This window comes from Solanum lycopersicum, chromosome 9, assembly GCF_036512215.1.
Source record: "Solanum lycopersicum chromosome 9, SLM_r2.1".
Classification (NCBI taxonomy): domain Eukaryota; kingdom Viridiplantae; phylum Streptophyta; class Magnoliopsida; order Solanales; family Solanaceae; genus Solanum; species Solanum lycopersicum.
Window position 1 is genome coordinate 47,091,189 of NC_090808.1, and position 72,089 is coordinate 47,163,277.

A 72,089-nucleotide genomic window follows, 5' to 3' on the forward strand; every position below is an offset into this window, starting at 1 on the left:
ATCTTTTTATTTGTTTGTCACATAAAAGTCATTCTACTTTTAACCAAATTAGCTAAAATATAAATGTCAGCTTAATTTTATTGTTTGTAGAATGTACATACAGGTAAGCCTCAAAATCAGTTGGCGAAATGCTTCTGGTGGCTAATTCTTGCCCACAGATGCAAGTCATATTGTTGTGAAAAAAATTTATCTCCAGCTACCAACCCTATAACTACCAATTTTTATATAACAACCACAGATTTTTGTTCAGGTCAACTCAATATATGATTTTTTATTTTGTTACTTTCTCTCTATCTAAATATATCATATAGTATATACTTAACTTTGACTATGAACTCGAATATATAGATTCTTCAATATTTTAATAATAAATATTTAAAAACTATCTAAAAAGTAAAGTAATATATATCAATACGGTTAATGATTCAAAATATTTTAAAGACAAATTCAAGAAAAATAATAGTAAAATTTTTGGTTTGAGTCTTCAAACAGAAATAGCTTCTTATAAACTGGAATAGAGATGGTATATTTGTTCCTTTTGGTTTTGGATTTTATCAATTGTTGTATGTATAGGAGCTAGAATATTTTTGATATGTTAATGTCTTTCAAGTTTTAAGTAGAGTAGCCAAGGTGAGAGGCCAAGGTTTGGTTTGGTTTTGTAGTTTAGAGATACATAGCTCCTGGTCATTTCATTTCAATCACACCCCCTAAAAAGAAAGAAAACAATTTCAAGGGAAGAAGATATTAGTATAGCAAACACTAGAAAAAGATAAAGGATATATTTTGTAGTAGGTATGTGTTTAAGTATATCTCTTACTAATTAGAGAGGATGTATTGCAGTTGATGGTTGTTCAGGCCTTAATTATATGTTTCGAGTTTAAATTTTAGGTATGATTTATAAAAATATATTTGCTAAAGAGAGTTCAAAATTAAGCAGATTCTAGTACAAATATCAAACATCAAATGAAAAAAATAATAATATAAGAGTATATCTTTTAGATAAAGAAAGGATAGATAATAATAATAGATCTTCGAATCCATTTTGGCATCTATTAATCTTTGTAGTTGAATTAAACAAAAACTAAAACACCATCCATACATTTGTTTAAAAAAACATGTATAGCTAATTATGACTCAACGTCATTAGGACTAGAAGTAGGTAGGCACTAGCTAGATTTAAAAATGGGTAATTAATAAATATTCTTAACTAATATTGAGTGATGGCCTATATATCCATCATAGCCATTAAACATACGTCAAACAAGATACATCGGTCAAATCCTTGGGAAATTACATGCACATTTTAATTTAAAAACTAAATCCATTATTCATCCCCTATTGCTAATACACACAATAGTGGCATCAAGAAAAAGATTTTCGTTATGGTCCTTGATTTTGTTGGTCCCTTTTTATGAATTTACTACAAGATTGTAATCCGTAAGTGGGCACCAAATTCTTTATTTGCTACGTACTAATAAAAACATAAATACATCTCACATGTGAAAGTTTCATATTCAAATATATAAAGAAAGAGGAAAAAAAGAAGAAAATTGGTGTATAGTAGTTGAGAAAAATAAATGACAAAACGTGCAAATAATACGGACTAGAGGTGAACAAAATTAAACCGAAAACTGCATCAAATATGCGACTACGAGTACTTCCTTTTTACTGATCAAAATATATTAGTGGTTCATAATAATATTTGTGTTGTAAAACTGAAAATATTTGATCACGAAAATCATTAGAAAATATTCATAGGTTAATTAGGCGTGTGTGCATCTGCGGGTTCTTGAAGTTGTTCTACTATCCTAGATAAGAAAAAAGATAACATACATATATATCTTGTAATACATCTTGGTGCTGCCTCATTTAAAATTTTAAAAATTTTAATTGGAAAAACATCTTGGTTAAGGGAAAAAAATACAACACACTCCCCCTGATGATCAAAATTTAATATGATATTTTGGAAATGACACAATCTTATATCTTAGTTTAGTTTCTCAAATAATAATGTTATTGACAATGTCTTAGTGAGTAAATTTATAAAATGATCACTCTAATAAAATTATTGAACATATATCTTATCATTTTATTGAAAATCGTGTTTGAAAAAGAACTTTGATAAAATATATTTTATCTGATCTCCTTTGATGTATTTCATTCATTTGAGATACGCAATCAATATTATCTTCATATGTACAATTGCAAATTATGTTAAATCATTTACCTCATTCTTACGCACTTTAAATTGACTTCATGAATGACTATTATCTTTGCTAAAAAAGTGACAACCATAGTTTGTTTCATCAAATGTCACAAAATGTGCTTGTACATTAGTATGTGAACAAATAGCATGCCTAAGGTCTCACTTTATGTACGCCTGTCAAATATCTCGCATATGCATAACCCATCATTTTTTATTTGCATACAGAATAAAATATTCTCATATCAATTACTCCTCAAAGAACTCTGAATATATGCTTAGAACAATTTTTATGTTTTTATTCGAGAAGAGCTAGATTTTGTGACCCTCTAGTTCATTCTTATTATTGAGTTAACTTTTTTTTAAGTGTTCCTATAGTAACCCTTAATTATTTATGACTTGCAGGAATTGACAGTTCTTTCACCTGGTCGTCCATTTGTTTTTTATGCAAATTTTCATATTTCGAAGCATTTAAACTTGAATGGTTGACTTTATTCAAAACCAAGTAGGTGGCCTAAGAATGCAATTCTAACAATTTTGGTAGCTACGGAACGTTGAGGTTGGTCTAGAAGGACATTTGGTGCGGACCCCGAAGCTTCTGAGCTACCTCGTAGATTTATATTAAAATAGAATTTGTGTGAGACAACAGTTTTTGTCGAGATGACATCCCTTGAATGTTTGACATATCCATTGAGTTTAGAATGTAAAATTTGGTGGAATAACATAGTTCATTTGCGTGCATCAAGTTCGGATTGAATCTCTAGCACCCCATCAGAGAATATTATGACTTCATGTTATAACTAATACAACAACACCTTGTGTGGGTAAAATTCATCATCGTGATCCTGATGAATGACTCCACAATAGTGAAAGATACTGTACCTACTAAGTGCGGTTGAGGGCTTACTGGTCATAATCGCGTGAGCATTCAGTGTGGGTTAGCCATTTTTTTATCAGCGATCACTAGGCTTGACCTCCGCAATCGTGATGCCATTTTTTAGTGGGTCGCTATCGCAAACTTGGGCATTGCAATGGCGATGAAGCGGTTCATCTTTTTAATGAGACCAGTCTTGAATATTTCAGCTCACGCTGTCAAAACTATCCTATACCTTGTCGGGGTATAGAACACCTCAACTAAGTGGATCCACTAACCTTTGCTTAAAAGTAATAAGGAATCATCTAAAACGTATGACATTTTATCCATGTTGGCTTACATGGTTTATGAGAAATTTAGTTTATATGAACTCGTACTCATATCGGTGCCCAATACGATTCCCAATAATATACACTCATGCTGATATGTTTAAAAATATAAATCTTCCTCTGATTTGAGATAATTGCTCAAACTGCCCTCTTAAAAGAGGTATGTCATCTTGAAATATCTTTTGAACTCATAACTCATTTAGAAATCTAAGTTTCTCTTTTATCAATGTAAAAATTGATACCTCTAGGAATATATAGTACCCTTATACTCTTACTTAATTCATACTTGAAAACTCTTTGTAAAAAACATATTAAAATCATATTCTAATATGATTATTGATGACTCAGAAATTTATACTACATAAACATTGATGGTATATCAAGATATCATACAGCTCATACATTGATGGATACTCGATTGTCATACTAAACATGTTTCAGAAACTCTTTTCTCAAAACTCATATTTAGTTTCTCAAAACTCAGTTAAAAAACTCAAGAGTTGGCTATGAAAAGATTTTAAAAATTTATAAATGAAATCATAGGGTTCATGTGGAATTATGGACATGAACAACTCAACTCAGGGATCTTAATAGCAATAAGGAAATTGTAACACTCCGGAAACTAACAAGTTTAACTACTGAGTTTAGAGATTTTTGTTAGAGTTTTGGAGTGTTACATGAGGGTTAAAAATCGTAAAAATGAATCTCGTACTTAGAATGGTGGATAAGGGGTTAGGGATTCAAGGTACGACCCCACAAGGACTACCCAAGGGTTCCTTGAGGAGGACCTCAAACATTCCTAAAAGCTGTCAAAAAAGTGTCATCTACGCTTAGCCACCTACTAGCTGTAGACGGACCCACACCTCGTAGGTGGGGGTTGTGGGTCAAGGACTGTTAATTCCTGCAACTTCATGTTACATATCCCATCTACGAACCAAAAAGTACTGCCCTTCAAGGCACCTACGGTCCGTAAGTGGGTGATTCTTAGAGTCCCTCCCATTTTTAGCTTTTATTTTTTAAGTTGGGACTCAGGGGTTAAGTTGGTAATTAATTAGGGGTTAAAGGAGTTCAGTTTGTTATTTAATTACCCACTTATAAGTACTTAATATACCCCTAAAACTAAGTCATTAACTCATTCATCTAAGATCCCAAATTACTCTCAAGAAATTCTCTCTCTAGAGAAGAAGAAGAAGAAGAAGAAGAAGAAGAAGAAGAAGAAGAAAAAGAAAAAAGAAGAAAAAGGAGGAATAGAGAAGTTTCTTCACCATTGATTCAAGCTCTTTTTAGCGAATTAATTAAAGTTATTTTTAGCTTATTCATCTATGGGTTTTTTCCCCATAGGTTCCCCTTAATTTTCCCCCAAATATGAAGTTAAAAACCCAATTCTAGCTAGGGTTTTGCATGCATTGTAGGTAGAGTTGGGGTATGATTCCAATCTAGTAAATAATGCCTAATTATGATTGTATTAGAATTAATTGAAGATATTATGATGACTACAGGTTATTTATATTGTAAACCTTAATCTAAATAGATGAATGTGATGTTTTTGGGTTGATGTAATTAGAGGTGAATTTGAAGGTTCAAAGGTAAATCTTTCTAACTGAATGTCATGTATAAGAATTGATCAAAGTTAGGATCAAGTATCTATGAATTGAACTAAACCTAATTTAATATGATTAATGTTGACATGCAAAATTTAAATTGAATGTTTATGATCAATTGTGACTAGAATCACCTATAAATGAGGAATATTATTAGAATACTTTGAAACCTGGGTATAAAGAAGAGATTAGGAAAGGAACCTTGAGATTTAGGTTTGTGATAATGAAAAAAAATTAAAAGAATATCATATTCTTAAATTTAGTAGTTCCAGATCTGTGTACAATAGTGATGACCATACTTTAAACATAATTCCAGGTCTGCTATAAAAGATGTATCATTTTCTCATTTTTGTTTTTCATTCACACTTTCTTAAAAATATTTTTCCTTAAACAACATATTTATTTTACCTCTTGTACTTCTCATATCATCCTATATATTAATTATAATTATAATTTACCTATAGGACTTTAGGGTGAAGCTCATGTGAATAACTATTGATGTAAAGTCTTTGAGAGTAAAGACTAAAAGAGAATAGAAGTCTAATAGGCTATATTGTGGTGAAAGGACTTTACTCACCTAATCTACCTTATGAATGCTTCAAAGTTGAAGTGATAGAATCAGTTTAACATGGATTGAATACAACGGACATCCTTCCTTGAGACATTAGTCTTAAGCACGACTTAACAAGTAAACCTTGGGGTTTCTGATTGTCTCCAAGTTGATATTGCCAATGCGATGGAGTGTCACACAAGAAAAGGTTCGGGCTCCAAGTTGAAAGGAGAACCACACCTTGTTGATGTGAGGACTATCAAAGTTAAAGGAGGAACTCTTACATAATATAGTGTGGGTTTTCCCTAAGTTAGGTCTCATGATATGGGTTCCTTCACATAGTTGAGTCAAGTTTTCTAGTAGTAATCTCCATATACAATGAATGGAGACATGCTTGATAATTATCCCATAGTGTTCAAAGCATAATGAACTAAGACTTACACAATAAAATAACTCATAGTATTTAAGAGTGTAAATGGACTTAGACATGCTTAAGATGGTATCTCATATGGTCCATGTGAAGCAGGAACTTAGACATACTTAAGAGATTATCTCATAGTGTTCAACCTAATAATGAACTTAGATGTACTCAAGAGAGTAGTTCATAGTGTTCCAAGGGATAAAAAAAGAGATGTACCAAGATTTTCTTAAAAGAATACCTCATAGTATTCTAATGCTTAAGAGAGGAACCAGGTTCCAAACCAAGAAGTATTAGTAAGAGGAACTAAAAGTGGCACTTAGCATGATTAGTATTATGGGGTGTTATGATTGCATCGAACAAGTATGACTTAGAATTACTAAAGAGAATGAGTTGAGATAGGTTTTTCCCATAGTTTCCTTCCTTGCTATAGTTGACTAAAAGGTGATAGATTCCCTTAGTTATAAGAGTTAAGCTAAGATGAAGGAAAGTAAGGGTGACTATGACTAGGATGACTTCAAGGCTATTCTTACTGTAAAGGGTAGTATGGGATGTCTTTCATACATTGCACAAGTATGTTTTGATGCTACCTAGATATACCGTGCCGTTATGGTAGGAAAGCTTTTATACTTAGACCATGTATATAGGACATGAGTAAGATGACATGAAGACCTAAGTCTTGACTAAGAATGTGGACTATGACCAAGGATGACCAAAGACTGGTACTTAACTTGAATGGTAGTATGGAATGCTATCCTTGCCTTGCACAACAATACTAGGAGGTGGCTTGCGAAGTAATTCTCTTGTAATATGAAAGACTTAGGTTGATGTATGTAACTATGAAAGTTTAATTAAAGACTATTCCATGAACATTATATATCTCTTATGCTCATTTACTACGTCTTATGTTGACTTATGTTTATATGATGGCTATGTTGGATAATATGTTATGACTATGATGATTATGTGTATGAACATGTTATTATATCTTATGCTTATATCTTAAGTTGACTAACTATTTTGAGATGCTCTTATGATATTGTGCTATCTTTCATAATTGGTACATTTGCACTAACACATATTGCCCATATTCTAACCAAATGTAGGGCTTCAGAGATTTAGTTGCTTTAGAGGGTAGATTTTTAAGATGCTAGAAGAGTTGAAGAATTGGTGAGTCCTCATAGCTTTGAGGAAAAACCCATGTTCTATTTATGTCTTTTCTTTATATTTTAGACTTTGTATAGGATGCGTCCCAATGGGTTTTATTCAAGAGTTATGTTAGATGGTTTGAGACATGGTTTATAGAATGACTTCCAATGTTTTTATGAAATATGACTTCAATTGTAAAAGATTTAAATTGTTCCATATTTTAATTCAATTGCCTATGTTATGATGCTAAGGGATTGTATAAGAACCCTTCCGGGTATCCCTGGGTCATAACAGAAACTCAGTACACAATAATCAGTATTCAAGACTCAAAAACCCAATGACTCAAGAACTCGAAACTCATAATCAATGATACTTCTCTTCTAAAAAATACTCCATTCATAGGGTTCATATAGAAATATAGACATGAATAAACCAACTCATGAATTTTAATGCATAACATATAACAATTCAATAATTAGGAATAGAATTTCAAGAAGAAACATGCTCAAGAACTCAAATCAACTTATCTAAAAAACACTCGAATCTAGGGATGGAATACTAGATTACTCATTTACTGATTAAGAAGTAGATGTAGGGCGTGAGGAAGAACTAGTCCAACACTATGTTAGCCTTATATATTTTGAAGAACAATATTCTTGAATAATCTTGAAGAAGAACTTGATTAGAAGCCTTGATATCCTAGCTTGAAGGTGAACAATCAAGAAAACATTTCTTGATATTCTTGAATTAGTTTCTTGAAATCTCTGTGGTCAAGAACTATGATTTTCATTAGTGATACATAATTATATGGAAGAATTTGAGTTAGAAATAATGGAATTCTTAGAGAAAGACTTACCTTGAACAAGAATCATAGAAAATATTATTTTATGACCCGAGTCTACACCCTGGACATGTCTAACATTCGACAACCATTTTGGTCCCCAAGCGAACCCTCTTCTTCGTTGATTACAAGCGGAAAACTAACTCAAACGTACAAAGCTTAAAACTGGATAAAATTCTTACAATTTATATAACAAGCTTTCACACAAATTATTAACTCTGAAATATAATATAATATTCACATAGCCAAAATAGGCAACTCAAGTCTTTAAAACATTTAACAAAACAATAAACAAATTTCTCAGACTCTACTATCTATCTATGAAGCCTCAAAATTACATATATGAAATTTGGGACAAGATCCACAAAATCCTAACGGAATTGAAAAGTAAATGAAATCGTTTGAAAGTAAGGAGGCTCACCATAGATAACTGGATCTACAAGTGGTATCAACAAAGCGTCTGTTGATGATTCCAAATACCTGTATCTGCATCATGAAACCGTGCAGGCAAATGGCTCTGTACATGAAATGTACGAGTATGTAGAGGAAAATCTAAAGGATAAGTTAAGATTGAACTAATAAAAAAGAAACATACTTAACTCTTCTCAACTCAACTCAACTTAATAAAACAAGATACTCAACGAAATAAAACATACTTCAACTCAACTCAGAGAAATAAGGCTCAACTCAATAATAAGATACCTAACTATGTGAAACATAGTTCAACTATGGATACTCAAGGATAAAGCAACAATAAAAGAAGCAATACATGGAATGCTTTTAAAACAGAAGATAGTAACTCAATGTATTGAAGAATACAATGACAAGTAGTTTGTATATAAAATAAATTAACTTGGTGGGAGGTTCTTTAACAGAGAACTATCACTATGAGTTAGGTGATGATATAGTGTCTCGTCACGCTTTTTGAACCATCATATAATTTGTTGTGGTATAGAACTCCTCACCTATGTGGATTCACTAGTCTATGCTAAAAAGTATTAACAAATCATCTCAACCTACGCTTGCTACATGGTTTATGGGGACTGTGAGTTGTTCCAACTCTTTCCCATATCGTTGATCGATACTACTCCCAATATATAAGTAGATCATATGCTTAGAAACATAACTCTTTCTGTGGTTTGAGATTATTACTCAAAATCTTTCTCTTTAAAGAGGTGGTACTTGACTTGCTCAAAACTGTTTTGGAAATCTCATTTTCCTCCTTTTTTGAATATGGAAAAATTTACTATTAGGAATACTTTACTTCCATATATCATTTTTAAAATAAATGAACTCAATTCAACTCTATCTCAAATCTAGTGCTCAAGTCTTAGAAAAATTTGTAAAGTACTTCTCATAATAAACTTCGTGGCGAATTATGGACGTAAACGACTCAATCTAAGATTTTCAATATTCATACATACAACTCAATACTCGAGGCTCAACAACTTAGAACTCAAGAACTTAAATTGTAATACTCTTTTAAAGAATGCTTGACTCGGAGGGTTCATGCAGAATTGTGGGCATGAAATACTCAAATCAAGGACCCAAAGATACTTTTCATCTTCAGACTGCTCGACTTATAGGGTTCATGCGGAATTATGAGAATGGACTACTCAACTCAAGGAATTCATGGGTAACATGTTATAGTCAAATGATTAGGAATATAATCTGAAATGAGAACTCGATAATCAAGACTTACAACTTGAAGATACTACTCCTCTCAAAGATGCTCAGTTTATGAATTTCATGCGAAATTTATGGGCATGAACGACTTGACTAATGGGTCTACATATCAATATAAAACTCATATATATGACTCTTCTCACTCTAATACTTACTTCCTCAAAACTTAGCTCAAAGCGATAGTTGATCTCAAAGGCTCACTATTAAACATAAATGCTTTCTTAAAGTACTCTACTCTAAACTCTTTCTTGAATTTAAATTATGAATTAAAGAGTTATGATTCATGATATGAAGTATCTCGGTGATAGTGTACACTCTTGAATATATTTTCATCACTCTCATACTTACTTATTTGACTCTTGAAACAAGTTATTAGATATTATAAAATACTCCTCAAAAGACTTAAAGGGGCATTCTCAAATGACTTGAAAAAACTCTCAAATTAACTCTTACCTCCACCTTGAATTTGAATGATCAATTCAAGGTTATGATTGATGATAGGAAGGATATCGTGATGATTAAATGAGTTTTAGATAGTTAATAATGATAAATGGTTGAAATACTATTTGAGGAGCAAGTCCACTACACAAAATGAATTATAATGTTTGGTGGAAATAATTTTTGGAAGATTGGAGTCCACATTCTCTTTGCAACAAGGAGAGGAAAGTTTCACTTTAAAGAAATAGGTCTGCGTCGCAAGCCTAATACTTTGTTTTTGTCCAACTTTTTCTTTTTCGCTTTTCGACCATAATTCGCCTTGAATTGAATGGTTTCTTTCCCAATCACTTGTATTCGAATACTCAACTTATGTACATGATAATGTACTCCAAACCACACTCAATTCACTATCGTTAATATTAAGAACTCATCAAACCCATCATAATTCAAGAACGGAAATAATACTATCAAGAAACAAATCAAAAACTCAAATTCTTCAACTTCAAGAATGAAACTTCACTAAAAATAACATGATTGGTGTGTGGGTGAACAAACTCAATTCTATGAAATCTTACATACCTCTTAGGATAAAATCCTTGGTGAAAACCCCTCAAAGATCACAAGAATCTTGATCATCTTGAACCTTCCCTCTTTTTCCCTCTATTCTTCTTTTCTCTTATAACTCTCCTCTAAAACCCTAAGCATACTTAGATTCATGAAAACTGATCCCAATACTATTGCCCCCCCCCCCCACCAAAAAAAAGGGAAAAAGAAAAAAAAACTAAAATTTGTGTTAAGCTGATTTGATAAGGAAAAGACCATAATTTCCCTCACTAGTTCGATGGAAAAGCACTATCTAGAGAGACTACACACAAATGATCAAAGCTCCATCATCCGAGCCCAAAATTTAGCAAACTCAATGGAATGGGAAAGAGGACTCAGAGATATTTCATTTGATACCTTATAAATCTCCCAACTCATCATGTGCTAACAGTTATTGGCGTTTGAAGTAGACCCAAGACTTGGAAGAACCTAGGAATGACTTTAATGAATTTCCCTTTAGTTCTTTTTGGAACTTAAAATGCTACATCTAATGACCTTAACACTTAATAAAAATTAAATTCCTCGGTAAAATCGAATCCCACAACGGAGGATGGTTCAAGTCTTAGCTCAATTTGTTTTTGGGGTGTCACAGATTGAAAGAATCTTGAATAGAGTATTCTTCTTTGATTTTTCATTACGGTTTTGGGTTAGGGTTTGAGAAAGAAGAGAATGATGTATTAAGAGATGCAAGTAAGATCGTGTTTGTAGACACGTAATTTTGACCGAATTTAAATTTAACATCAATTTTTAGAGCATAAATAATTTTATCAATCTAAATTGAACATATTTTAATTTTTTTTATTTATTTATTATTTTCATTAAGTTTATTTAAAAGATATAAGAATAAACACCATAAACATAATTTTTATTAGATAAGTTTATTTTGATTGTTAAAAAATAATAATAAATAATTATATATATATATATATATATATATATATTATTTAAATAAACTAATATTTCTTAATTTTGTTTTAATTACCCATTTGGCTTTATTTATTTATTTACTCAAAACAATTAGCAATTAATATAATTTTCATTTTTCATATATATATTTAATATTTAAAAAAAAAAAGGAAAAGGACCCACGATTCCCATTCCCCACTTCCCCACTACCTGCACACGAACACACAACACTACACTAGACACAACATTTAAAAAAAAGGAGAAAGGGAAAGGGATCAGAGATCAACGAACAGAGAAGACGAAAAAAAAAGATCAGAGAGGTAAAAAAAAAGAACAAAAGGGAGGAAAAAAATCAAGAAAAGAAGGCAACATATACGTAAAAAATATTATTCTCATATTCTTACTTTTTTTGAAAATCACAAACAAAGGTTGAAGTGGAGGTTTACTTTCGCGGTTCCTTATTCGAATTGTTTTCTTTTGGTGGAATTTTCGCAAGAGGTACCATTTTTTTAATTATTTTTTATATAATTTAATATCATGTTTATACAAGCACTGATTACAATATATTAAAGTTGTCAAGTTTCACATGTTGTTAAACTGTAATGTTTTATATGAAGTTTGTTCAAATATTTAATATCAACTTTATGTTTAGTTTAGATCCTTTATATAGTTTTATTTTGTGTGAAATTGCTATAACAAACCGTAGTTTATATCATATTAAATAATTCATAGATTATTTCATGCCTAAGTAAATTTATTGTCTAAGTCTATTCTTATTTTTAATATTTAGTTTATAATGATAACATGTGTAGCTATTATGTAAATATTAATTTTAGTTAGTAGAATTTTCGTGTAATGTTAGTGACATAAAAAAAATCGAATAAAAGTGGAAGAAAAGAAAAAATATAATAATAATAATAATAAATAATAATAATAATAAAAAGAAAAAGGGAAAAGTTTAAATAAAAAATAAACAGTGAAAATGAATATAATAAAAAAGAGGGGAAAAGAGAAAACAAAAAATAATAGAAAAGAAGTATAAAAATAATATTAAAAAATCAATTGAAGAGGAAAGAATTTTTTTTATTTTTTTAATTTAAAGTTTCTTTGTCCAAACAAAAAAAAAGTTGAAATAAAAAAAAATCAAAACAAATGAAACCTTGAAAGAATAAAAATCAATAATAACAATAAATAATAATAATAGCAAAAGATGAGAAAGTAAAAAGAAAAAAAATGTAAAAAATAGAATAAAAATAAAAAATAAAAAATAATAATAATAACAAAAGAAATAAAATAAATAAAGAATATCTTATTTTATTCTGCTTTGCTTGATTTAATTTATATGTGTATATATATATTTTTAATTAAAGGGCATGAATTAATAAAATAAGGTAGTTTTTAATATATTTAAATAAATCAAAGAATGAGGGTAAATACATTTGTCTTAATAATACAATATTCATAAATTAGTTTAAGTCATAAATGTCCATAAAGCGACCGTGCTAGAACCACGGGACTCGAGGGATGCCCAATACCTTCCCCTTGGTCAACAGAATTCCTTACCTGAACTCGTTCGCTTACCAAACAAAGAGTCATTTCCTTTTGATTAGGGATTAAACAAAAAAGGTGACTTGGAACACCGTAACTCAATTCCAAGTGGCGACTCTGAAAAAATCAAAATAATCCCCTAATTAATAACGTCACTTAAATTGAAAAAACCCTTACGCCGCCGCGCGAAAAAGGGGTGTGACATCTCTGGCGACTCCGCTGGGGACTAACTAGAATTCGAGCTTGTAAACATGGACTTCTACATGACTTTATTATGTATTTACGTACTTATCGATTTGTGAATATTGTGTTTAATTGCATAATATGTTATTTGTTTGCTTATTTACCCTTCTTGATAATATGTTAATTATCATATAATTGTCTTTCCTCGCGCATCCATCTGAGTCTTCTGAGATACTTTATTCGGAGATGCGATTACGCTCCCGAGCCATGAGATACCAGAGATGCGGCAACGCTCCTAGGAAGGATTCTATAGTAACACATGTCTTAGGATGGGAAGGACTAACAGTGAGGCCAGAAAGCCCTGCTACTGGTAACTTGTCCCTTCTCGACTCGAGTAGTCAGCTCGTTTTATGGCCAGTCTAGACACCTTCCCTATTAGATTGTTTACCTAGTAAAACAAGCCTCAACAATGACTATCCCTAATGGGATTCGATTTATTTGCATCATGCATAATATTGAATTAATGGGGAGCTCGACACAAGGGTCGAGCCTGTCTAGGAGAAGTATCCCTACTTGAGACTATAATGTACATTATTTTGTGTTATTTGTTGCATTATGGGGAAGACTATACAAATGTTGATCGGCTTTAGATGAATGAATTATAATGAAAAATTAATTATAACGAAAAATATCAAATTAAAGTTTTGACGTAATCCTTTTATTAAACACAGTTTTTTTCTATCAAAATTCATATTTCTTTTACAAATAGAAAAATCTATTATTACCTCAAAGCTTTTCTATATATAAAAAAAAGGGATTGAAAATTTAATCAACAAAAATAAAATACAATCGAATGTATTAATATTTTTAGTTTTGGAAAATTTTAAGAGCTATATATATATATATATATATATATATATATATATATATATATATGTATATATATATATTCCTCTCTCATTCTTCATTTAATAACTATTTTTTTAAAAAAAAAATAAGAATAAAAAAATTACTTTTTTTATGTGTGTGTGTGTGTGTATGATTATTTTATTAAAAATAAAAAATAAAAAATTTGCTTTTTATTGTGTGTGTATGATTTTTACTTGTTCTTAATTAAAAAATATATTTTATTATAAAAAAAATTACTTTTATTGTGTGTTTGATTTTTCCATTATTCTTGTTAAAAATATATATATATTATTAAGCCTAGTTTGTCACTATCATAATATAGAAAATATGAATCCATATGGAAAGGGAGATAAGAGACAAAGAGAGGACCAATCACCTCGATTCATGATAGTGGATAAGGCCCCAACACTCTTGAAGACATGGTATGAAAATATGACAAACCATGGACGAGGAATGGTGTTCAAACGCTTGGGATTTCTACGAAGCCTTTTGTATGTTGAGCCACGACGGGATTTGATAGAAGCACTAGTGCATTTTTGGGACCCATTAAGGAATGTATTCCGTTTTTCTGATTGTGAACTCACCCCCACCCTTGAGGAGATAGGGGCATTCATTGGAAAGGATAAACATCTTCACAAACAAGAGCCTATGATACCAAAACATATTAATGGGAGGAGGTTTCTAGAATTACTGCATATAAATGAGAATGATATAGGTGGTTGTCTCAATAATGGATGGGTCCCGTTAGAATTTTTGTACAAAAGATATGACAAAAGTGATGGATTCGAAGTGTATGAAAATAAACTCCATAATAATGGGTGTCGTCTGACCTAGGAAGCACACAGTTATGATGCCTTCGTGGTGGCTTTTTTAGGGATCGTGGTATTTTCAAAAAAGGGAGGAAAGATTAGCATGAACTTATCTGCAGTCATTACAGCTTTTGAGAAAAAAGCCTAATATCACCCTCGTACCAATGATTCTGGCAGACATCTGTCGTGCTTTAACTATTTGCAAGGATGGAAAAGACTACTTTGAGGGATGCAATATGTTATTACAACTATGGATGATTGAACACATTCGTCATCACCCTTATGCAGTGGACTTTAAAGTAGAATGGAATGATTATATTGGAGGTCACAAAGAAAGAATCAAAGATCATAGTTTTCCGAAGGATATTGAAGCTTGGAAGCAACACCTCAATAATCTGACTGCTGACAAGATTGTGTGGAATTATCATTGGTTTCCATCGGCCGAGGTGATATACATGTCTACTTTTCGATCGTTCATTGTTCTAATGGGTCTTCGAGGAGTCCAGGCTTACATGCCACTTAGAGTCATGCGACAACTTAGGCGACGCCAGTTTATACCACCCAATGAAGATATGCGTGAATTCATGTATGAGTTTCATCCCAAGATACCTTTAAGGTAATCAGAGATATTTAAGATTTGGGGGGGATGCATACTCTCAAGTCCCCACGATATGGTGAAGGATCGCACAAGAGGCGAGGTGGACCAAGCATACTTAGACTGGGTTCATAATCAGCCCCTTCCTAAGGTTATGCCAGAAGGGTCAATAAAAGGACCTATAGATCTAGAAGCAGAAATTGAGGTTAAGATTAAGCAAGCTCACCTCAAAGTCGAAAGAAGCTACAAATCTACTCCGGATAGCCTTAGTAATGACCTGAAAACGCTAAAGAAGAGTTGGCCCAACGTGATGCGATATTTGAAGTTAGAGTTAGGAAACACCGCTCTACCATTCTAACCTTACAAGAAGACTTGGGCATTGCCACAGGCGCTATGGAGCAACAGGAAGAAAAGTATAAGAAAGAAAAGGCCCAACTTGTCTGCGCACAGTCTAGACTCCAAACTCAAGTTAAAGCCTCTATGGAATGGGCAAGAGAAATAGCAAGGCATTTTAGTGCTTATCAGGCAGACTGTGAGATTGAGAGAGGTCAAAGAATAGTTGAGCGAGATGCACTCCACCTTCAAATTGAAGAACTCCAAGAACAAAGGGAAAAATTGACGCATGAAGTCAATACTGCTCACCACTGGTTACAGAATTGTTATGACAATATAGATGAAGCCAGAGACTGAATACTACAACTGAGGGATGAACTCAACAGTGTTTATGCTAGATATTTACACCAGAACGATGAGAGGTTGGGCCAACAGGCCCGTGCTTTGGCTCCATATCTACCAAAAGCGTTGGCGAAGATTTATAAGGGCCTTGGAGATGATTGAGATTCGAGGATTCAATTTCTTTTAGAGTCTATTCTCTTAGTAGTGATTATTTCATTATTATTATTATTTTAGGTTTTTCTCTTTCTTTTCGTTTTGTTATTTTATTTCATTTAGAGTCTATCTAAGTCCTTGGTACTTCTGTTTTTTTTGTTTGTTTGTTTTATTCAAATCATTAGCAGAAAATCAAAGTTTATCAGAAGCCTGGTCTAAAATTCCTGAAAAATTAGCTTTTTATGATTACATCGGCAATAATCCGGCAAAAGGAGGATTATTCAGAGCAGGTTCAATGGATAACGTGTTTCAAATATTTGAAAATGAATGAAAAAGATTTACTTTCGGTCACCTTATGTGCATATGTCATGAAAAAAAAAAGTAAATTAATATGTAAAAAAAAATATTATTAATATCTTCCTCGAACTACGCAAGATCTGATTCATGGGCCAAACATGATACGTAGGCAACCCAGGGGGTTCGATCCAAATTATTATTATTATTATTATTCTTTTCTTTTTTCTTTCTTCTTTCTCTTAAAAAATGATAATCATAATGATAATAAATAAATAAACAAATAAGTAAATAAATAAATAATAATAATAAAATATTAAAAAACTAATGAAGAGAAGAATGCCTAGATAAGTCGGGACGAAACATGAGGTCCTCCATATTAGAAGTATGTATGTGGATACAATGTGCATAATTTCTTAACATTAATCGGTTTATTACTCTATTCAGAGAGAGAGAGAGAAAGATAGAGAGAGAAAGAGGGAGAGACATACTAGCCTAAAGGTGGTTGGTTTGTGGTTAAACTGGCATCACATCCTTACAACACAAGATCGAAAGGGAAACAGAAAATGTCCCCAGAGACGGAATTGAATCGGACAATGATGAGGAGATCCAAAACCAGATGACTTCACAAGAAACGGGGACAACAGAAGAGATAAAGGTGTTAAGACGACAAATGGCAGAGATGTACGAGGCTTGGATGAGTGGACAACCTCCACCATCTTCAATCCGAGACTATTTTAATACAAATATGTCTCACCCTATCCAGGTGTCGACAAGCGATCCGATATATCCCCCTGGATTCGACCCCTATGCTAACACATCAAATGTCGCTGGAACTTCTATGGCGCGCCCTTCGAATACACCTGTAATAAGTAATCCACTCTTTGTGTCAACTGCCCCGACTAACAGCATCCCGCAGCCAACGATGGTGCCCAAATCCAACAGCGATCCTCCGCCCAAAGTTCGGCGTGAGCAGAGTTACACTCTTGAAGAGACCACTAAAATTCCAAGTTCTCATCCCCACATTCATCATAATAGTTCCCCTGTTGAAATTGGGAGGATGGTCAAGAATGAGGAACATGAAGAAATGACTAAGAAAATGAAGAGTTTGGAATAGAGTATAAGAGATATGCAAGGACTAGAAGGCCACAAAGGCATCTCGTTCAGTGACTTGTGTATGTTTCCTCACGTCCATTTGCCTGCTGGTTTTAAAACTCCAATGTTTGAAAAATACGATGGTCACGGAGACCCCATAGCTCATTTAAAGAGATATTTCAACCAATTGAGGGGTGCAGAGGGCAAAGAAGAGTTACTTATGGCCTATTTTGGGGAAAGCTTAATAGGGATTGCATCTGAATGTTTCATAGATCAGGATATCACCAACTGGCACACATGGGATGATTTGGCTTGATGTTTTGTACAACAATTCCAATATAATATTGACATTGTTCCAGATCGCTCCTCGTTAGCCAACATGAGAAAAAAGACCGCGAAATATTTTCGTGAATATGCTATCAAATGGAGGGAACAAGCTGCTAGGGTTAAACCACCGATGAAGGAGTCAGAGATGATTGACGTTTTTCTCCAGGCGCAAGAACCTGGTTACTTTCACTATCTGCTTTCTGCCGTAGGGAAGACATTCGTTGAAGTTATTAAGGTAGGGGAAATGGTGAAAAATGGCATCAAGTCTTGAAAGATTGTAAGTCAATCTTCCTTAAAAGCCACAACACAAGTGCTTCAAAATGGTTCTGGAAATATTGGAGGGAAGAAGAGAAGGGAGGATGTGGCCACTGTTGTATCAGCGCTTAGGACTCATGTTCTAGGTAATTCCCCACAACACTATTTTCCTTCACAAGCTCCACAATATTCTATGCCATACACTCCATATCATGTTTTTAATGCACAACCAATTGCACCCCCTTCTTATCCACAATGGCGTGCACCAACTCCACAAAATCATCCACCACCCCCACAAGTTCATCAAAATACTGCTAGAATTCCTTTCCGTCCTAGACCACAATACAAAAAGGGAAATGGCGTCAAAGGTGAGTTCACTCCTATTGGGGAGTCGTATGCTAGCTTGTTCCAAAAATTAAGGACATTGAATGTTTTGAGTCTTATTGAGAGAAAGATGTCGAATCCTCTCCCGAGAAATTTGGATTATTCTCAACATTGCGCATATTGTTCTAATGCCCCAGGGCACAACATAGAGAGATGTTGGTATTTGAAAAGGGTCATTCAGGATTTGATCGATTCTAATTGAATTATAGTTGAAAGTCCGAGTGGACCCAACATCAATCAAAATCCATTGCCGAGGCATACTGAAACAAACATGCTGGAAATGATGAAGGGTCATGAAGAGTTTGCATCTCTGTATAAGCCAATCCTTAGGGTTGGAACTGGCATTGAGAAGTCAGCAAATGTTGTTGATCTAACAAAAATGATGCCTTTAGGAGCGGAAAGTGTGTTAGAAAAGCTGAGTCCATCAAACACACTCATCTTAACTGTGAAAGGAGCCCTTGAAGATGTTTGGGCAAGTCCGAGTAAGGCAAAGTCATTTGTTCCAAAAAGGCCAAACAAGCCTATCTTGATCGTGCGAGGGGCCTATATTCCTCCTGTGATTATCAGGCCAGTATCCCAGCTCCCAATGACTAACCCCAAAGTTGTTCCTTGGAACTATGAGCCTACTGTCGTGACATACAAGGGAAAAGAAATTGACGAAAAAATAGATGAAGTAGGAGGAATAACCCGTTCAGGAAGATGTTATGTCCCGATAGAGTTAAGGAAAACTAAAAATGACCAAACACAAATAAAGAGTCCGGTCACTGAAGGAGAGGCAGAGGAATTCCTAAGGAAGATGAAACTATCAGACTAGTCCGTGGTGGAACAATTAAGAAAAACTCCAGCCCAAATCTCTTTGTTGTCTTTGCTAATACATTCTGATGAACATCGTAAGGCTGTATTGAAAATTTTGAATGAAGCACATGTTCCTAGTAAAGTTACAGTGTGTCAGTTAGAGAAGATTGCTGGGAGAATATTTGAGGTAAACCGCATCACCTTTTCAGATGATGAACTACCCAAAGAAGGTACAGGACATAACCAAGGCCTACATATCACTGTAAAGTGTGAGCTTTCATATGTCACTCGAGTTCTAATTAATGGAGGATCTGGAGCAAATATTTGTCCTTTATCAACTTTACAGAAATTGAATGTTAGTGCTGAAAGGGTCCGACCCAATAATGTATGTGTTAGAGCTTTTGATGGGTCAAAAACAGATGTTATTGGTGAGATAGAGCTCGTACTAACCATAGGGCCTGTGGATTTCGCTGTGAATTTTCAAGTGTTGGATATCAATGCGTCCTACAATCTATTGTTGGGGAGGCCATGGGTGCATAGGGCTGGAGCAGTCCCCTCAACGTTGCATCAAATGTTTAAGTTTGAACACGACTGACAAGAGGTAATTGTTCATGGTGAAGGGGATTTGTCAATCTACAAAGACTCTTCCTTCCCTATTATCGATGCGGATAATGAGAATGAGGCACTAGTTTATCAAACTTCTGAGGTAGTGGTTATTGAGCATGTCCCCGAGGGGAGTGTCATTTCAAAACCAAATATGCCCATCACATCTGTAATGGTGGTGAATGAATTGCTGAAACATGGGTTTGAGCCGGGTAAAGTCTTTGGAATCTGCTTGCAAGGAAGAGCTTATCATGTGAGTCTACGAAAGAGCAACGGTACTTTTGTCTTAGGCTACCAACCTAGAGTCGAGGACAAAATGAAGGAAAAGAAGCATAAGAGAGATGTATGGTCACTTACCAAGCCTATACAACCAATCTACAAATCTTTCATGAAAGCTCGCGCAACAGAATCTTATCAATCATCTTTTCCAGAGCCAGCGATGAAAGTTAGCGAAGAAATGATCAACTATTTTCAAGATTTATTTGTCGAGGTTGATATGGAGGAACTCGGAGAAGGCACTAGCGACAGAGATGTGCAATTCATTGGTCCTGATGTCAGTCTAAACAATTGGGAGGCCACCCCTCTCCCCGTTAAAGACGAGTCTTGGTAGTCTGTCTTGTTTTTTCTTTTGTAATCCGATTCATTCAAGAATTGTAATTTGGATTTATCTTGTCGTTTTATTTCAAACATTTTATTTCCCTTCTAAATAGGATGTAATTGCATCTTTATTTCAGTCTAATATATTTGTTCGTTTTCTTTTATACAGTTCATTCTATGCCGATTCTAGTGATATGACATGCATGCAGAATTTTTTGCCAGATCTTAATATCCAATCTAATTTTCTACCTAATATTGAAATAATAAGTCAAGAAATCGAATATGATGAAGACAGAGTATTTGAGGAAGTAAAGAGGGATTTCAATCATTTTGAAAATAGGTCAAATCCAAATATGAGTGAAACTGAGACGATAAATTTGGGGGATCAGGAAATCATTAAGGAGACTAAGATAAGTGTACATGTTCGACATCAAAAGCACGATATGATCCAGGCCCTTCTTGATTACAAAGATGTTTTTGCGTCATCTTGTGATGACATGTCTGGATTAAGTACTGACATGGTTGTAAGTTGCCAATTGATCCTAATTTTCCTCCAATAAAGCAGAAGTTGAGAAAACTCAAAACTGACACGAGTGTAATAATTAAAGTGGAGATCACAAAGCAACTTGAGGCCAAAGTCATTGAAGTCTCTCAATATCCTTCTTGGTTAGCCAATATCATACCCGTCCCTCAGAAAGACGACAAAGTTCGAATGTGTGTTGATTATCGTGATTTGAATAAGGCAAGTCCAAAAGATGTTTTTCCTTTGCCTAACATCGATATTTTATTGGGTAGTTGTGCTAAACATGAGGACGCATTTTGCCACATCATGCCGAAACCAAAGGCAAATTTTCTCCAAATTGGAGAGGACCATTCGTTGTTAAAAGGGTATTACCCAATGGTGCTCTTTATTTAGCAGATATAGAAGGCAAAGTGACAGAAACGATCGTCAATGCTGATACTGTGAAAATATATTACATATGATTGAGTTTCGACATTAGAAACCCTTATGTTTGGGCTCGACATTTCAAGGGTTGATTCAATGGGATCTCTTGGTTATGCTGTGTCCTTGACCTTTCAAAAAAATAACAACAACAAAAACAAAAACAAAAAAAAACAAAAACAAAACAAAACAAAACAAGAAAAATTGCCTGAACTACGTTTGACCTGATTCTTGTTTCGGCAAGATACGTAGGCAGCCCTAATATTGGGTTCGGTTCAACCAAATACAAATCCAAAAATTCATATTGTAGTATACTGGGGCAAAAGTCGTTTGTTTATTTATTCGGTCTCTCATCTCATAGCTCAAAATCAACCCCATCATCTAAAGTCAAAAAAAAGTCTTTGCATCAGCCCTTGATATGTCGAGAATAAGTTGGTTAAAGATAGGTAAAAATCCTGAATGGGCACCATAAGACAAATGTGAGTAAAAAGAAATAAAAATGAGAGAGTCGTATTGGTGAAAACCCTAAGTGGGCACCGTACGGCGAAAAGGAGTTGAATATAAGAGAGTCTTATTGGTGAAAATCCTGACATGCACCATAAGGCAGACGTGAGCTGGAGCAATTAACATGATTGAGTTTTAGCAGCAAAGACCTTCGTGAATACCACAAAGTCTATAAGGGTTCAGATTATTTATGGCTTCATTAAGTGTTGGGATTCCACATCAAGATTGAATAATCAATAATGGTTGATGAATAGATTGGATAGCCAAGTCTGGAAATCAATTCAAATTGCATGGCATGATCAATAGACTCGGCTCCCACACTCAGATAAGTTTTTCTTTCTTCTTCTAAAAAAAAGAGTCTTCATCAAATCTTTTCTTTTATTCTCATATAGTTCGCAATTTTCTTATACTTTTTTTCGTCACCTTTTTGTATGTATTTAAGTCGAGTCTTTGTCAAAAAAAAAACTATGAAGGAATTTCAAGACTCGCTACCAAGTCTCTAATTGGTACTAGACAAAGCATCAGGCTATTGAGTTAATCTGTCTTCAAGTGTTGAATTCAAAAATTCTCTGATCTTATGAAGGCTAAACAATGAGTGTTGTGAGATAAAGACATTGGATTTAGGTCCCAAAGTAAGCAAATTCGGATGAAAGTAATATCATGTGATTGATGTTCGAGGGCATTGGGAGAAGTTCCTACCTTTGTGTGAGTTCTCTTATAATAATGGTTATCACTCTAGGATAGATATCATACTATTTGAGGCACTCTATGGGAGGGGATGTAGATCATCCATATGATGGCTTGATGCTAGATATGGGAAGACTTAAGGGATATATTTATTAAAGGATGCTCAAGATAAGGTGAAAAGTAGTCAACCTAAGCTTCTAGCAGCCGAGAGTAGACAAAAGAAGTATGCGGATCATAGTTTAAGAGACATGGCATTTCAAACCGGTGAGAATGTTATTCTTAAGGTATCACCCATGAAAGGGGTGATTCAATTTTGCAAGATTGGTAAGCTAACTCCATGATACATTGGTTCCTTTGAGGTTCTTGATTATGTAGGACCGGTGGCGTATAGATTGGCTTTACCTCCTAATTTATCGAGGGTTCATCCGGTATTTCATCTGTCCTTTTTTAAAAGATATCACGGTGACGATGATTACATAATTTAGTGGAAATTAATTGTGTTAGACAAAGACCTTCAATATGAGAAAACACCGATTGAAATTCTTGATCATGATGTGCTCAAGTTTAGGACCACAGAGATTAAGTCAATGAAAGTTCAATGGAAGAATCGTCCCGTTGAGGAAGCTATGCGGGAAATTGATAAGGACATGCGATACAAGTATCCACAATTGATCATCAATTCAGGTACTACTCCATTCCTTCTTTAGCCTATTTTTTGTAAGTTTGTCACTCATGGACAAGTGATGGGTAAATTGTTGTTTATTGTAACGAACAATTTCCATCTTTATATAAAATCCGAAAGGGAAAGTTCTTTTGTTGGAACACTTTTTCGTAATATTTAGAATTTTCCCAGCATAGTCCAAATTTTGATGAAATTGGAGTAATTAAGGTGTAGGAAAATCTGGTATCAATTGGGTGAATTGTTTCTAATTTTAATAATATGAGGGGACAGTTAACTCGTTAAGAAATATGTACGAATTTACATAATTAAATTCAAGCGAGTAGAACTCCCGGTATCTTAATGTGAACGGGTTTTTGTGACCGTGATTGGTTAAAGGTGTTTTGTAAAATGGGGGTCTTAGAAAAAATTAAATAGCTCAATGTGTCATCCAAGCCACTCTGACGCTAGATTTGGTTGCTCTAGGGAGTTAGTGTAGCGGGGTGAGAGTCGTTGTGGCAGGCTAAATGCCATAAAAGTCGTAAATAAACCCTAAAATACCTTATTCCGCACTTGTTGAGTTTTAGAGCTGAGGAACGAGCCCCAAGAGACTCTTAACAGTTCTCAACCATTTTTAAGTCTAAAGGTAAGTTTTTCACTCCCCGAATCCATTTTTGAGTTGTAAAATCTAATTTCTAGGGTTATTATCGATAGGGAAGGCTTTGATTTAAGAATTATAGTGGAAAGCCCCTAGTTTGGATACTCGAGATCACAAAAATGATCTAGAATTGTTAAAATTTGTAGTAATCTATGTAATTAGTGATTGTTTATTGATTCCCATATTATATATTTTGTGTATGCATGCTATCATTATGTTGCATTGACTTATGTTTCACTTAACGGGATAGCCGCGTGATTCTACCAGTACTTGGTAGTTGTATACTAATACTTCACTTGTTCTTATTTTTTTTTAGTATAGACATCTTCAAGCAGCTATTGACAAGCCTCGTCTAAAGGATCAGTGATACATCTGCATTAAAGGGTGAGTTAGTTCTTTGGGACGTCCTTGGATTCCCTTTAAGTCTCTATCTACACCTTCAGACTTAGTCTAGTTCTTTAGATACTTCTAACATGGTTGTGTTGTACCCATTTTCCTTTTAAACTAATGGATCCTTTTAGAATTTTAGTACGTTAACTTTCAGGTTCTATGTCATTTACTTCCACATTGTTTAGTTTGTTGTTAGATTCTTGTTGAAGTTTATGGAAACTTTGTTATTTAGTTATTTAAACCTACTTTCGTAGGTGAAGTAGATTAGTTGGTTAGTATTTATGGTTCTCCCACCGAAGGGTGATTCTTGCCACTCACGACGATCGGGGTCCTGACGAAGTTCACTTTAACCAGAAGCGAATTCATATTAATGTAACATTGTGTTAGCAAAGGCCAAGTATAACTTTTGAGTAGAAGAGAATAGTATTCACGAGGTGATAGATCTAAGATATGTTTATGATTTTGAAGGGATTACTGATGATATTTAGAGGGTTATAGAACAAATTAGGAAATGATGTATAATAAGGTAAATAGTGCTTAAATTGATAAAGGAAATGTGAAGGTAATTTGTAATTAGGTATACTCGGAAATAAAGATTGACTATTTGTGATGAGGTCTTAGTTGTCCATGTTTCTTAATTTAATTTGTAAATATAAAGTAGTATAGTATCTGAGTAATCATACTAATATTCCTATTTAGTACTAAACCCTAAGCTTGAACTTTTCTAAGGGTTTAGTGATAAAAAGGATTGTCACATGAGGTTAATGATGTTAGTTTAGAGATCCGATCTAGCAGGTTTTACATAATTTAGTCAAGGAATTAAGATTCTCCTTTTTTTTTTATAAATGTGAGTGGTACAAGTGTGCTATTGTGACTCTTAGATTAGAACAATGAGGTGTGACTATGTCATTAGATTAAAAAGCGCATGAAGAGGTGTACCCTAGATTGTATGTAGTGAATTAAGAATTCAAGCTAAGTTTATGATTTTTCGTGGATCCATAGATAGTATAGTTGGGTTTTTAATGATGGGTAGGCTGCTGTAAGGATTATTTATTACCCTTAGGAGTTTGGTAGAAGAGAGTTTACTTAGCCTTGCCAATGACGAGCCTCCTTAATATTGTCATGCCCCGAGAGCACCCCCTAGATGTGACACGGCGTACTTGACCTCTGAAAAGGTGTCATACAATCCCTTAGTATCATAACATAGTAGATAAAATTGAAAATACGGAACAAGTTAAACTTTTACAATTGAAGTAATATTTCAATAAAAGCAACAAGTGCAAGACTTCACTAAAAACCTTTGTCTTAAACCATCTATATAATACTCATGAATAATATTCTTTGGACGCAACTCATTAAAAGTCAAAAAATATATAGAAATGACCTAAAGGTAAAGTGTATGTTGTCCTCAAAGTTATGAGGACCCATCAAGATCTTCAACTTATTCTAAATCCTTAAAACCTAGACTTTGAAGCACTCAAGCCTCCAGCCCTGCATTTTGTTAGGATGTAGACAACATTGTTGCTAATAAATGTACCAAGTATGAAAGCTAACACAACATCATAAGAGCATCTCAAATGGTTAGTAAACATAATCCTATACGCATAAAAGATAATAACATGGTCATAATAAAAGCATCATATTCATAGAATGGTCTCCAACATAAGCTTATATAAACATAAGTCAAAATAAGACATAGTTAATGATCATAGGAGATAGTGCATAATCATGTAAGTATAATTGTCCCTTAATCATCCAAACTATAATAGCACCATTCTCAAATAACTACAGAAACATACATGTGCAAAGCAAGAATAACATCTCATACTACTACCAAAGCATAGTATCCCATTTTGTTCATCCTAATCATATTCCAAGTTGATGGTTTAGTCATAAGCTACTTCACTTTAAGGGCACCATAATCATAGGTAACATCAAATCAAACTTGTGCAATGCATGAAAGACAACCCATATTACCCTTCAAGCATAGTCTTAAACTCATTCGAGTCACATTAATACTCCTCAGGTCTTACTATAAGCTATCTTCATATAGACAAGCAAACTACCACCTTAGTCAATCATATCTTGGAAAGAACCTATAACAACGACCCAATCTAAGTCTTACTACATCAGGGAACCCTTCACAACTAGCCTTAAGTCATACTTGTTCCATGTATGTATAGCTCTCGTACTATTACCCATACTAAGTACTCCTATAAACCACCATAAAGGTTCACTAGTTGGGGACTAATCCCCTTATTGTATTCCCTATTCATCTTTCTAAAATAAATAGGTTAAGATAAGCTAACTACCTTCGAAGACACACTAACATGTAAGTTCAAGGTATTCTAAGAAGGTTACAAGTCTCCCATCCTAACTACCATGAAATAGTCCTAAACCAACTAAGTCATGTTACCCTTACAAGTTTAATAAAATACAAATGCAAGCTATCCATAGGTTAGAATTATTCTCAACCCTATGTTATCCTTAGGAGAGTATAAGTCCTAAATCCCAAGCTACCATAACTAACCTAACTCAACCTATCCTTGAAATGCACTTTACAATGTAAGTCAAGCTACACATAAAAGAGTATGGATCCTTAATCCTAAGCTACCATAGGAGAGTATAAATCCTCTAACCCAAATCCACCATGAAATGGTCCTGGAAAAACCAAGTTAAGATACCATGAAGAACATCTAAATAATCCTAGCTCAAGAGACCCATATGAGAGTATAAATCCTTAATCCTAATCTACCATGACTAACTCATTCTACACCTGACATCCATCCTACAATGCTAACCCAAGCTATCATTAGGAGAGTATAAATTCTCAATCCGAATCTATCCTATCTTTGTCTTATCATTAGGAGAGTATAAATTCTCAATCCGAATCTATCCTATCTTTGTCTTATCTTTCCAAGTCAAGCTACACTAGAAGGGATCGTATATCAGAACTTCAAGCCACTCTAATATAACATGTTTTAATTAATTTTAGGTTATTAAGTCAGCTAGAATCCTTATATTTGAGAGAACTTGAATCTCCTAGCATATTCATGTCTATGAGGGTAAGAGAGAGAGAGAATAGACCACAAGATCACATCATATTCACTTCATCCCTAAAGACCTAACAAGGATTGCTACAAGCCCTACTTTCAAGCTGAACTTCATTCTATTATGATCCATGTCTAAATTAATATTCATGTCTATGAGTGTAAGAGAGAGAGAATAGACCACAAGATCACATCATATTCACTTCATCCCTAAAGACCTAACAAGGATTGCTACAAGCCCTACTTTCAAGCTGAACTTCATTCTATTATGATCCATGTCTAAATTACAAGACATTAAATCACATTGTTCATTAGAAGGTGATTCTAGTCATAGTTGATCATAAAGGTTAAATTCTAACATTACAATTCAAGATCCTTCTTATTCAATCATGTCTAGTTAAATTCTTAATTATATGATCCTAACTATTAATTAGATGATCCTAACTGTGATCAATTATCAGTTAAGACGTTGATTTAGGAAGATCACTTTAGAACCTTCAACCTTGCTTCTTATGGGATAAACCTACAATGATCACGTTCATAAATTTTGATTAGGGTTTATCATATAATTACATGAATTCATCATATTATCATTCAACAAAGCTAAATAAATCATAATTGGATTATATCCACTACATTGGAATCATACCCAAGCCCTACCCACAATGCCAGCACAACCCTAACTAGAATTTGGGTTTTTGACTTTTATTAGGGGAAAACTAAGGGTTTCCATGGGTGGAGGAACAAATGGATGATTAAGCTTCATGGATTAAATCATTTCCCTAATTAAAGCTTGAATAAATGGTGAAACTTCACCTAGCATCTCCTCCTCCTCCTCCTCCTCCTCCTCCTCCTCCTCCTCCTTCTTCTTCTTCTTCTTCTTCTTCTTCTTCTTGTTCCTCAACCTAAAGAGAATTCCTTAAGAGTAATTTGGGTTCTTAAAATTGAATGAGTTAAAGTTATTAGTTTACAATCAATTAAGCTTATATAGGTCGTAACTTAACTAGCTAACCAACCTATATTAACCCGTAATTGTATAACTAATCGATTACCAAACACCTAACTAAAATAAATTACTTAAAACTGGAAACACCTACACCCCTCCACCTACGGACTGTAGGAGAAGTTACTGTACGTCAACCACCTTTGTGGTTTGCACCCGAGGATCAGCTTTGTAGGAGTGGTGCATGACTTGACTTACGGGGTGTAGACCAACCTACTGGTCATGAATTGCAACCATCAACCAAGTTGTTTTGAAATCTCTTTGGTCAGTGTTAGGGTCCTCCTCAAGGACCCCTTGGTGGTATTTGGGGAGTCGTACCCGGACCCCTTAAACTCCTATTGTAAGTACGGAAACCATTTTTACAAGCTTTTACCATCATATTATACTCCAAAACTCTTGCCAAAGACTATAGAACTCACTAACTCAAACTCACTAAATTCCAAGGTTTTACATTATCCCCTATTTGGGAATATTCTTCTGAGAATGACACTTTAAAAACTTCTTAAATTAATTTTTTGTACTTAGCAACCCATTATGCATAACTATATCTACTTCAGATAATCAAGGAAGAAACTTCAACTCCAAGTTAAACACATTCCATGCAATACAAGGGAGTAGGAACTACCTCAACTAACCCAAAATGCATCAAATTCTATATCTACTCATATTCAAGAAGGAACTAACATCTCCTAGCTAAAGCATGCTCAACAAACACATCATGGATCCGAAATGCAAATTACTTCTTGTAAAGCATTTGTTCAAGGAGGAATCTTTTAACTCCAAGATATGCTCAAAACCAACTCATGAAGTCTATATGCAAATCTTAAAATGAACTACAACATGAGGACACAATGCAATTAAGTTCTTTCTAACAAGACCATATCACTTTCATGAACATCAATATGAGTAAATCATTGAAACATATAAATCACATAATTACCCCACTAGATAGGCATAATATCCCCCACTTGGTACTAAGACTACACAACATATTCCAAACATCAAGGATACTAAAAGCAACATCAAATCCAACATAACAAGTCAGAAAATCCAAGAAATCCATAAATCTACTAAAAAATGAAACACATACTTGAAGGGACATGAGGAGATCACTCTTGATCTTCTCTAGATTAGAGAACATAAAACGTGTTCTTCTTTTGAGGCTCCACATCCCTACTTCTAGACACAACTTGCCTGCCTTCTCTTCTTGTACCTTTATCATTAGGGCGATCATTCATCATGTGGTCACTCTCACCAAAACTATAGTAACCCTCTCTACTGGCCAAACACCAACCCTCATGCCTCTTTCTACACCTAGCATAAGAGAGCCATTGGGACTTATTACCCATCCCTTGAGCCCTTGGGGGTAGACACCCTCTCATTCTTATGCTTAGAAGCATTAGAAAAACCTTGTCTTGGAAAACTTTTGTCAAATTCTAGAACGACCATGCCCATAAGACCTATCATGAAAGGAATTATCACCATCCAACATAGAATGTTTTATTTTTGTATCGCTCTCTTTTTTGAGTTTTAAATACTCTATTTATTGGTCAAACGTCGTAAGACATGACATATCTATATCATCAACAAGCATTGTCATACGATATTCTTCTTTTACCATATCGGACGCCCCTATCATAAACCTATTCATCAAATCCCTTGGTTTATCTACCAAGCTTGGAGCATACATAGACAAAAGGGTGAATTTCAAAGAGTTCTCCTTAATATGAAATTCTACCTTTCAGGAGGTTGATGAATTTTCCCAATTTAGCCTCCCTCAACTACTGGGGGAAGAACCTATCTAGAAATTCCAACTTAGAAGTTTCCCATTCTATAGGAACCACTCTTGTCGGCCTACTTTATTTCCATTCCTCATAATAAATTTGGTCTATATCCTTCAATTTATAGGCGGCTAGTTCTGCTTTTTCAATGGAAGCCATCCCATGATTGCAAGAACCTTATAAACTCCTCTATGAACCCATTTGGATCTTTTTCCACTTTGGAGACACTAAACTCTGAATGGTTAGCACTTCGCTATTGGCTTGTGTAGTCAAGGCTTGAGCTAATAATTGCATGCAATCCCTAAACTCTTCAAGAGTGGCATTCCCAATTGGAGGGCCATTTGGAGCTTAAGAAAGATCTTGTGGTGGGACTTGGTTAGGAACTTGAAGAGGAACCTCTTGCTCCCTATACCTTTCTCAACTCTCCTAGCATAAGCCTTAGTATTTTCCATTACTTAAAAAAGCATAGGCAAATATTAGAAGAAGGACCTACTAGCGCTAAACTTTTATGGCACAACTAAGAGAATGAAGAAATGATATTTTTTCCTAAGAATCTCATAGCTTCCTATTCAAAAATATTTCGCGACTCACACCCATTAATTAGACTCTACTAGACGTGGTTTTAGACATCCTAAAATTATCCCAAAGATATGCTTTGATACCAAGTTTTTCACGCCCCTAAAGCATCCTATAGACATGACACAACTTACTTGACCCCGAAGGGGTCTCATACAAGACCTTAGCATCATAACATAGGAAATACAATTGAAAAAATGGAACAATTTAAAAATTTTACAATTGAAGTCACATTTCAATATCAACAAGCAAAAGACATTACTAAAAACCTTTGTCTCAAACCATCTAGATAATACTTGTCTTTTGCTAAAAACCTTTGTCTCAAACCATCTAGATAATACTCATGAATAATAGTCTTTGGTACGTAACCCATTAAAAGTCTAAAAACATATATAAATGACATAAAGTTAAAGTGAATGTTGTTCGCAAAGTTATGAGGACTCACCAAGATCTTCAAATTCTTCTAATTCTTCGAAACATAGCTTTCAAAGCACTCAAGCCTCGAACCCTAAATTTTGTTAATATGTAGAAAATATATGTTAGTAAAAAATGTACCAAGTATGAAAGATAGCAAAACATCATAAGATCATCTCAAATGGTTAGTCAACATAAGCCATAAGCATAATAGATAATAACATGATCATAATATATTCATCATAGTTAGAGCATAGTTTCCAACATAATCTTCATATAAACATTAATCAACATTAGACATAGATAATGAGCAAAAGACATAAGTCACGATCTTATAAGAACAATAAAACCTTTTTCATCCATTCCATAACAGAACCATTCTTATGTAACTTCAAAATCATACATGTGCAAAGCAAGAATAGTATCTCATACTACTACCCAAGCAAAGTATCCTTTTTTGGTAATCTTAGTCATAGTCTACATGCATGGTTTAGTCATAAGCTTTTTTCACCTTAAGGGAACAATAATTCTAGGTAACATCAAAGCACACTTGTCCAATGCATGAAAGGAATCCATACTACCATTCACACCAAGCATAGGCCTAAAGTCATTCTAGTCACATTCACCCTCCTTAGGTCTTATTATTTGTCATCTTGATATAGATAAGGGAATGACTACCTTAGTAAATCATATCATGTAAGGTATCTATAGAAATAGCCCAAGCTAAGACCTACTACATAAGGGAACCCTTCACAACTAGCCTCAAGTCATACTTGTGCCATGCATGGATAGCATCCCATACTACTACCTACACTAAGTACTCTTATAGACTACCATGAACGTTCACTAGTTGGGGACTAATCTCTCTATTCTATTTACCCTTTTCAAGGCTACCAAGGAATAACCCTATAATAGGATAGACCATGTATCATATTTCAAATATAACTAGGTTAAGCTAAGATAACCACCTTGGAAGACACATTTACGTGTAAATCTAAGCTATTATAAGACGGTTACAATTGTCCCATCTTAACTACCATGAAATAGTTTTAAATCAACTAAGTCATGTTACCCTTACAAGTCTACTAGAATACAAATGCAAGCTATCCATTGGGAGTATGATTCTCACCCCTAAGCTATCCTTAGGAGAGTATGAGTCCTCAATCCTAAGCTACCATGACTAACCTAACTTAATCTATCCTTGAAAGTCACTTTACTATGCAAGTCAAGCTACACTTAAGAGAGTATGGATCCTCAATCCTAAGCTACCCTTAGGAGAGTACAAATCCACTATCCCAAAACTACCATGAAATGATCTTCACCAAACCAAGTCATGATACCATGAAAAATATCCTGACAATTCTAGTTCAAGCTACCAGTAGGAAAGTATAAATCCTCAATACTAGGCTACCGTGACTAACTCATGCTACACTTGATATCCATCCTACAATGATAGCACAATCTATCCTTAGGAGAGTGTAAATCCTCAATCCCAATCTATCTTATCTTGTTCTTGTCTTGCCAAGTAAAACTACACAAGAAGGGACCATATATCATAACTTCAAGACATTCTAATCTAACATGCTTTGATTAAATTTAGGTTATTAAGTTAACCTAGAATCCTTCTATGTGAGAGAACTTGAATCTCCTAACATATTCATGTCTAAGAGTGTAAGAGAAAGAGAATACACTAGAAGACTACATCATATTTACTTCAACCTCGAATCCCTAACAAGGATGTATACAAGCCCTAATTTCAAGCTTAACTTCATTTTGTCAAGATCCATGTCTAAATTACAAGCAAGTTAATCACATTGTTCATTAGAAAGTGATTCTAGTCATACTTGGTCATAAAGGTTTAATTCTAACATTACAACTCAATATCCTTCATATTAAATCCCTTCTAGTTCTATTCTTAGTCAGATGATCCTAACTATGATCAATTAGAATTCAAGACATTAATTTAGGAAGATCACTTTATAACCTTTAACTTTGCTTGTAATGGTATAAACCCACAATGATCACATTCATCAATTTGGATTAGGGTTCATAATAAAATCAAATAAATTCATCATATTATCATTAAACAAAGCTAAAAAAATCATAATTGAGTGATATCCACAACGTTGGAATCACACCCAAGCCCTACCCACAACGCCAGCACAACCCTAACTAGAATTTGGGTTTTTTACTTCTACTTGGGGAAAATATAAGGGGTATCTATGGGTGGAATAACCTATGGATTATTAGGCTTTATATCTTCAATAACATCCCAAAATAATCTTGCATCAATGGTGAAACTCGATCTAAGTTGCAGCCCCAACTCCCTCTTTTCTTCTTCTTCTTCTTTGTTCCTAGAGAGAGAAATTCTTGAGAGTAATTTGGGTTATTAAGTTGAATGAGATAAATTAATTATATTAGGGTCCATTAAGCTTATATAGTTGTTATCAATTCCCAAACACCTAACTAAAACTAAATTACTTAAAAATGGTAGCACCTATGACCTTCCACCTACGAACCGTAGGTGGAGCTATTGGGCGTCGACATCTTTCGTGTTTTGCAACAGAGTCTTAGATTTACAGGACAGGTTCAGGACTTCACCTACACCTTAGACCTACGGGGCGTAGACCAAGTTACCCACCATGAATTGCAACCATGAACCAAGTTGTTTTGACATCCTTTTGGGTAGTGTTAGGGTCCTCCTCAAGGATCCCTTGGGTTTTCTTTGAGGAGTCCTACCCGGATGTTTAAGCCCTAATACTCATATGCTAAGTATGAAAACCATTTTCACAAGTTTTAAATCTTTTAAGACACTCTAAATTTCTTGCTAAAGACTCTAGAACTCACTAGTTCCACTCACTAAATTTTGGGGTGTTATAAATATAGTTTGAATTCCATATATCTAGGTAGATATAAAATTAAAAGCGCGGTATTATTTTTATATGATGGAGAAGTCAAACCAATATGATTTAGATTAAGTGGAGTTGTAAGCCAAAGATGGTAACATTTATAGAAAAACTTCTATTGAAGTAGTAAGACGTTAAGAAATGAAGCTTCTTTAAAAAAGTCCTAGAAGAAATCTTATTGCCCGCACATGGAGAGTTTAGTAGCCATAAGATTAGAATTTTCTGAATATTAGTGTAAAGCAAATATTTACTAGTTTAGAGAAGATTGAATAGATCCGTAGCTTTATAGTGTCAGCTTCAGACTTAATGGAAAGATGATAAAGATAAAAAAAATCAAGTCAATTGTTATGAATAAGATAGTGATGCATTAAAAAAGAGTTATAGTGTTATATAAATCCATTCATACTTTTGCATATTACTCAAAGTTCAGTTGTCATAACATCTGATTGATGTCCTTAGTATAAGCCTTATGTCCATGAACTGTGCTCACTTCAGATAGATCCACATCTATGCTCAGTTCTTAGAATAAAGGGCAAAGACTTCATACCCTTGATTTCAATCTTACTCCAGACAATTTAGATTCTTAGAAAGTTCATGTCATGACATATAATCTTGAAAGCTTATGTGAACGTTCGTGTCAAGTGTGCTCTAGTCTAGTTTTAAAACGTTTAGTCTGAATTAGTTCCACCTCTATTAGTAGACAAGTTCAGAAGTCGGAAAAATAGTAAGATTAATTCCATTTCTTTCCATGCTCTGTTCAGTTGTCATTTGAGGATGAATGATCCCAATGAGGATATATTGTAACACCCCAAAAATTTCTAAGCTAAGACCCAAATTATTTTGTAGCGCCTCACATCTTTACTCTTTATGTTTGAATCATTCATTAAAAGTATATGAGCTTGAATCTGGTTATTTTTTATATAGTCATGTGTTATAAAGTCCTTTACCAACTGTAGAAAGCGTATCTCGAGTGATCTAGGGTCAGAAGAGGTCTCAAACACAAAGCCAAGTTCAAAGCATTAATATTGTCTAAGTTCTTGCATTAATTCATAGGTCAACTTCAAAACACTCATATATCTCCGTATAAAATTAATAAGGCGATTATGAACTATAAATTTAAAGGCCTATGAGCCTTATTTCCAATGCCCCCAAGTTTGCCTTAGTATGAGTTTGGAGTAAAATGTTATGATTGTTTTACTGGAACATACCCAGGCTGAAAAATTGGGCGAACTCACGTGCTGAATTGATGATCTACCGAATGAGTTAGTGAATCACCAAATTAGCTCATATAATTTTTCTAAAAAACATAATCTTCTGTACATTTGAGCGATCACCAAATTAGCTCACATAATTTTTCTGAAAACCATAAGCTTCTGTCCATTTGAGCGATCTAAAGTTCTAATGGGAAATCAATTGAGTAATTTTGCTTAGGATAACTCCAGATCACCAACTTGACCAACATAATTCATTTAAATGTCATTTTCTTTGATTTTTTTTATGATTTTCTTATGTTTCTAGAAGGGTAATATTGGCCTTTTACTCTAAAATAATTTTCCTAAGTCTATCCTACAACCTAATAACATTATTATACGTATAATAACTTTAAAAATCTCTGATTCTCCTTCTTCCAAAGATCAAAAGCTCAAAGAAAAGGATTTCTCCAGTTTCTCAAGTTTTAAAGGCTCCAGGTTAAGGATTCTCCTTAAGAATCCTAAAGTTTTAAATCTAAGTTCTCTCTGACCTTCATTTATAAGATAATCGCAAGAGAGACCATATCTAGGGTTTTAAGTCTTGCAATCAAATTTTTCTTCAACCCTCTTCAAAAGTTTTGTTCTTCCAGATATGTAAGGCTATCATAATGTTGAAGTAGTTCATACTCACGATTTATATCTATTTTCAAATTAGTAAAAGAGTAATCTAGGGTTCTATTTTGATATTCTTGAGATGAGTTGGCATTGTTTCTGAGTTCTTGAGTTACTGATTATTGAATTCTATTTCCTGATTATTGAATTTTTATATCTTTTGTTAAGATTCTTGAGTTAATTAGAGGAGGTAAATTTAAAGATTTTTCAGGTGTGAAATTCCATTTTATTTGAGAAGTCAAGAATTTGCAGGGATTCTTTGATTCAAGGAAAGGAAGATCAAAATCTAATGCGAAAAAACAAAAATAGATATGATGGATGATGCATTGAACTTTTTTTTCTCAGTAAGGATGGCACAAATTATCTCTATTTAAATAAGAGGTAACAACCACAACGTTACACCTCCAAAACTATATGGAGCCCTTCTAAATGACCTAAAATATATTCTATGTTAGTCTTTCTTGGCTAGTTTACTAGACTATATTTTCTCATTGAAGTGAGTGAAAGAAGTTGTGATGCTTGTAAGTGTAATTACTAATTCGTGACTATAATAGTATAAAACGATACTATCCATTTACTAAATCATCCTGTTAATGTCTATTTTTACGCATGTGTCACAGGCCTTTTCGGACTGGCGCGAAGACAAGATTTTTTCAATTAAAGTGACGGTATTGACTAGATATTATTTTTAATTTTTTGGATTCTCTACTTGGAACTGAGTTCATGGTGTTCCAGTTCGTCTTTTTTGAATCTCTAATCAAAAGAAAAAGATTCTTTATTTTGATCTACTATTTAGAAATTTTGCTAAAGAATTCTGTTGATTGAGGGGAAGGTATTCGGCATCCCTCGAGTCGCGTGGTTCTAGCACAGTCGTTTTTATTGACTTATACTTATTTATACTATCATTTGGAAATTATTTTAAAGGCACTGATTTCTCTTATTTTTATTCGTTGAACTTTTATTTGATCTTGATTTAGATACATAACCGTATTTTTGGTCTTGACAAGCATAACTGCTCTCTTCTCTCGCGTGCATCACCTAATATTCTCTATCTACGAATTTTAGTTTAAATTTAATAAAGTTAACTGTTAAAAATATTTGTCCCAAGGTATGGCACCGCATCCTTGAATTTCTTTTAGTGTCTAAAAAAAATGTGTAACCACATTCTTAATTTAAACAATTTTTTTTGAAAAGGGTCATATGTCTCAATATTTATCTATTACAAGACATCTTAAGCATTTTATTAGCGATTAAGTTACATGGTTACTTTTTATATTGATGAATACTATTTAAATAATAAAAGTCTAAAATCTTAAACAAATACAAAAGTATTTCATATTCAAATTCGATGTAGATGCATTTACATTTTTAGTATTCCAACAAGCTATGATAAAAGCGTAAAAATGATGTAACTCTTCATCTCTTAAGTTTTTTAAAAATAAATATTTCTTAATTCTAGATAAGTTTGACAAACAAACTACTAGAATAATTCTTTCAGGCATTTAACTGAATATAACTACACTTAACTGATAGTAGCTATTATACAAGATGGAAGATAACATAGACTAAAATAATTGGTAAGTATTTCAATATTATAGCATCAAAGTTCAACATACACAAAATGTGATCAACTTCATAACATTGGTGAGTGTGATTGAAATTGTGGGGGTGATGTGAGTGGAAATGGGTAACGAGGTGAGGTAAGTGGTAAGTTATTTTTTAAAATAAACTATAATTAATATTAGATAATAAATATACAAGAATAAATGTATGGCTAGTCTAAATTATAATTAAGAAATACAACCTTATTATTAAACCTAGAAAATACATTATTTTTATAAATTTCCATTTCGTTTTTTTTAACAACAAACATAAAATTTACCTTAAAAAGTGATTTTATTCTTGTTATTTTCAAATCTTTTAAAATAAACTTAATAAAATAAAAATAAGGTAAAAATTATTTAATTTAAAATATTTAAATTCTAAAAATAATGTAAAATCTTATGTTCAGTCAAAAATTACGTGACTACAACATGAACCCCTTTTTCAGAGTATTCATTGAGATCTTATTCATGAACCCCTTTTTCAGAGTATCCATTGAGATCTTATTCATGAACCCCTTTTTCAGAGTATTCATTGAGATCTTATTGGAAATCTTTTAAACAAAACATAATTTCTTACACTAAGTTTTGAGAAACTAAAGAGGAGTTTGAGAAAGTTCTTAACCAAGGTTTATGCAAGAGCATAAAGTAATTAAGTGTTTCATGAATGTTTTATTTTTACATGAAGAAAGATAATATTATTTTGACAAAAGTTAAAAGAATTTTCACAAAGATTAAGTACAGAGTAGTTGCCTCTTAAACAGGCCTCTTTTGAGTAATTATCTTAACCAGTAATGTATTACTATATAGAGCAAAGAGAGATCTTGTTTTCAAAATGATCAATGAGTTTCAAAAATATTTTAAAGCAGTAACATCTTTAAGAAGATAGTTTGAGAAATTATCTCAAACCAGAGAAAGAGTATATTTTATACATTTGAGTGAGAATATATATTATTGTTAGTAGTATGGAGCACCGATATGGAGGATAGTTCATAAAACTTGCAACTCTCATAAACCATGTCTTGCCAACCTGAGCACATAATCATACTTTTTAGATGAATCCTTATTTCTTAGTGGATCCAGTTAGTTGAGACGTTTTTCATCTCGACATGATATAGGATAATTCTAGAAGCATGGATAAGACGGTGTATCATCACATAGCTCATAGTGATTATTATTAGTTAGAGAATCTCCCAAGAGAGTTAATGTGTATTTTTATATATCAATTATTTATGTTGAGTTCAGAGATGAGTAAGTATGTTGTAAGAATTTAGATGATTTATCTCATTTATTGCTTTACATTCAACTTGAGTTTAATTTTATCTATTGTAGTTCTTTCATTCAGTTATTTTACTTTGACTATATTACATACTCGTATATTCAAATGTACTCATGTCATTCGACCTGCATCTAATTATGATGTAGATACAAGTGTTCATGATCATTAACAAACACTTCTTTGAGATCACTCTACACTCCAACTAGATTCTGGTAAGTCTCATTGTATTACAGAGGACTTCACATTTACTTTCTAGCTAATTAGTAGTTTTTGAAATATCGTTAGTCTTGTCCTGACATCCTTTCTTACTGGTAGAGGCTACATAGCTAAAAAGTGTTGAGGTGTCTCTCTGTATTTAATTTCTTTTGAGTTGTTTCACAAACTATAAGTATTGGGTTTGCGTATTTTCCAAACTTTATAAGTTGAGTATTTTGGTTTAAAAGATTTAATTCTATCTTTAGCCTATTTTTGTCTGAGTTAGTTTTCTCCTTGTAGTAAGCCAGGATGAGAATTCTTTGGAGGACCAACAATGGTTCTTGAGTGCGGACCACGTCCATGATATAGACTCGAATTGTGATAGAATACTACTCCAAGTGCAAGGTTGATACTCATAGTGTGTTCTAGTAGTACAAAAATTTTAACATCTAGAATATTAATTGCATGAAATTTCTTAGTTGAACCTCTCTTTTAAGGTTAAAATATGGTGACACTTGCCCTCTATTGGTTGGTCTACACCCGAAAATGGGTAAGTGCACATTTTGTTGCATAACCAAATTATGATATGTATTGTTTTCTATGTACCCATGCTAGTTTTTTTTACTGCCTTCTAGTGATGGTCTATATTTGATTTCAAAATCTATGTAAAAACAAAGATAAAAAAATACGTAATAAAATAAAAAGATTATGGTTGAGTTGGAAGATTCCTCAAAATGAAGAGTTTTTTAGACTCACAAAAATTGATCTTTTGAGTAACTTGTATGGTAAAAGTTTGAACACTTTTTATTCCATATAGATTGGTGACTGTGAAGAAGGGTGAAAACTTGACCATTTCAAAATCTACAAAGAAAAGTTCGTCCAACATAAAATATAGCAGTTCAAGTTGTCTATTACTAACAGTAAAAGTTAAGAAATACTACGTAGATCAGTAATACAGTTTTTAAATGAAAAAATAAGTATATTGCATTCAGAATCAAAAATGCCTAAATTATGAGTGTAATTCACCATTGACATTTGCTAACCTTTTTATTGCATTGAGGAACCTGAAGATACATTTGCATAAAAAAAATGCAGCTGGAACTGATATAAGAAACTCTAGTCATGTCTTGAGACTTAGTCATTCTTGCTTTATATGTAATAAGAATGTCTTTAGTTATATGCTAAACGTATAGCAAAATATACTATTTGAAACTATTATGAGAACATAAATTTATCATTTCGAAAATATCCTCCCATTGTAAATAATTATCCAAAATAAACGCCCGATCTTTCCTCCACCAGTGGAGTATATACTTCCTCATATATACTTTAATCCTAATAGCATTGAAATTAAACCAACAAGATTGAGCTTCTTTCTAAGAATATCTTACTTCTCCAAGAATCAGCCTGTCAAACTAATGATTATTGAAGTCTCTTCATTGAGCTCAAACCTGTGATGTACCAGTAGATCAGAATTAGCAAGTATTAATTTTCATATTTTGAACAAATCTATTAACTTCGTAGAGGGAACAATTATTGAACCTCAATTAATCAATCTATTAGGATAGATTGCATCTTCTCATTGATATCGACTTATTTTGCCAAATTTTTTGGAGAAGCACAACCATAAAACAAATTGAAATCAACGAGATAGTGCAATCTATCCTATTAAACTAGATAATTGAACTATACTAATTTCTGACCATTAGTTTGACACACCAATTCTTGAAGATATAACGTATTGTTAGAAAGAAGCTTATTCCAGTTGGTTTGTTTTCAATGCTACTAAAATGAAAATATATATGAGGAAGTTTATGTTCCACTAATATAGGAAGGATCTGGTGTTGCTTTCAGATAACACCGTTGCAATTGAAGGAGATTATTAATATGATAGATTTATATACGTTCTCATAATAGTTGCAAATAGTATATTTTGCTCTATGTTTAGCATATTACATTCTTATTCCGTATCAAGCAAAAATGAATGATGTTCAACACATGACTGCATTTTAGTATGTCAATTCCAACTCCATATGTTTTTATGTGAATATATCTTTAGGTTGCTCATACGATAAAAAGGTTAGTAGCTGTCATTGGACTTATAATTCAAACGTTATGATTTGTGAATGCACTATACTTATTTTTGAACTTAAAAAATTTATAACTGATTTACGTAGTATTTTCAAACTTTTGACAACTTAAGTTGCTATCTTTTTTGTTGGACGAGTTTTTCTCTATGGAATATGAAATACTCAAGTTTTCACCATCCTTCTTAGTCAACAACAATCTATATGAAATATACAATGCTCAAACTTTTACCATACCACAACAATCTATACAACTCAAACTACACTCTATGTTGTCCAAAATAAGATGTGCGAGTTGCATACAAATTACTCAGAAGATCAACTTTGTGAGTATAAAAACACTCCATTTCAAAGAATATTTGTCAAGATCGAATTCAAACACACACAATTGATGAATTAAGAACCGAAGAACTTTCAAGAGAAAGAGATTAGAGAGAAAGAGAGAACCAATATTTCATGGTAACACCCCGTGAGTAAACTTCCATGGCAGTGGGGGTATATATATTAATAAATCAGAGTATTTTTTGTTACAGAGAATAAATGAAGAATAAATAGTAAAGCCTAAAATTTAGGTCAGGGCGCTGCCCCAACCCCTCCTTCGGATATATATATATATATATTAATCAGGCTCCACAACCTAACAATTCTCCCACTTGGAGACTGATTCAATCATCCAAAAAATACATTTTCAAAAAAAATCCCTTCATCATCAACATCTTTACCGCAACGCAACATCTGTAGCAAGAACTGCATAAGACCAACCGAGGTTTTGCATAACCCTAGTTTCCCAACATCAACACATTTCGTCAACATGTCTGCCAGGTTCTTTGCACCCTCTATCTTTTCCAAGCACATATCACCATCCTCCACTGCCCTACGAGTGAAATGGTATCGCCTTCTGATGTGCTTTGTCTTTGAATGATAGACTGGATTTTTCACCAACTGTATGGCACTCTAGCTATCTGAGTAAAGAATCTTCTTGCTCTGCTTCTTGCCAAATTTCTCGAGATAATCTGCCAGTCATAGCATCTCTTTTCCAGCTTCAGCTATTGCCACATACTCATCTTCAGTAGATGAAAGAGAAACACACTTCTGAAGCCTGGACATCAAACTCACTGTTGTTCCACCTATGGCGTAAATGTACCCAAATGTACTCTTGCTCGAGTCAACATCCCCACCAAGATCATCATCCACAAAACCCTGTAGAGTAACCTTGCCTTCTCCAAAACAAAGTGAAGTACTGGATGTACCTCTCAGATATCTCAGAATCCACTTCACAGCTTCCCAATGCTCTTTCCCAGGGTTCACCATGTACATGCTAACAACTCCCACTGCATGTGTTATATCAGGTCTAGTACAGACCATAGCATACATCAAACTCCCAACTGTTGAAGCATATGGAAAAAGTGTCATATGATCACGCTCCTCGGCAGTCTTGGGTGACTACACCTTTGACAATTTAAAGTGATTTGACAATGGAGTAGTCCTGGGTTTAACATCATTAACCTTGAATCTGCTCAGCACCTTCTCAATGTACAACTCCTGAGATAGATTTAAAGTGCCAATAGATCTATCCCGAGAAATCTTCATCCACAAAATCTGCTTCGCCTGACCCAAATCTTTCATCTCAAACGCTGCAGATAACCTTGTCTTCAGATTCTCAATCTCCCTTATGCTAGATCATGCAATCAACATATCACCAACATACAAGAGTAGAAAGACATATGAATCAGTGTATTTCTTGAAGTAACAACAAGGATCCTTTTCAGCTTTCCAGAATCTACTCTTGGTCATGAAGGAGTCAAACTTCTTGTACCACTGCCTTGGTGCTTGCTTTAGTAAATAGAAGCTCCTGGTGAGCTTGCACACCATGTGTTCTTTTCCTGGAACCAAAAATCCTTCCGGTTGTTGCATATAGATCTCTTTGTCCAGATCTCCATGTAAAAATGTTATTTTTATATCCATTTGCGATAGATGCAAATTCTCCGATGCAACAATACTCAACAGAATTCGTATAGAGGTTAACTTCACAACAGGAGAAAATATATCAGCATAATCAATACCTTTCCTTTGTGAATATCCTTTAACCACTAAACGAGCCTTGAACCTTCTTTTGCCATTGGTTCAGTCTTGATTCTGATCACCCACTTGTTCAGCAAAGCTCTCTTCCCTGCAGGTAACTCAGTCAATACACATGTATCATTCTTCACAAGTGACCTCATCTCATCATCCATGTCTTTCTCCCACTTGATCGAATCCTCCACATGTAGGGCTTTAGTAAAAGACTCTGGTTCCCCCTCATCAGTCAGCAATAGATAATGTAATGAACGTAAAAACCTATCTGGTTCCCTGATGGTTCTGGATGATCTCCTTAACAACTACTCAGGTGTAACTTGCTCCACTTCAGATTCTTCAGTAGGAGTTGGTTGAGTATCTGCTCCAACATCTCTGGGGTTACTCTTCTCCAACTCAACCTCAACTCCCACTTGCTTTGTAATCTCTAGAACCTTCTGTTCTCTGTCCTTGTACAGGATAAACTCATCAAATGTCACGTCACAATGTCTTAGGATCTTTTTGTTCATCCCAAAACTTGTAAATAAACAAATCACAACCATAGCCTATGAAGTAACACTTCACAGCCTTGGCATCAATCTTGTCTCTCTTTTCTGGATCAACATGAACATTAGCAGTGCAACCAAAAGTCCTCAAGTGTGAGTACTTGAGTTCTTTTCCTGTCCACACCTTCTCTGAAATCTTGAACCCTAAAGGAACTAATGGTCCCCTATTGATCAAGTATACAGTTGTGCTCACAGCATCCGCCCAAAGTGTTTTGGGCAGCCTACAGTTTATCCTCATACTCCTTGCACGCTCATTTAATGTTGTGTTCATTCTCTCAGCAATTCCATTCTGTCTTGCCTTACCACGAACTGTTCTCATCAATCTGATTCCCGCAGCTGCACAGAATGCCTTGAACTCTGATTTGTCATACTCTCCTCCATTGTCAGACCTTAGGCATTTGAATTTCAAACCAATGTAATTCTCAACTTCAGCTTTCCACTTCTTAAAAGTTGCAAACATATCTGACTTATGCTTCAAGAAGTAAACCCATACATTCCTGCTGAAATCATCAATGAAGGTAACATAGACTCTGGATCCTCCAAGTGATGATACTGGAGATAGTCCCCAAACATTTGTATGGACAATTTCCAACCACACTTTCTTTGGCTCTCTAGGAGTCTTTGTGAAGCTTACTCTTTTCGGTTTGCCCATAACACAGCTCTCGCAAAGACCCATATCAACAGGATTCAGACCCTTTAATGCTCCTTTTGCAACCAGCATCTTCATCCTTTAGCACTCATGTGTCCAAGTCTGTTGTGCCATAGACATGAACCAGAATCACTTTCAGCAATAGCGGCCATGTTAATACACCCTGCAGTGTTGTACAAGGTTCCAGATTCGGTGCCACGAGCTACTACCATAGCACCTTTCACAATCTTCCACGAACCTTTCCCAAACTCCGCTGCATATCCCGTGCTATCCAACTGACCAACAGAGATCAGATTTTTCTTGGGCCCAGGAATATATTTGACATCCTCCAATGTCCACTGGTTTCCCGAGGTGGTCTTTATGCAAACATCCCCATTTTCTTCAATCTCTAAGGCTTTATTGTAAGCAAGATACACCTTTAAAAAATTTCCAGATTTGAAATTTTGGAACAACTCTTTGCTTGGAGACGAATGGAAAGATGCACCAGAATCCAAAATCTATGATTCAACCGGGCTGTTTAATTTAAGGATTAGAGCATCCCCAAAGTCCTCTGCTGAATTTAAAGAATCATTGTCATTTCCAAATTTCTGATTTTGTTTCTTCTTTGGCTTTGTACAGCTCGTCCGAAAGTACCTTTTTTCTCCACAGTTCCAACAAGTCACGTTTGATCTGTTCGGGGATTTTCCTCGATTCTTTGATTTTGATCGACCATGTTGATTTTGTCCTTTCGTCTTACTTCTCCCCCTTCGGTCAACGCTGAGAGCACTGCCTGATAAATCTCCCACTTCTCGTTTGCGAATACTTTCGCTAAGAACAACATCACGGATTTCATCAAACTTCAGTTTCTTAAATCCACAGGAACTGCTAATCGCAGCAACAACAGTATCCCAAGACTCAGGCATAGATGACATCAAAATCAACGCCTTAATTTCATCTTCGAAATTAATATCCACAGAATTGAGTTGACTCACAATCATATTGAACTCGTTTATATGATTAGAAACAAATCCATTCTCACACATTTGTAAATTGAACAATCTACGCATCAAATATACCTTGTTCATCGCCGATGTTTTTCATACATGTTTGACAGTGCCTTTAACATACCGAACGTAGTCTTCTCCTTCACGATGTTGCGCCACGTTTCTTGACAAAGTCAATTGGATCAACCCTAGAGCCTGGCGATCCTTGAGCTTCCACTTCTCCTCCGTCATGGATTCCGGCATCACCCCGGTCAACGATTCGTGAAGATCTTCCGGTACAGATAATCTTCGATCTGCATCTTCCAGAAACTGAAATCGGATCCATCAAACTTCTCGATTCCAAGCTTTGAACTATCCATCTTCAGTTATCGTGTTGAATCTCTTTCGCTCTGATACCAGTTGTTAGGATCGAATTCACACACACACACTTGATGAATTAAGAAAAAAAGAACTTTCAAGAGAAAGCGATGAGAGATCTAGAGAGAGAAAGAGAGGAACCAATATTTTGTGGTAACACCCCGTGAGTAAACTTCCACAGCGGTGGGGGTTTATATATTAATAAATCAGAGTATTTTTTGTTACAGAGAATAAATGAAGAATAAATGGTAAAGCCTAAAATTTAGGTCGGGGCATTGCCCACAACCCCTCCTTCGGATGGGGGGCTCCTGCCCCCCATTACCCCCTGGCAACCTCACCGCGGAGGTTAAACCGTGTAAATAGTTATATATATTAATTAGACTTCACAACCTAACAATATTCCAATTGACTTTACTCTTCTTATTTTGTTATTTGTTTTTCTATTATTGTTTAGGGAGTGTTTGAAATCAATCATGGACTATTAGTACAAGACAGCAACAGAAAAACTAATAGAGGTACATAGAAAATACAAGATATTAATTTTGTTATGCAACAAAGTGTCAACTTGCCCATTATTTGTTTTTCTATTATTGTTTAGGGAGTGTTTGAAATCAATCATGGACTATTAGTACAAGACAGCAACAGAAAAACTAATAGAGGTACATAGAAAATACAAGATATTAATTTTGTTATGCAACAAAGTGTCAACTTGGCCATTTTTTTTTCTTTTTTGCAAACTCAAATATAGAGGACTATTTTAAAGATTTTTCAAGGTTAGAGAAGTGGTGCAATTAAGAAATTACAGGAAATCATGTTGAAATTCCGTAGAACTAGAACATAATCCGAGTATTAAGCTTGCACTAAGAGTACTATCTAATGTATGTCAGATTCGTATTTCGAAGAGTTCGAAAAACATGACTTTATTTAAGTGTTCTTAATATTATTAATAGATCATCATTACCTAAAAATAGAAATAGGGCCAGCTCAAATTAATGAAAAGAAAAGCCTAATCGATCAAAGTAGTACAACCAAATTCAAATACCAATGCCCCCCCCCCCCCCCCCCAAATATTCTAATCTTTTTTTATTATTATTGAAAAGTATCATAAGTAAAAAGGAAATTGAAATTTAACAATGTGTACTAGGATTCTGAAATAAAAAATAAGAACACAATAATCAAATAGACAAAATCATGAGATAATTATACACAAGAATTCACCAAACTTTGTAAAAAGAGATTAAATCAAAAAATAAAACTCACCAGGCCTCAAGAACCATAATCTAGGTGAAACAATGAGGGAGAAAATCTATCTTCAGTTTTGGGGAAAACTAAAGAGCCGCAATTAACTTTGTTGGAAAACAAAATAAAAAGTTGAGAAACTTCTACAATTTTTTGGCAAAAACAAAAAGACCGTGATTTTTTGACGGAAAGCTAAAAAAAAGTATATATTCTATTTTAGCCCCACAATAGCATAAGTTATTATTAATTAAATTAAATACACTAGCAACAACAAAAAAATATTGTTGCCAAATATTTTCTGAGATAGCAACAAAATAATTAAATTGTTGACATTAATTAAAATCGGGAAACAATATCATGATCATTGCAAAACTGTTATTGCAATTTTATTATATTTGGAATTTATTTTATTGCGAAAACGTTTACAAAACAATAGATGTTAATTTTATGAACGATTACTTGACTTACAATTTATTAAATCAGATTCAAAAACGATCTTTTTTATAAAAACATATATAACTCAATATACCTCTTTGAAAAATTAATAAAGAACATCAAAAATGCTAAAGTTGATCTCAGAAACACAAGTAGGCTATAAGTTGAACTTGCTATCACTTTACTCATTTCATCAACTTAAGTACGTTATAACTTATAATGTATTCATATTGATCCACTAAAAAAGTATGAAAGGTCAATTTCCAGTAAACTTCAATAAAACTTTTAAAGAAAATAAATTAAAAGTTAAAGCTATAGCTTGATAACTAGTAATTTTTTTTCATCCGATGTCCGAAATGTGCATTGGATCTTTAAATAAATTCAAATCACACTGCAGGGCTTATTTAGGGGTGACACTCCTAACAAAATTTCCATATTTAAGGCTTGAACTCGACACTTTTAATTAAGATCCAAACAATTTCATCACCGCACCGCAACCCATAATAAGCAGATACTCATTCCCTAGTGTAGATAACTAGATCCTTCTATTCGATATGAATAGGTATAACCGTATAAGCAATTTTCTATGTCATGATTATTAATAGTCATTGTTAATATTATAATAGACCCATTATAAGCATATGTACATATCGCACATTGATGAGCCTCTACTACGTACCCTTTGTATTAGATTTCTTAAAAGTGTCATAGACTTTTATTTGTATTGAATAGCCTTAAACGGTCATTATGAGACCATTATCATTTGTTCAATTCTTCATCCATTCTTAAGAGAGGGTTTTTATCTATACATGTTCAATGTCTTTTTCTTTGGGTGTACAACAACCAAGAAAAAAGAATCCACCTTTCGTTAATATTATATGATGCTAAATTTTCTTTCTTAATAAATGTTTAATTAATTTATGTACTCCTAGTAGTTAATAGAAGAAAACACTAACTATATTTTTCGTAAAATATCTTTATGAACAGTGTTTTGATCGAATAATTCAAGATATAGGAAATGTTCTTAAAACTTTCATTCTCAAGTATTTTCGTAAAATTTCCAGCAATTTTTAGATATTTTATTAATATTATTATGAAGGATACCAATTACAATGAACATCGAAACGATGGAAAGGCATGCAGGAGCCACTTTGGTCCACTAATCATTAGTATTGAAAATGGAACGAGTTAAATTTTAATTGAATTGCAGAAGAGTATTATAGGATTTTCAAGAGAAATTGGACTCTTAAGTCTTGTTGGATTTAAGACTGAGGCTTCCACGGAAAATGCTGTTATTATAAAATATGTCAACTTGGTGGAAATTCTAATGAATATGAATTATTGATCAAGGATGGTTTTGGGTGTTGTACCGTGGACTTTAACTCTTCTTGTATCCATGTGAATTTGTTTGTGAGAGTGAAAGTATATATCTTTATAATTATATGCCTAAAAAATTATGAGTCGATTGTGTAATGGGACATTTCCCTAAAAAAGTGAGGGCACATAGATGGTTTGAAGACCTATTCAACTTCTTTGATTGATGATATATATGATTGTAATTCCGATGTATTATGTTAGTGACCCAATTTTAGACTGCTATATTTTGATTAAACTATCTTGTTCTGAATTATTTTAAGCAATTTGTATGAGCGTTGTCGTTATGTTTGACTTTTCTTATGTGATCTACCTAGGAGAAGACATGTTTGAAGTATGGATTGTAGTGACCAAGGTGAGAGAGTATCTTGTTAGTTGTTTGCGGATGAATAAAGATTCAAGTGCGGGGTGATATTGCTGGTGCATTCTATCACGATCCAGACAGTCGCGATTGACGCTCACACTAACCTTCCAGTGGAAAATCATTAATACGTATAACCCTAACTAACAAATTTTATGAAAACTAAGGCATTTAAATATACGGAAGAAGATTTTTTAAATGACAATAAAAATATGGAGTTCCCATAAACTCCAAAGGTTTAAACTAATAATTAACCAACCTAATGCGGAAGAACAACCCATAAAACCTGAAAGTCATTGTACCAAATTTCTACTAACGATAAGTCTAAGAGTAAGGAGTTAAACCTGGAAACTGAATTACACCTTAAACAAATAGTCAGAGTCTGAAAACAGTGAAGCTAAACAAGGTAAGATAAAAAAAAAAGGGGGGGGGGGGGGGGTCATTTTTGTTTTTTTTATCTCTAAGAAAAACCCCAAACTAATTTCTTTACTAATTAAAGACCCAACACTGTCACACCCCTTTTTCGCGCGGCGGCGTAAGGGTTTTTCCAATTTAAGTGACGTTATTAATTAGGGGATTATTTTGATTTTTCAGAGTCGCCACTTGGAATTGAGTTACGGTGTTCCAAGTCACCTTTTTTGTTTAATCCCTAATCAAAAGGAAATTACTCTTTGTTTGGTCTGCGAACGAGTTCGGATAAGGAATTCTGTTGACCAAGGGGAAGGTATTAGGCATCCCTCGAGTCCCGTGGTTCTAGCACGGTCGCTTTATGGACATTTATGACTTAAACTAATTTATGAATATTGTATTATTAAGACAAATGTATTTACCCTCATTCTTTGATTTATTTAAATATATTAAAAACTACCTTATTTTATTAATTCATGCCCTTTAATTAAAAATATATATACACATATAAATTAAATCAAGCAAAGCAGAATAAAATAAGATATTCTTTATTATTTTTATTTCTTTTGTTATTATTATTATTTTTTATTTTTTATTCTATTTTTTACATTTTTTTTCTTTTTACTTTTTCATCTTTTGCTATTATTATTATTTATTGTTATTATTAATTTTTATTCTTTCAAAGTTTCATTTGTTTTGATTTTTTTTATTTCAATTTTTTTTTGTTTGGACAAAGAAACTTTAAATTAAAAAAAATCATTCCTCTTCAATTGATTTTTTAATATTACTTTTATACTTCTTTTCTATTATTTTTTGTTTTCTCTTTTCCCCTCTTTTTTATTATATTCATTTTCACTGTTTATTTTTTATTTAAACTTTTTCCTTTTTCTTTTTATTATTATTATTATTATTATTATTATTATTATTATATTTTTTCTTTTCTTCCACTTTTATTCGATGTTTTTTTACGTCACTAACATTACACGAAAATTCTACTAATTAAAATTAATATTTACATAATAGCTACACATGTTATCATTATAAACTAAATATTAAAAATAAGAATAGACTTAGACAATAATTTTACTTAGGCATGAAATAAACTATGAATTATTTAATATGATATAAACTACGGTTTGTTATAGCAATTTCACACAAAATAAAACTATATAAAGGATCTAAACAAAACATAAAGTTGATATTAAATATTTGAACAAACTTCATATAAAATATAACGGTTTAACCACATGTGAAACTTGACAACTTTAATATATTGTAATCAGTGCTTGTATAAACATGATATTAAATTATATAAAAAAAAAATGGTACCTCTTGCGAAATTTCCGCCAAAAGAAAACAATTCGAATAAGGAACCGCGAAAGTAAACCTCAACTTCAACCTTTGTTTGTGATTTTCAAAAAAAGTAAGAATATGAGAATAATATTTTTTACGTATGTGTTGCCTTCTTTTCTTGATTTTTTTCCTCTCTTTCGTTCTTTTTTTTACCTCTCTGATCTTTTTTTTTCGTCTTCTCTGTTCGTTGATCTCTGATCCCTTTCCCTTTCTCCTTTTTTTTAAATGTTGTGTCTAGTGTAGTGTTGTGTGTTCGTGTGCAGGTAGTGGGGAAGTGGGGAATGGGAATCGTGGGTCCTTTTTTTTTAATATTAAATATATATATGAAAAATAAAAATTATATTAATTGCTAATTGTTTTGAGTAAATAAATAAATAAAGCCAAATAGGTAATTAAAATAAAATTAAGACATAATTAAGAAATATTAGTTTATTTAAATAATATATATAATATATATACATACATATATATATATATATATATATATATATATATATATATATATATATATATATATATATATATATATATATATATATATTATTTTTTATTATTTTTTAACAATCAAAATAAATTTATCTAATAAAAATTATGTTTATGTTGTTTATTCTTATATCTTTTAAATAAACTTAATGAAAATAATAAATAAATAAATAAATAAAAATATGTTCAATTTAGATTGATAAAATTATTTATGCTCTAAAAATTGGTGTTAAATTTAAATTCGGTCAAAATTACGTGTCTACAGTTTGCCCCTCTTTGACTGGAAACACGAAGAGTTTTTGAGACAAAGAAGTAGAAAAGTGACAAGTTTTGACCGGACTCTTATTTGAAAGACTAAAATTTGTGCGACCGAGTCCTTGTTTGGACATCCTACATATCCCGGGTGATAAGGGAATCAGGCCACTTGTAGTTCGAGGAGATAAAGTGAGTAGTTGAAAGTTAAGCGAGGTTCCATCGAGGCTCCAGATCGCGGCTCTTATCCTTACATAAAATTTGAAAACTATTAGTCAAAAGAAAAACAAATGTACAAACTTCCATCCACGCAGATTTTCTTGAATCTTCACTTGAATTTTGACTTTAAGATATCACCTTGATTTTTGAGTGAATATCTTAACTTAGAATTGGAATGGAGGCTGAATTTGCCACTTAGACGGAACTTTTGACATTCTTCAAAATGACAACTTGAAAAATGCTCTTGAATGAATGCGTGTTTTCTTGTTCAAAAGTTGACTAGTAAAAGATGTGTGGAAATCAGGCTGCTACGTGCATTGAAGAAGCTAATTCTAACCATCATGGAATTGATTATCCTAAAAAAATTTGAAACTTTGTTCTTGAATTTCAAATCCTGATCTCGCTTGAGGAAACCTGAGAATCACCACAAACAAAAAAATAAATAAAATTTTTGCCCCAGTTTTCACTGGGATATTTTTTTGTGAGTTATTAGCAAATATAAATATAAAACATAAACTTCAGCTAGGAAGTGTTGATTTCAGGAGAAAATAAAACTAAAAATCTAGACTAGGAAGTGTTAATCCTATGATAAAGTAATCTAATCCCATTATTCAGGAGGGTCCTGCTAGTCCCATTATTCTGGAGGGTCCTGCTAGTCCCATTATCCAGGAGGGTCCTGTTAGTCCCATTATCCAGGAGGGTCCTGCTAGTCCCATTATCCAGGAGGGTTCTGCTAGTCCCATTATCCAGGAGGGTCCTGCTAATTCCGCTATCGAGGAGGGTCCTGCTAGTCCCATTATCTAGAAGGGTCCTGCTAGTCCCATTATCCTGCTAGTCCCATTATCCAGGAGGGTCCTGCTAGTCCCATTATCCAGGAGGGTCCTGCTCCCTTTATCCAGGAAGGTCCTGCTAATCCCATTATTCAGGAGGGTCCTGCTAGTCCCATTATCCAGGAGGGTCCTGCTAGTCCCATTATCCAGGAGAGTCCTGCTAATAAAATTTTCAACAAACTAATAATACCAACGAAATATTGTGAATGCTATCTTCATTATTTGGAAGTTCCTCCAAGGAGAAAAATAATAATAATAGTAATAAATAAAATAAATACTCCAACATTGAAGTAATTGCTATTTTGATATATATTAGCCAACTTTCATATAATATTCCACCAGTCTTTATTGTAGGGTTTCCATTTCGCTCGCTGCAGACTAGGTTGAACATATAGGTTCCTCGAATCCTCAATCTTGCAACAACTTGTGTCCCTGCTTCAACAAAGAAAATTTGTGAGTTTGAAAAGGTGGTGATTGGTTTGTGGTTCCATCTTTCGACAAGGGCGGCTCAAACACGTATGACGCTTTGGTTGTTTCCAACAGTCACATAAAATAAACAGATATAGTAAGATATATTATTTAAAAATGACACAAAAGGTACATAAATTAATAATTTAAAATATTTCTTAAAAAAATACATATAAAATTAAGTTCAAATTTTCAAATTTCATTTGTGTCACATAAATCAGAAAAAAAAAGCTAAATACGTTGAGGTGATATATATATATATATATATATATATCATAGTAAAATGACAATTAAAAATATGTGAGAATCATATAAAAAATTTCGTTGACTTTCCTAAAATCACTTGCATCACATAAAATAAAACAGATATAGTAACATATATTATTTGAAAATGACACAAAAGGTACATAAATTAATAATTTAAAATATTTCTTAAAAAAATACATATAAAATTTAGTTCGGATTTTCAAATTTCATTTGTGTCACATAAATCAGAAGAAAAAAAGCTAAATACGTTGAGATTATATATATATATATATATATATATATATATATATATATACACGCGCGATGATTATTCTAATTAAATATATGTGTGTCCATAATATTGCTCTTCGACTAATAATAAAGTGTATGATCACCTGTGAATTTTGTTTCATTTATTTGATGATTTAATTTTCATCACTATACCCCTGAATAACCCCGACATACTATTTTTGTGCAAAGCATAATGTCACGACCCAAAACGAGCCGCTAGTGGAACCCACATGTATCCTACTATGTGAGCGAACCAACCAATCTAAACCCCAAATCATTTACCAAGAAATGAACCATAATGAACAAAATACAATGCGGAAGACTTAAAACTCATTAACGAAATCAATAATTAACTTCTAAAACTCGAAACTTATCATTCCCCAAAATCTGAAAGTCATCACCACACGAACATCTATCCTAAACTTACTAAATCTAAGAGTATATAAGAAGCTAAAATAACTAAACAGCTAGTCCATGCCAGAACTTCAAGGCATCAAGACGTGAAAAAGAAGATCCAGTCCAAGCTAGAAACAATAGCTCACCCTGAAATCTGACGTGATGAAGACTGGCTAGAGTTGCGGTTGAGTTGAACACGACGGTACGTTTGCTGCACTCCACAAATAACAAAGAGAAAACATACAAGTAGGGGTCAGTACAAAACACAAGTACTGAGTAGATATCATCGGCCAACTCAAAATAGAAAGCAATATATATCAGATATTATCATAAATCAACTACAATACTCAACAAGTAGCAACAACAAGTACAAGAATCATTGATAAATACAGCCAAGTACACCCATGAGGACTCAAGTCTCCATACCATACTCATTTGGGAAATAGATTCATTAAATCTGAGTATATTAGCATAATTCAAGATTCATTCTCTTTATTATCCTGGTGTCGGAACGTGACACCCGATCCATTAATACTTTCCTGGTGTCGGAACGTCACACCCGATCCACTACTACTATCCTGGTGTCGGAACGTGACACCCGATCCATTAATACTATCCAGGTGTCAGAACGTGACACCCCATCCATTACTACTATCCTGGTGTCCGAACGTGACACCTGATCTATTAATACTATCCTGGTGTCGAAAGGTGACACACGATCCATTAATACTATCCTGGTGTCGGAACGTGACACCCGATCCATTAATACTATCCAAGTGTCGGAACGTGACACCCAATCCATTAATACTATCTTGGTGTCGGAACCTGACACCCGATCCACTACTACTATCCTGGTATCGGAACGTGACACCCGATCCACTAACCTCATTCTTTTAATTCATCAAGCCTTCTTTTATACCAAGGCATCATCATTATCAAAGAGGTTTTTAAGGTTTAAGATTCAACAGCCTCATCATGCTAATTCATCACAATTACATAATCACATCATGCAAGCACACAATTAAGCATATAGGAGACTTTACAATACTACCCAACACATATCATTCGCGATTAAGAGTTTACTATGGAAAAGCATAAACCATAACCTACCTCCACCGAAGAATTCGCGATCAAGCAAGCTATCCCCCAAAACCTTTGTTTTCCTCTTCGTTTCTCTCTTCTCTCAATCGTTCTCCCTCTCTTTCTTCTTTTTCCTTATTCAAACTCTTTTTTATTTTACCCTAATTACCATATAATTAAGTATAAAAGATGACAAAAGAAACCCACTATTTAGTCCAAGGTTGCCTCCTTTAACCCCCAAGTAATTGAATTATTAACATTTAACCCACTAACTTTATAATTATAAGCAGTAATAGTCCAAAATGCCCCTTTAAAATTTTAACAAAAATCCGACCCAGTCAGGTTTACGCAGTCTGTGACAGTCCGTCCTGCTGCTTCCGTCACAAAGTTATGAGACTAAATGTCACTAAAGGGTCTGTGACGGTCCGTCGTGCCCAGGACGGTCCGTCCTGCAATGTCGTCGCGAAGTTCAGAGAGTTGTTCTCAGTACCCAAATTTTTATAATCTAAGTGTTTTGGAACGAGACCCCCTCGACGGTCCTTCGTGCCCATGACGGTCCGTCGTGGGATCCATCGGCTCAGACAGTTATTACAAGAAATAAACTCTACTACTCAAAATGACTAAACAGGTCGTTACAATAGATACCAATTTACCCATCGTTCGTCCCCGAACGATCACAAGAAGAAAAACAAGGATGAAAAGGAGTACCTGAATCTGTAAACAGGTGTGGGTATCTTTCTTGCATATCGGCCTCCTTCTCCCAAGTGGACTCTTCAACTGGTCAATTCTTCCATTGAACATTGATGGATGCAATCTCCCTTGATCTCAACTTGCGGACTTCTCTATCTAAAATAGCAACAGACTCCTCCTCATAAGACAAATTTTCATCAAGGAGAACTGAATCCCAACGAATGATGTAGTTTCCATCCCCATGGTACCTTTTCAACATAGACACATGAAATACCGGGTATACTCCTGACAGTCCTGGGGGTAAGGCTAATTCATAAGCTACCTCCCCCACGCGCTTCATAACATCAAATGGACCAATGTACCCCGGACTAAGCTTACCTCGCTTACCGAACCGCATCACCCCTTTCATGGGCGACACCTTCAGCAAGACTTGCTCACCCTCCATAAACTCCAAGTCTCTAACCTTTCGATCTGCATATTCTTTTTGTCTACTTTGGGCCGCTAAAAGCTTTTCTTGAATGCATTTCACTTTATCTAACGATTCCCTCAAAAGTTCAGTACCCCAAGGTCTAACCTCAAATGCATCAAACCACCCAATGGGAGACATACATCTTCTACCATACAGTGCCTCAAATGGGGCCATATCAATACTTGAGTGATAGCTATTGTTGTATGAGAACACTGCTAAGTGTAGGAAGTTATCCCAATGACCACCAAACTCTATCACACATGCCCGAAGCATATCCTCAAAAACCTGAATCGTTCGCTCAGACTGACCATCGGTCTGAGGGTGAAATGCGGTACTAAGATCCAACCTAGTACCTAATTCAGCATGCAGTGTTCTCCAAAACTTAGAAGTAAACTGCGTACCTCTATCTGATATGATGGAAAGTGGAACTCCATGCAACCAAACGACTTCTGAGATATAGCCTGGCTAATTTCTCTGCATTGTAAGTCACCTTAAACGGAATGAAGTGAACAGACTTAGTTAACCTATCAACAATTACCCAAATAGAGTCATTCTTACCCATTGTCTTTGGAAGACCAACCACGAAGTCCATTGCAATTCTCTCCCACTTCCATTCAGGAATGGGCATTCTCTTAAGTGTCCCTCCAGGCCTCTAGTGTTCATACTTTACCTGGGGAAAATTCGGGCATTGAGCAACAAAGTCAACAATGTCACGCTTCATCCTACTCCACCAAAAATGTTGCTTTTGGTCACGATACATCTTGGTTGCACCAGGATGTATAGAATACCTTGAACTGTGAGCCTCTGTAAGAATAGTGTGAACCAAATCATCGACGCGGGGTACACATACCCTTCCCTTAATTCTTAAAACACCTTCCTCATCGATTTTTGCTTCTTTAGCCTCTCCTCGCAATACCTTGTCTCGAATCCAGTTCAGTTTCTTATCAGTAAACTGCTTTCCCTTAATCTTGTCAAGAAAGGAAGATCTTGCCTCCACACAGGCCAAAAATCCTCCCTTCTCATTTACTTATAGCCTCATAAAGTCATTAGCCATAGTCTGAACCTCTCTAGCCAATGGGCGTCTGGAAACCTGCAAGTGAGCTAGACTTCCCATGCTCCCTGCCTTTTGACTTAAAGCATCTGCCACAACATTAGCTTTTCCCGGATGATACAAGATAGTGATATCATAGTCCTTCAGTAGTTCCATCCACCTCCTCTGTCTCAAATTCAAATCTTTCTGAGTAAACACATACTGTAAACTGCGATGATCTGTATAGGCTTCACACTTAACCCCATATAGATAATGTCTCCATTGCTTTAATGCAAACACTACCGCCGCTAACTCCAAATCGTGGGTTGGATAATTATGTTCATGCACCATTAATTGCCTCGAAGCATAAGCAGTCACATTCTTCTCTTGCATTAGCACTGCACCCAACCCAGAATAGGATGCATCACAATAAACAATGAAATTCTTACCTTCCACTGGCAGGGTAAGAATTGGTGCAGTAGTCAACAAAGTCTTAAACTTCTGAAAGCTTTCTTCACACTCGTCCGACCATACAAATGGAACACTCTGCTTAGTCAAGTTTGTCAGTTGGGAAGAAATAGAAGAAAATCCCTTAACGAATCGACGGTAGTAGCTAGCTAAACCAACAAAGCTCCTTACCTCTGTAACATTAGTAGGTCTTACCCAACTCTTCACTGCTTCAATCTTAGAAGGATCCACCATCACTCCATCCTTAGAAACCACATGCCCCAAGAAGGACACCAAATCTAGCCAAAACTCACACTTGGAGAATTTGACATAAAGCTTTTTCTCCCTCAACATTTCCAATACCATCCTCAAGTGCTCCTCATGTTCTTTCTTGCTCTTTGAGTATACCAGTATATCATCAATGAATACAATGACAAAGAGATCCAGGTATGGCTTAAAAATCCCATTCATCAAGCTCATGAAAGCAGCAGGGGCATTCGTAAGCCCAAAAAACATCACTAAGAACTCATATGCCCATACCTGGTCCGAAAAGCAGTCTTGGGCACATCCGTTGCCCGTATTTTCAATTGTTGATAACCAGATCTCAAATCAATTTTTGAGAAGGTACAAGCACCTTGTAACTGATAGAACAAATCATCGATGCGAGGAAGAGGGTACTTGTTCTTAACAGTTACCTCATTCAGTTGTCTGTGTCAATGTACATCCGAAAACTTCCATCCTTCTTCTTCACAAACAAAACAGGAGCACCCCAAGGGGATGCACTTGATCTAATAAAGTCTTTGCTTAACAACTCTTAATGTTTTGGGCTTTTAACTCTCTTAACTCAGCGGGAGCCATCCTATAAGGGGGTATGGAAATGGGGCGAGTACCCGGCTCCAGATCAATGCAAAAGTCAATATCCCTATCCGGTGGCATACCAGGAAGGTCTGCAGGAAACACATCCAGAAACTCACGGACTATCGAAACCAACTCAATTGAAGGTACTTGAGTAGTATCATCCCTGAGGTGTGCCAAGAAAGCTAAACAACCCTTACTAACCATTCTCTTAGCACGAAGAAAGGAGATAATACGAACTGGAGTGGAAGTGTAGTCACCCTCCCACACTAACGGATCTGTCCCAGGCTTGGCCAATGTCACAGTTTTGGCATTACAATCTAAGATTGCAAAGTTTGGAGAAAGCCAAGTCATACCCAGAATTACATCGAAATCAACCATTTCTAAGATAACCAAGTCTACATGAGTATTGATCCCCACAAAAGTCACAAGACAAGACCTATACACCTTTTTCAACTATCGCAGACTCACCCACCGGAGTAGAAACACGAATAGGCATGTCAAGCAATTCATAATGTAAATCAAAACCAGTAGCAAATGAGGAAGATACATAAGAAAATGTGGATCCAGGATCAAATAATACAGAAGCCATGCAATCACAAACCAAAAGATTACCTGTGATGACAGCATCAGATGTCTCCGCTTCAGATCTCCCAGGGAAAGCATAACAATGGGCCCTATCACCTGTCTGCCAGTTGCCCCTACCATGTTGCACTGCAGTAGTTCCCGTTTGCCCGTCACCCCGGCCATTTTGGTGGCCACCATTACCTCGGCCACTACGTCCTCCAGAATAGCGGCCTCTTCCATGACCACCTCTACCTCTGACTATTGGGGGTCTGTAACTCTGTTTTGGACAATACCTCTTAATATGTCTAGTCCCCCCACATCCATAACACTCTCTGGAGTCAAGCATCGGCCTCTGTCAGAACGACGAAGTCTGGGGATAACCCCCAAACTCAGAGAAATGTTGTCCGGTCTGCGGTGGACCCCCAGCTACAGCCTGCAGTGAAGACTGAATAGGTCGGACTAGGTAACCTCCTACACCCTGTCCTCTGCAGTAAGAACTATTAAACTCACCTCCCTTACGAAACTTCTTAGTTGTTGATACCTTGGTGAAGTCATGTGGCTTCACTCCCTCCACCTCTATCACAAAGTCTACCACTTCCTGAAAGGATTTTGCTGCAGTAGATACCTGTAAGGCTGGAATCTGCAAATCTGACCTCAATCCCTTCACAAAACGGCGAATCCGCTCTTGTGGACTGAAGCAAAGCTGGGTGGCATACCTAGATAATGCACGAAACTTAGCCTCCTCCTATCCCTCAAAGTCCGGGGTATATACTTCTCCATAAACAAGCTAGAGAATGATGCCCAAGTCATAGGTGGTGCTTGTGCTGGTCAACATACGATCACCACCACATTTTTGCGTTCCCTTGAAATTGATAGGTCACAAACTTGACGCCAAATCGTTCTACTATACCCATCTTGTGTAGTATCTCATGACAATCAACCAGAAAATCATAGGCATCCTAAGATTCAGCACCCTTGAAGATTGGAGGTTTCAATTTCAAGAACTTACTGAAGAGTCCATGCTGATCACTTGTCATTATAGGCCCTGTAGTCAACCGAGGAAACGTGCCTATTTCCAACAAGGCATCCATGCGGGGAGCCACAGCAGCTGCATGCTGTACTCTCGGAACCTGAGGTGCTGGTGCAGAAAACACTGGAGGTGTCTGGCCCTGATCAGATAACCCGCTAAGATAAGCAAGAACCTGACTAATCATCTCTGGGTTAGGTTGGGGTGGTAATTCCTCATTCTGCACCTGCTCATTCTCCCCTTCCTCACCCTCTCTTACTACCTCCTCAGTCGGTGGAGGAGCCACCGCCCTAGTACTAGATGGGCCAGGTGCTTGTCCTCTTCGTCTAGATGACATCCTCTTGGAACCTCTACCATGGCCTCTTGCCACTGCTCCTCTTCGAGCTACAGCCTCAGTGGCTAGTTCAAACGCATCTTGTCTTGCTGGTGTTGGTGTTGGCGCAGTTGTTGCTCTAGTTCTAACCATCTGCGAAATAAAGTGAAGATGGTCAGATATCAATTTGTATCACCTAGATACCAATTGGATCCAAGTAATAGCACGAAAGAAAGAAAGAATGAAATTTTCCTAAAGTCTTATAGTCTCTCAAAGAAAAGTAAAGGCGTCCCCCTACCGTTTCGCAAGACTCTACTAGACTCGTTCTTGTGTGATGAGACCAACGAACCTAATGCTCTGATACCAAGTTTGTCACGATCCAAAACGAGCCGCGAGTGACACCCACATTTATCCTACTATGTGAGCGAACCAACCAATCTAAACCCCAAATCATTTACAAAAAATAGAACCATAATGAACAAAATATAATGCGGAAGACTTAAAACTCATTAATGAAATCAATGATTAACTTCTAAAACTCGAAACTTATCATTCCCCAAAATCTGGAAGTCATCACAACAAGAACATCTATCCTCAACTTACTAAATCTAAGAGTATCTAAGAAGCTAAAATAACTAAACAGCTAGTCCATGCCAGAACTTCAAGGCATCAAGACGTGAAGAAGAAGATCCAGTCCAAGCTAGAAACAATAGCTCACCCTGAAATCTGAGCTGATGAAGACTGGCTAGAGTTGCGGTTGAGTTGAAGACGACGGTACGTTTGCTGCACTCCACAAATAACAAAGAGAAAACATACAAGTAGGGGTCAGTACAAAACACAAGTACAGAGTAGATATCATCGGCCAACTCAAAATAGAAAGCAATATATATCAGATATTATCATAAATCAACTACAATACTCAACAGGTAGAAACAACAAGTACAAGAATCATTGATAAATAACGCCAAGTACACCCATGAAGACTCAAGCCTCCATACCATACTCATTTGGGAAATAGGTTCATTAAATCTGAGTATATTAGCATAATTCAAGATTCATTCTCTTTACTATCCTGGTGTCGGAACGTGATACCCGATCCATTAATACTATCCTGGTGTCAGAACGTGACACCCGATCCACTACTACTATCCTTGTGTCGGAACTTGACACCCGATCCAATTAATACTATCCAGGTGTCGGAACGTGACACCCGATCCATTACTACTATCCTGGTGTCGGAACGTGACACCCGATCCATTAATACTATCCTGGTGTCGGAAGGTGACACACGATCCATTAATACTATCCTGGTGTCGGAACGTGACACCCGATCCATTAATACTATCCTGGTGTCGGAACGTGACACCCGATCCATTAATACTATCCTGGTGTCGGAACGTGACACCCGATCCATTAATACTATCCTGGTGTCGGAATGTGACACCCGATCCACTACTACTATCCTGGTGTCGGAATGTGACACCCGATCCACTAACCTCATTCTTTTAATTCATCAAGCCTTCTTTTATACCAAGGCATCATCATTATCAAAGAGGTTTTTATGGTTTAAGATTCAACAGCCTCATCATGCTAATTCATCACAATTACATAATCACATCATGCAAGCACACAATTAAGCATATAGGAAACTTTACAATACTACCCAACATATATCATTCGTTATTAAGAGTTTACCATGGAAAAGCATAAACCATAACCTACCTCCACTGAAGAATTCGCGATCAAGCAAGCTATCCCCCAAAACCTTTGTTTTCCTCTTCGGTTCTCTCTTCTCTCGATCGTTCTCCCTCTCTTTCTTCTTTTTCCTTATTCAAACTCTTTTTCTTTTACCCTAATTACCATATAATTAAGTATAAAAGATGACAAAAGAAACCCACTATTTAATCCAAGGTTGTCTCATTTAACCCCCAAGTAATTGTATTATTAACATTTAACCCACTAACTTTATAATTATAAGCAGTAATAGTCCAAAACGCCCCTTTAAACTTTTAACAGAAACCCGACCCAGTCAGGTTTACGCAGCCTGTGACGGTCCGTCCTGCTGCTTCTGTCACAAAGTTCAGAGACTAAATTTCACTAAAGGGTCTGTGACGGTCCGTCGTGGCCACGACGGTCCGTCCTCCCATGTCGTCGCGAAGTTCAGAGAGTTGTTCTCAGTACCCAAATTTTTAGAATCTAAGTGTTTTGGAACGAGACCCCCTCAACGGTCCGTCGTGCCCATGACGGTCCGTCGTGGGATCCGTCGACTCAGACAGTTATTACCAGAAATAAACTCTACTTCTCAAAACGACTAAACAGGTCATTATACATAATTAACCTTCTTTATATTCCAATTACTCCTAAACCCATTTTATTGTCATATAATGAATTTTATTGAAATTATTTGTGTAATTATTTAGTTTACTATCGGACACTTTCTATATAACGTAGTGTACTATTCACTATGTTTTTACAACATCCGAACTTATTTCAATTAATCTTTGGTTTAACCATTACTTTTTAGAAGGATATAATTTAAATCAATTGAATTTTTTAATATTTTGAAAAATTCAAATATTTATGATTTTCAATTACCTACGCTACTGATATTTTATTCATTGAACAGTCACAATTGCTTTGGAATAAATATGTGCCAACCAAATATTAAAGGAAATACACATTCACCCGTTATTTAAGCCATTATCATGAATAGAACTAATTCAATAAGAGGAATTTAGACCCTTAACTTATTATGCTTTCCGTCGGTTTAGCATAAATTGATCATATGAAGTGTTGAAACTTAGAAATCAAAGCAAAAAACAAAAAAAAATTATAAATCATGAAGGTCAAATTAAACTACAACTTGCAAAGTCTTTTTTTTTAAAAAAAAAAACCGTAGTTGGGCTGAGTGATAGGTCATTAAAACAAGGTCTAATTTATCTAAAAGTGGAATATGTGAACTAATAATAAGCAATGAAAACAATATAACCATATAATATACAAGTAGTGTAAGACTCTTCCCGTGTGAGGATATTTAATAGTATAAAGCCAATTTTTTAGTTGACATATTATTCAAGCTTTATCAATATTGTAGTTGACATATTATTCAAGCTTTATCAATTTTGAGTCATTCTCTCAAAAAGAAAAGGTGCAGGAAATTTCATGCAGTAGTTTCTTCCAATATTACTTTCCTTCTTGCATTATAACTTATGCTCGATATATCGAGTTTATTTATATTATGTTATGTTATTTAATAGTGTTATGTTTGTTGATTGCAGGGTTATATAGTTTATCTGATATCTCTTATTGTTATTTGGGGTAATGATAAGCGCTATTGGAAGTTACCTAAAGACGACTAAGAATATAACTTCTTTATTTTATTTTGCCAACTATATAGTATATGATACATACTTATAAGTTATAACTGAATTTCGAGAAATATTTTGATTTCAGAAAAAAAATATTTCAGAAAAAATGGTGCAAAACTTATGCATGTAAATTGGTTAGAGGTAACAGGTTGTATCGACAATATTGATATAGCGAAGAAGTTGAATTTAAGATGTCATTGATGACTGACGCATTCGGTTGGAGCGATTCACCAGTTTATCTTATAACAAAATGGGGAGATAATACTCGATGGAAAAAGGTGAAAATTTGACAAATGGAATTGATAGCAAAAAGATGATATCAAAAGTTATTACGATAACAAAGGGAAGGGGAACACAACTGATAAAATTTATTTTGAATTGTATGAAGTTTGGAACAAAAAATGGAAAGGAGTTCTCAGAATTCATTATGTAAACTTAACAGAGATCTAAAATTTTATTTAGCCAAGTAAAGAATAATACTTGAGAAATATACGTCAATCTTTTTCATTATGTAGATCAAAATTTAAAATAGTAAAATACCAATTGTTAAAAGTTCAATTTTTGTTAATGTATTTTGGAGTATTTTTTAAATATATTTGTGTTTGTAACTTTGTATTTAATTATAGTGCACATCATGAATGAAATGTTGGGAAAGACAAGACACTAACAAAGAATGTCTGACAGGATAACAGCGGAAGAATATCCAAGTCTATACTTTCCCTTCTCGATTTGAACCAAGAGAAGACAAACAACCACAAGCAATATGATAGTAAGGCAGCAAGTAATTCAACCAAAAAATATAACAACGCAATAATAAACCAATCACACAAGACACCAAGATTTACGTGGAAAACCCTTCGATGTGAAGAGTAAAAAACCACGGGACCAAAAGCTCCACTATAATCACCAAGAGTTACAATATTGTTCTCCAAAATTGGCCACAATACAAGTGCCAAACAACGAGCAACAACAAAATAAGATTGCACCAAATCTATAGAATTAAAGGAGCAAAATCACCAATTTCGCAGCTACTATTCACGACAGCAAAACTGAAGCTGCAGGCCACTAAATCCAACTCTGTCAGTTCCTAATCAAAGATTGAGATGAAGATAATATGATGTCCAAAAATCAGCTCAATCGGACAAGAAACAAAGCGGGAATCGCAATTTGAAGTTGGCTGTTAGGGCTGAATTTTGACTGCGAAAACTGCTCTCTTTCTCTCTTTTTGGCTGCTGAAAAAACTCTCTGTGTATATGAAAATAAGACCTAAATAGGCTTATATTTGCCTCATAAGAATGGACCTATGTACAAAAATGGTTTGATCCAAATTGGGCTTTTATTTATCTACATAGGAAGGGAAAAAGGCCCATAACCCAACAATTCTCCCCCTCACGACTATGTGGAGGAGACCGCCATCCCGGCGACCATGCAACAATCTTCAAACTTCCCTCTTGAAAAAACTTTATTCATCATATCGAAACCATTTTCATTTGTATGAATCTTTTCAAGCTCAAGCAACTTAGGATCCAACACATCTCGAATCCAATGGTATCTCACATCAATGTGTTTAGACCGACCATGGAACGTAGAATTCTTTCCAAGATGTATAGCACTTTGACTGTCACAATAAAGCACATACCTCTCTTGAGCACAACCAAGTTCCCCCAAAAATCTCTTCATCCAAAGCAATTCTTTACAAGCTTCAACGACAGCAATAAGCTCAGCTTATGTAGTAGATAGAGCAACACATTTTTGCAACCTAGATTGCCAAGACACAGATCCCCCTGCAAAAGTAACCAAGTACCCTGAAGTAGACTTGCGAGTATCAACATCACCAGCCATGCCTGAATCAGTATAACCACAAAGAATAGGCTTCCCTGCACCAAAACACAAACTCAGACTAGAAGTGCCACAGAGATATCTCATAACCCACTTCACAGCATTCCAATGTTCTCTTCCCTAATTTATGTTTCCTAGATACTTTGTAACGAGAGGAGTCCTCTCCTTAGACGCTTAGTATTTCGGTTTCACCTTCCATGTAAGGGGAGGAGTTAACATTTATTAGGAAAGTTGACTCCAAACCACCTAGGATTGGAGGTTAGGTTTATGCCCCCCCTCCTTGTATTTTGCGTTTTTGTATTAATGATAAGGCCTGGGAGTGTCGCTCAGCCCCTACCCCTCCAAGGGTTATTCAACTAAAAAAAAATGTTCTCTTCCCAGATTAGAAAGAAAACGACTAAAAACGCCAACAGCGTGAGCAATATCCTGTCTTGTACAAAACATCGCATACATCAAACTACCAACAACTGAAGCATAAGGAACTTTCTTCATATCTTCCTTCTCATCATCACTAGAAGGACACTGTTTCGTGCTCAATTTGAAGTGCATAGCTAAAGGTGTTCAGACAACCTTAGCTTTGTCCATGCTGAATCTGTGAAGTACTTTCTGAATGTACTTCTCTTGTGATAATACCAATTTCTTGGCCTTTCTATCACGGACAATCTGCATGCCAAGAATCTGTCTTGCTGGTCCTAAGTCTTTCATAGCAAAAGACTTACTCAACTCTTGCTTCAACTTCTGAATCCTGCAGTATTATGACCAACAACAAGCATGTCATTAGCATAAAGCAACACAATAATAAAGTCACCATCAGAGAACTTTCGCACAAAAACACAATGGTCTGAAGAAGTCTTCTTGAAGCCCTGCTGACTCATAAAAGAATCAAACTTCATGTACCACTGCCTGGGAGCTTGTTTCAAACCATACATGCTCTTCATCAATTTGCAAACATAATTCTCTTTACCCTTGACTTCAAAACCTTCCGGTTGCTCCATATAAATTTCTTCATCTAAGTCACCATGGAGGAAAGCAGTTTTAACATCCATTTGCTCAACCTCTAAATCTAGACTTGCAGCCAAGCCTAAAACCACACGAATGGATGACATCTTCACAACTGGAGAGAATATCTCATCAAAATCAACTCCCCTTTTCTGATTAAATCCCTTGACAACTAATCTAGCTTTGTACCGTGAAACTGGATTACCATCTTCGTGTTTTACCTGAAAAACTCACCTATTTTTCAAAGCTTTTCTGTCTTTAGATAACTTAACCAAATCAAAGGTATGATCATCATGCAAGGATTTAATCTCATCTTCCATAGAATCAAACCACCTTTCTTTTTCTTCACTTTCCATGGCCTCATAAAGACTCTCAGGTTCTCCCCCATCAGTCAAGAGTACATACTCATTGGGAGAATAACGAGATGAAGGAATTCTCTCTCTACTAGATCATCTGAGAGAACTCTTTGGAGCATCTATAATTGGTTGTTGGACAACCACATCATCTTGCACTGGAGCATCAACAACATCATACCGGTCATTCTAAACATGATCACCATCTTCATTATCAACTTGATTTTCATCATTATGAAGATTTTCTTCCGATCAATAGTCAAAGGAACTGGATCAACATAAACTAAGCTCTCACTACTCAGAAAATCAGCCTTGTCAGCTTTGTCAAAATCTTCAATTGTTTGGTCTTCAAAGAACACAACATCACGGCTTCTAACAAGTTTCTTCTCAACGGGATCATAGAAACGGTAGCCAAATTCATCTTGACCATAACCAATGAAGATACACTGCGTAGTTTTAATATCCAACTTTGACCTTTCATCCTTAGGAACATGTACAAAGGCTTTACACCCAAAGACTCTAAGATGATCATAAGAAACATTCTTACCAGTCCAAAATCTATCAGGCACATCACCATCTAAAGCAATAGCAGGAGATAAATTGATAACATAAACAGCAGTATTAAGTGCTTCTGCCCAAAAGGAATCTGACACCTTAGCATCTGAAAGCATACATCTAACCCTCTCAACTAGAGTTCTGTTCATCCTCTCTGCTAAACCATTTAACTGAGGAGTCTTTGGAGGAGTTTTCTGATGCCTAATACCCTGCTCTCTACAATATATATCAAAAGGACCAATATACTCGCCACCATTATCTGAGCGGATGCATTTCAATGTCTTCCCTGTTTGTCTTTCAACCAAGGCCTGAAAACTCTTGAACACATCAAGTACTTGATCCTTGGACTTCAAAGGAAATACCCAGAGTTTGCGAGAATGATCATCAATAAAAGTCAAAAATTAAAGTGCACCACCATGAGATCTTACCTTAAAAGGACCACACAAATCAGAATGTACCAACTGCAGCAAATCAAGCTTTCTTGAAGGCGGATGACTCTGAAAAGAAACTTTTTTCTGTTTACCGGCTAAGCAATGAACACATTTCTTCAACTTTTCTTATTTCACTCCAGAAGGCAAATTTTTCTTAGCCAAACTATCAATCCCCTTCTCGCTCATATGACTCAGCCTTCTATGCCATAACTCTGATGAAGTATCATTCTCCACCAAATTTACTGAGTCTCTGGAGATGGAGCCCTGAAATACATACAAGTTAGACAACTTGTCACCACGGGCCACAACCATCAAACCTCTAGTAAGCTTCCACTGGCCAACACCAAGTGTATTAACATAACCCTCATCATCAAGATATCCCACAGAAATCAAATTCAAGCGAACATCTGGAGCATGCTTGACATTATTGAGAACTAGTTTAGAACCATTGTTACTTTCCAAACAAACTGTCCCAATGCCAATAACTTAAACTTCATGATTATTGCCCATTTTTAACGTTCCAAAATTACCTAGAGTATAAGAAGAAAATAATTCCTTCTTTGGCGTGACATGAGAAGTAGCACCAGAATCCACAAACCAGCTAGACTCATCACGAACAAGATTAATGGCATTTGCATCACAAGAAAAAAGAAGATCATCATTAGCAACAATAGCAACACGATTTTCATTATCGCCTTCTCTCTTTTGTTGTCTCATATCTCTCTTGTGCTTGTAACAATATTTCATGATATGCCCATTCTTGTGGCAATAGTCACATGTAATATTCTTGTATTTAGACTTTGACTTGCTTCTACTTTTACCTCTATCATTCTGACCTCTGGACTTGTTTCTCCTCCTATCTTCAGTAACCAAAACATCGAGTGTGAAGCTGAAGAAGATAAGGCTTGAGATCTTCTTCTCATTTCTTCATTCAAGACACCACTCTTAATATATTCCATGGTTACAACACCACTGAGAGCAGAATTAGTCAAAGAAACTCGAAGAGTTTCCCAAGAGTCTGGCAGAGTATTAAGAAGCCAAAGTCCCTATATCTCATCATCAAACTTTACACCCATTCCGGACAGCTGGTCAAGAACATCCTGAAAATCATTAATATGATCAGAAATAGGAGTGCCCTCTTTATACCTGATATTTATTAATTGTTTCAATAGAAACAACTTGTTGTTGCCAGTCTTCGAAGCATAAAGTGTCTCGAGCTTGTCCCACAAACTTTTTGCATGTGTCTCATTCACAATATGATCTCGATCATTATCTTCAACTCATTGTCTAATATAGCCACAAACCTGCAGATGCTCAAATTTCCATTCTTCATCATTCAAAGACTAAGGCTTATTAGAAGCAAACATAGGTAAATGCATCTTCTTGACAAATAGAAGATATTTCATCTTGCCTTTTCAAATATGATAGTTACTACCATTTAAACACACCATTTTGCTCATATTTGTCTCTATTATTCAAAACGACAATCAACAATAACCAATGCTCTGATACCACTTTGTTGGGAAAGACAAGACACTAACAAAGAATGTCTGACCGGATAACAGCGGAAGAACACCCAAGTCTATACTTTCCCTTCTCGATTTGAACAAAGAGAAGACAAACAACCACAAACAATATGATAGTAAGGCAGCAAGTAATTCAACCAAAAAATATAACAAGGCAATAATAAATCAATCACACAAGACACCAAAATTTACGTGGAAAACCCTTTGATGTGAAGAGTAAAAAACCACGGGACCATAAGCTCCACTATAATCACCAAGAGTTACAATATTGTTCTCCAAAATTGGACACAAAACAAGTGCCAAACAACGAGCAACAACAAAATAAGATTGCACCAAATCTAGAGAATTAAAGTAGCAAAATCACCATTTTCGCAGCTACTGTTCACGACAGCAAAACTGAAGTTGCAGGTCACCAAGTCCAACTCTGTCAATTTCTAATCAGAGATTGAGATGAAGATAATATGCTGTCCAAAAATCAGCTCAATCGGACAAGAAACGAAGCGAGAATCGCAATTTGAAGTTGGCTGTTAGGACTGAATTTTGACTGCGAAAACTGCTCTTTCTCTCTTTTTGGCTGCTGAAAAAACTCTCTGTGTATATGAAAATAAGACCTAAATAGGCTTATATTTTCTTCATAAGAATGGGCCTATGGGCAAAAATGGGTTGGTACAAATTGGACTTTTATTTATCCACATAGGAAGGGAAAAGGCCATAACCCAACATGAAAGTATTAAATTTTCTCTTCTAGGACTTCACATACACTCTTTCCTTCTATTATCAGCTAAAACAAATACGTCTATAGCTTCCTGATTATTACAAGTGTGACCATAAAAGTTTTGTTATCTCTAAATCCAGTTTTAAATATATAATGGTCATCATCTCATTTACTTTGGATTGACGTTGTTCAATAACAATCTAAATGTACATTTTTTTCTCAAGCAACACATAATATGATGACCATGCAAATCAACTGAAAAAGAGCATAGTTGAAGAAGAAAGAAAATTCTACGGTTATATTATATAAAAACGTAACAAGAATTCATTCTACAAATTCTTTCATTAAAATCTTAGATAAAAATTAACTATTCATAAAAGTATGTAAAACACAAATAGTAAAATCAATAAACAATAATTAAAAAGAGCAAGAAAAAGAGAACTTGTTGCCAAAATTTATTATCTTATGACTCCTCGACGGTTTCTAGCTCTAGATCAAAAGTTATCCAAAAGTTGTGCAAAAGATGTGAAGCTATGCTACTAAGTTTTATGAGCTTAATGATATTTTAAAATTTCACTTAATTAAGTGTACCAATATAATTAATAATAGGCTCACCCCATAAATTATATGTATAATATATTGATCCGAATCCGATGATTTCTAATTGTATGTATGCATCAAAATCAATTCTTAAGTATTACAACTGTATATTATATGTGAATTAGAGTAATAAGAAACCTCTAGCATCAATCACCAAGTGGAGTTCAAGCTTTATCGATCAAGTTTTTTTATGAGATCATGTAAGGGTTAATTTCAAACAATGATATATTTTAGATTCTTCATGGACTTCATCTAAAGCTTTGAGTACATAAAACCCTTGTAAAGTGATTGATACACATCTCCTTGGATCACTTCCATAATACTGCTCTTCCACTAATAATAAAAATGTATATCTACTTACCAATTTTGTTTTAGTTGATCCATTAATTCAGTTTTCATCACCATACCCCATGTGTGTGTATATATATATATAATCTTTCTTATCACAAGTGCTATATCATGCCGTCTACAATTCATTATGTTTCCCCAACATTTGAACTTATTTCAATTGATATTTGGTTTGACCATTACTCTTTACAAGAATATAAATTAAATCAATTGATGTTTAGAAATTTGAAATTCATATATTTATGATTTTCAAATACAACTTGCAAATAATGAAATCAAGACAAAACCTACTCTACTGATTTAATAACAGGAACTTTGGCTCTTTTTTTTTTGTCCAACTTAGACCCTTCACTTTGTATGCTTTCTCTGATCGTATATAAGGAGGGCTTAAAATGGGCTTGATTTTATTGGGAAAATACCCAAGTACCCCCTCAACCTATGCCCGAAATCCCAGAGACACACTTATACTATACTAAGGTCCTATTACCCCTCTGAACTTAT

The 72,089-nt window shown here is 34.7% G+C and overlaps 1 protein-coding gene and 1 long non-coding RNA gene across 2 annotated transcripts; one reads left to right on the forward strand and one right to left on the reverse strand.

Annotated features, from left to right (window-relative positions):
* The first annotated feature begins 17,893 nt into the window (after positions 1–17,893).
* Positions 17,894–21,736, forward strand: LOC138338540 (uncharacterized). The gene is made up of 8 exons (XM_069289514.1): positions 17,894–18,122; positions 18,219–18,365; positions 18,486–18,809; positions 19,035–19,600; positions 19,721–20,152; positions 20,222–20,829; positions 20,990–21,344; positions 21,386–21,736. The coding sequence occupies exons 1-8, from the start codon at positions 17,894–17,896 to the stop codon at positions 21,734–21,736; spliced, it is 3,012 nt and encodes a 1,003-aa protein (XP_069145615.1).
* Positions 21,737–40,362: 18,626 nt separating this feature from the next.
* Positions 40,363–47,435, reverse strand: LOC109121132 (uncharacterized). The gene is made up of 2 exons (XR_002028524.3): positions 47,282–47,435; positions 40,363–40,778 (listed from the first exon to the last, which is right to left on the reverse strand). It is a non-coding gene; the product is annotated as an uncharacterized lncRNA (long non-coding RNA).
* Between the last annotated feature and the right edge of the window lie 24,654 nt (positions 47,436–72,089).

Bases quoted from the DNA above. Each gene is read 5' to 3' on its own strand.
- LOC138338540 (XM_069289514.1), top strand. From the start codon at position 17,894: ATGCAAGGACTAGAAGGCCACAAAGGCATCTCGTTCAGTGACTTGTGT. The intron at 19,601-19,720 runs GCAGAGGAATTC...GAACATCGTAAG, and splicing joins GTCCGGTCACTGAAGGAGAG to GCTGTATTGAAAATTTTGAA. The intron at 21,345-21,385 runs GTAAGTTGCCAA...CCAATAAAGCAG, and splicing joins GATTAAGTACTGACATGGTT to AAGTTGAGAAAACTCAAAAC.